This window comes from Miscanthus floridulus, chromosome 7 (genome assembly GCF_019320115.1).
Source record: "Miscanthus floridulus cultivar M001 chromosome 7, ASM1932011v1, whole genome shotgun sequence".
NCBI lineage: Eukaryota > Viridiplantae > Streptophyta > Magnoliopsida > Poales > Poaceae > Miscanthus > Miscanthus floridulus.
In genome coordinates, this window is record NC_089586.1 from 51,857,464 (window position 1) to 51,929,552 (window position 72,089).

Genomic DNA, 72,089 nt, shown 5'->3' on the forward strand with positions numbered 1-72,089 from the left:
TGTACTCATCAAGCATTGTTCTTGCAAGTGTGATAAGTGTCCAGTTCTTTCTCTCTACTACACCATTTTGTTGAGGAGTATATGTTGCGGAGACCTCATGCTTGATGCCTACTTCAACACAATATGCTTCAATGTTTGTGTTGTCAAATTATTTTCTATTGTCACTTCTTATCTTCTTGAGCTTCACTTCAAATTCATTTTATGCCCTCTTAACAAACTTCTTAAAACATGATGTCACTTCGGTCTTGTCATGAAGGAAGAACACCCAAGTATATCTAGAGTAGGCATCAACAATCACAAGACAATAGAGATTTCCTCCCAAACTCTTGTAAGTTGTTGGTCTAAATAGATCTATGTGAAGGAGCTCTAGAACTCTTGTTGTTGACATATAAGCTTTTGTTGGATGGGTGTTTGCAACTTGCTTGCCGGCTTGACATGCACTATAAAGCTTGTCCTTCTCAAATTTCACATCCTTCAAACCTCTCACCAATTCATTCTTCATTAGGTTCTTGAGTGAGCTCATCCCAACATGTGCAAGTCTTCTATGCCATAGCCACCCAAGTGAAGTTTTGGTGAATAAGCATGTCTTCAAGTTTGCATCTTTGGAGGTGAAATCCACTAGATATAAGTTATTGTATCTAAAACCCTTGAATATAGCTTGATCATCATCTTTCTTTGATACAACCACTTCCTTCTCAGTGAACAAACATTGAAAGCCAAGATCACACAATTGACCAATGAATAGCAAGTTGAAGCTCAATGAAGCAACATATAGCACATTTGATATTGCAACTTTGCCCAATCCTTGAACTTTGCCCTTTGAATTATCACCAAATGCAATCCTTTTTTTGACCATCTACTTCTTCATCTAGTGAGGTGAACATACGAGGATCACCGGTCATATGTTGAGTGCAACCACTATCAATAACCCAATGACTTCCACCGGTCTTGTAGTTCACCTACACACAAGAGATCAAGCTTGATGTTTAGGGACCCAAACTTGATGGGGACCCTTGACTTTCTCAATAAGTGACTTTGCAACCCAAATTTGCTTAGGCCTATTCTTGTTGGGTGGACCTAAGAACATGACTTTCATTTTTCTACTAGAATCCTTTCTAAGCATGTAATGAGCATTGAAAGCAAAGGGTCTAGCATGCTTGGGCATGGGTTGTGGTGGTGGAGTTTGACACTCATGGGCAAAGTGACCTTCTTGTCCACACTCAAAACATCTCTTTGGCTTAGGCTTTGACTTGTGTTGTTGTTGATGTTGAGCTTGAGCTTTCTTCTCTTGATTTGCCAAGTACCCAATACCACTTCTATCCATCTTCATTATGGTGTTCATGAGTAGCTCACTTTGGAGATATTGACCTCATGTGAACTTGCTCAAACCGGTCTTGAGATGTTCTTTCTCCAACTTGAGCTTCTTTTTTCTTCTCTAAGTTCATCATGATTTTTCTCCATCTTGAGTCTCTTGTTCTCTTCTTTAAGCTTCTCATTCTCAAGAGCTATATCACAATCATTGTCAAGATTCTCTATCACAATTGTGTTGGTGGTTGATAGCTTTTCAAGATCTTTCTTGAGCTTTTCATTCTCATTCTTGAGCTTGACATACTCATCATAGTTGTTGGACTCAACCACTTTCTTGCCTTTGCTACTAGAACCTTGCTCATTGCTCTCAACAATCAAGTCATCACATGATGTAGCTATATCAATTTTAACAACATTGTTAGTAGCATCATGTGGCTCATTGGATAATAGCTCATGAGAAACAACAAGATTATCATGATTAACCTTAAGATTAGTGTACTCTTCTTTTAGCAAATTGTAGCTAGTGGTGAGCTCATTATGGGGCCGTTTGGTGCCGCTCCTAATGGCTCCGGCTCTGTCTGCCACGGCACTGTACCACCCTCTCTAGCTCCGCCTAGGAACTCCTGCAAAATGAAGAGGAGCCATCGGAGCTGCGTTGGTGTGGCTCCGCCATAGTGCTTGCATAGGACTGCTACAGGGAGAGAGCTGGAGCTGCGAAGAGCCCAGCCAAACAGGCCATATGTATCCCCTCAAATTTATCATGTTTTTCTTTAAGCTCCTTTTTAGAGGATTTGAGCTCCTTGAGTTTGGATGACATAGTTTTATTTTCTTCTCTAAGCTCAACACTTGCTTTTTCGGCTATGTCATATTTTGCTAAAAGTGAGTCATTCTCAAGTTCTAGCTTTTCATTTTTAGCTCTTGTCTTTCTAATGATTTTGGTGTATTGGTTGAGCAACTTGACAAGATCATCATAAGAAGGTGATTCAAATTCTTCATCACTATCACTATCATCATTGCTAGCATTATCATCACCACTACTATCATCATCATTTTGTACCTTTTGTTCACCCTTGGCCATAAGGCATAGGTGTGTAGAGGATGATGGCAGCAGTGTCGGTGAAGATAGTGAAGAATCAATTACAATAGCGGCCACCTTCTCATTCTCACTTTCATCATCGAATGAGTCACTTGATGACTCAATATCCATGAGCTAATCACCAACAATGTATGCCTTGTCATTCTTCTTCTTCTTGAGATATTCCTTCTTCTTGCCATCCTTCTTCTTGTATGGCTTATTTTTCTTCTTCTCATCATCATCTTCATCACTTGAGTCATCTTTCTTGCCCTTGAACTTCTTGTACTTGTCTTTCTTGGGTTTAGGGCATTAATGAGCTTGATGACCAAGTTCTCCATAATTATAGCAATCTATTTCAGAGATGGGCTTCCTTCTATTGCTAGTGAAGAATTTCTTCTTCTTGCCATCAAACTTGACACCGTTCTTGTTGAGCTTCTTGAGCATCTTGGCAGTTTTTCTCACCATAAGAGCAAGACTTGCATCATCAATTTCATTATCACTTGAGCTATCATGATCAACTCTTGATTTGCCCTTCTCTTGGCTAGCCTTGAATGCCAAATCTTTCTCCTTGGTGGAAGAAGAGCCATCGTATGGTGTGATGTGCATGTACATCTCATGTGCATTGATCTTCCCCAAAATTTGAGTTGGTGTAGCGGTAGAAAGATCACCTTGATGTAGCACCATCACAATATATCCATATTTGTCAATGGGGAGGACACTCAAGATCTTTCTTACAACATTAGAGGGTTGCATTTGTGTGAGTTCAAGCCCATTGACTTCCTTTACAAGAACATTCAAGCATGAATACATCTCATTGGCACTTTCTCTAGGAAGCATTTCAAATGAATTAAGCTTTTTCATCACAAGATGGTAGTGTCCCTCATGCTCACTCTTGGTTCTATCATGGAGCGCACAAATGTGCGACCATAGTGCATGGGCGTCTTTGTGGTTCCGCACATGGTTAAAAACATTTGTGCAAAGGCCTTTAAAGAGGGTGTTTCTAGCCTTTGTATTCCATTTCTCATAATTAACTTCATCGCCTTGGTGGTTTGTGGGATTCTTAGATTTTAGAAAGCCTTGTGAGGCGCTCTAAGAACTCCAACATCTAAAGCTTCTAGATAAACCTCCATACAAATTTTCCAATAAGGAAAATCATCTCCCTCAAAGATAGGAGGGGGTCCATCTCTATGGGACATCTTGCTCTAGGCGGTTAAACCTAATTTAGCGAGCATGAGGCTCTAATACCAATTGAAAGGATCAAGATGCCCAAGAGAGAGGTGAATTAGGCTAATTCTAAATTCTTTGCAATAATTAAGCCCTACACTTAGCCCACTTCACCCCTTGTGCCTAGAATGTGTTTCTATTGTTCTAACGCATAAAAGTTTTACACCCTAAGTTCCAATCCTACTCTAGCATGGCAATTATAGGAATGTAAAGACTTAAAATGAATTGCTCAAATGTAAATGCTCAAAGTAAAGAAGGGAAAGGAACGTGGCGATGTTTTCCCGAGGTATCGGAGAGTCGCCACTCCCCACTAGTCCTCGTTGGAGCACCTACGTAAGGGTGTAGCTCAACATTGATCCACGCAAGGATCAAGTGCTCTCTATGGGCTAATTCTTTGACACTCCATTGTGGTGAATCGCCCACAACCGCTCACAACTTGACTTGGGTCATCCACAAGCTCCGCCGGATGATCACCAAACTCCCAATCACCACTGAGTCATCTAGGTGATGGCGATCACCAAGAGTAACAAGCACAAACTCTCACTTGACCACGACAAGCCTAATGAGAAGGGTGGATGTACACTTGCTACTCTCCTTGCACTAATAATGACCTTAATCTTGGATTCTCAAATCTCAATCACCTCACTAGGCTCTTGCTCTCCCTTGCACTGTCAAGGTGTTTCTCGGCTGAATAAATGGGCAAGAGACCTCCCTTGGATGAGTAGAGTAAGTATTTATATTCCCTCATTCAAAACATAATGTTTGGAGGCTGAGTCAGCACTCTACGGGTTGACCGGATGCTCAGGTTAGGGTGATCGAACGCTCCAGTCAGTTATCCCCGCGACTGTGTCAGAAAGAGCCGTTAAGTTCTGACCAGACTCTGACCAGCGTCCGATCAAGAAAAATGTTCTCTAGAACCTTACTGATGTTGACCGGACACTGGCACCTAGAGTCTAGTTACTTCACTGTTCAATGTCCGGTTAGGTACTGGATCCTGACCATCTTCCGGTCAGCACTAACCGGACGCGTCTAATCACGAAACAGTCTCTTTGGAACCTCTCTGGAGTTGACCGAACGCAGGTACCAGGCGTCTGGTCCACTTTCACTCAGTGTTCGGTCAGTACTAGATGACTTCAGTTGATCAAATGAACTGGCCGGACTCACCCTCTAGCGTCTGGTCACAACCAGACCAGCGTCCAATCAATGATTTGACTCTCCATTCACTTCCAACTCAAAATCCTATGTGAATGAAGTTTACTCCAATTGATCTTAGGGCTATTCTTAAGTTACCTAGTGCTAGGTTTGACAAGTGTGCACCACACCTAACCCACTAGACTTACCTAGATCAAGCTACTAGTCTATACCCCCTTAATAGTATAGCCAAAGGGAAAACAAGATCCTAAACTACTCTAAGTGTCTCTCCAATACCAAACGACACTTAGAACTAGTTCGTCCTTAACCTTATCGTCCATCCTTTGAAAACCAAAATGATTTCCATCGATAGGGGCATGACAACCATGATTGCTCAATCAATTTCCATTACCATGACCTAACTCAAATTGCCTCTGCAAAACACATGTTAGTCATAGTAATCTTGTGTCGTCATTAATCACCAAAACCCAACTAGGGACATAGATGCTTTCAGATATCACCTTTGCCTTAAGTCCATTTTATTTTTCTCTTTCTTCTTTTCCATGTCTAAGCACTTGATCATCACCATGGCCTCCACCATCATCATGATCTTCACCATTTGCTCCACCACTTGGAATGTGCTACCCTATCTCATGATCACTTAGAGCAATGGGTTAGCACCTAGGGTTTTATCAATTCACCAAAACTAAACTAGAGCTTTCAAGCGGGCTTCTTCTTCCTCCTCGTGGTGGCGATGTGTGCAACAACGGGCCAGTGAGGTGAACCCTCGCATGAGCCGCATGGGGCTTAGTGGGGCCACCCGCTGCAGCTGCAGCGGTGACGGCTAGTGCCTGTGCAAGCACCGAACGACGACGGGTGCTTCTTCTTGCTCCCCCGCATCCTCCTTTCAGCAATGGCGAGGGAATCTAGGTCTGGTGCCTTATAGGCTAGATCCATCATCCCTAGGGCAGGGGGCGGCAAACGTGAGGCAGGGTGCGATGGTGGCTGGTGGAGGTTAGCGTGTTGACGGCAGGTGCTTTAGCCGGCGATAGCTTCGCTGTGTGACAAGGGGACGTGCATGGCAGAGTGTGGCTGATCTTCGGCTTGTTGTCTGGTCGATGGGGGTTGCCGATGTAGCTATGCGGCTTCTCGAGAAGCCGGCTCGTCAATGCCCCTCTGGCGAGGTTGCTGCGGGATGGTCGACAGTGACGACGGTGGTGACAGGCTAGGGTCCGACATCTTGGCTGATATCTGTGCTGGGGGTACCTCGGGTGAAAGCCTAGTGACGGCGACGCCTATGGGTGCCGCTTCCCTATTGAGGGTGTTGTGTCCCTAGCAACTGTCTTCCACAGGTGAAATCCTGGTCCATTCATAGACGAGCGATGGCGGTGCATTCGACGTCGTATCCTTCCTGAAGGCATCGCTGTGTGGGGGGGGGTATTAACCCCTATACCCTTACGGCTAGGCTTGGGCCAGTCCGGATCAGGGGGTCTGGTCCACCAGAAGACGACACATGGCCCGGGCAACCTGTTCGAAGTCCCACGCTAGGAGTCAAGGCAAATTTGGAGATCAAGCAAGATCCTGGTCGGTTAGAATAGGAATCCTTATCCGGCCATCTATGGCAATTGTAACTGGCTAGGATTAGTTTCTAGATCTGTAACCCTGCCCCCGGAACTATATAAGGCGGGCAGAGGACCCCTCTAAAAAACATTTATCATTGACATACAACAATACAATCAGACATAGGACGTAGGTATTACACCTTCGCGGTGGCCGAACCTAGATAAAACCTCGTGTCTGTCTTGCGTCACCATCTTATTTGTGGCTTGCGCATCTGTCTGTCGACAATCTACTACCTTGGGCATACCCCTAGGTAGACTATCGACCATATTTCATCGACAGTGGCGCGCCAGGTAGGGGGTGTGCGTACTGCTCTCCAAGCGAACAAGATGGTCATCATCTCTGGCTCCATGGCTACGCCGAACGGCCTCACGTTCACCATCGGTCAGATCACCTAGACCACCGGCTCCAACGACTTCATCGCCATGACCACGGAGGAGGCGCGGATTCAATCTACGTTGACCACTACTTCACCTGCATCAGGTATAGCTCCGACCATGGTGGATACGGCTCCGACCACGATGGATATGGCTCCAACCATGGTGGATCTAGCTCTGACCATGGTACATCTGGCTCCGACCACGCTCACATCATCGTCAGCCACGCCGACAACCCATCGTCCGCTTCCTCGCTACAAAGGGAAGCAGATCGACAACACCGACCTGCTCGACTCCATCGATCGGGTCGACACCAAACTTGCTGAAACCCTAGCTCTAGTAAGTTCAATTCAAAGTCAACCTAACAAGTAGGTAACCGCTACCCACAACAGATCTACCCGACTAGCTTGGGCCAGTCGTCCTGCACGACTCGGTATGGATCTCATGGTCACATCTACTCCTAGCTCCAGCCTCCACGACGGGTCTCCGGCTCTCCGAGTATGAAGCCTCGATAGAGAACTACCAGGCCTAGCCCTACGGCCTGCGCAACTTTGTCAACATGGTCCGGATTGAGGATTATCGAGAAGGATCCATCCACATAGTCCAGGAGGGTGGCTCTAGCTCCTCGTCTAGCATCACATCTAATGCCTCCGTCCACACCGAGCTCCAGCATCATGACGATGAAGGCGTTGAATACGATCTGAATATCCCAGACCATGCCTCGGGGTTCCCACAATTCCTGTCTTTTCCACCAAGGCGAGGGGACTTGATCAATGTTGTCAGTAATGATGAACCACCGGCAGTTGGCGAAATAGAACAAGAAAGGCTTGAACGCGAAGCATGCAATATTGACCGGTTTAATCGTCGACACATTGAAGCCGAAGCAGAAGAGGAGTCACGACGCATAAGGGTCCAGCCACGCAACCTCAATAATGCCTTCAACAGGGTGGGGGACAAACAGGTCTTTAGGACTCCAAGTGCCAACGTAGCCGTCGCTATGGTGACAATGCAATGGCTACCCAATACCCCAGAAACCCAGGCAGTTCGCGATGATATACAAGCTTATCTGACGGCTGCTATGGCTCAGACCACAGAGATTGTAAATCAAGCCTAGGCTCCATCTGTCTCAGTCAAGTCAAGCCACAGCCACTAGTACTCAAGTCGCTCACAGCCACTCAACCAACGTGGCTCGCGCAACGATGACCCCTCAGACAACCGTCAAGGCAGAAACGGTGGCCATGATGGTGGTCGAGACGACAACCGCCACAACTACCGGGATGACAACCGCCGAGACAACCATGACAATCGCCGTGATATCCGTGGTCACAGGGTTAACAAGGGTGGCATCCAGGATCACCGTGATGGCAATAACGATCTCCACCATTACCTCAGAGAACACGATCTGCATGATCGCATCAACCAGAGAGCCCACGATCGTGCATCCCACAAAAGTCATCGCCATATGGAATACGATACTACCTACGACCCTCCGGGTTTGAAGCAGTTTACTTATCACCTTCGCCAAGTCATATGGCCCAAGAACTTCAAGCTCGAGAAGCTTCAAAAGTACAACAGCAAGGAGAACCCCGAATTATGGGTTATGCTCTATGAAACCACATGCAGATCAGCCATGGCTGATGAGCACGTCATGTCCAATTACTTCCTAGTCATCGTCGGCCATGCAGGCCACCAATGACTGGTCAGCTTGCCGGTGAACTACTTCGATTCTTGGCAGGAGCTCAAGCAAGCTTTCATCGACAACTTCATTGCAACTTGTGAGCAACCAGGGAACAAATACAATCTGCAACAGATTTGAGATCGGAAAGATGAGCCACTACGCGAGTACGTTCGACATTTCTCAGAGATGCGCATCAAGGTCCCATCAATCTCCGACAACGAGGCAATCGAGGCTTTCATCACTAGCCTCCGCTTCCACGATGCCCTAAGGGACAAGCTCCTCCGCAAGAGACTTGAATCAGTCACAGCACTCTTGGCCACCGCTAAGAAATATGCGGACACCGACGACGCTAAAAAGATAATTATCGAAGAAGCAGCAAGGGTTCCATGCTCCGACCACACCCCACATCACGACGACTACCGCGGCAACCATGGTCGGAACCACAATTTTGACCACCGCAACCAGCGCAACGACTCCCGCGACCACCGCGACCAACGTAATTAGCGACGTAACCGCCGTGACGATTACAGGGGCAAGCGTGCTCGGGAAGATGACAGCGAGGTCAATACCGTTAAAAAAGGTGGCGGGCATCATAACTACGAAGATGACTATGCCAAAGCATTGAAAGGGCCCTGACAGCTCCATCCCAAGTCAAACCATACCATGGAGAATTGTCGCGTTCTCAAGTCTATCTACACGCGTCAATAGGCTCCGGATACATCCAACAAGCCTAACAACACAGGGGAACAGCACAACGAGGACAACAACGATGAAGACGTAGATCCCTATCACAAGTACGTCAAGCCAACCGATCGTGTGCACACCATCATCAAAGGCAGAGTGTCCATCGAGACCAAACAAGAACGCAAGCTGCTCGCCCACGCTTGTTTGAACGTGGCCAACACCGACAACCTCATCACCGATCCGCCTTGGTCTCACCGCGAGATCTCCTTTAGCAGAAAGGACCAATGGGCCATAATACCTAAGCTAGGATGTTTTCCTCTGGTCCTTGATCCTTGTATCAACAAGGTTTAGTTCGATAGAGTGCTAATTGACGGCGGCAGCTCCATCAATATACTATTCAAGAACAGTCTGCCAGCCCTGAAGATAACCCAGGCGGATCTCAAGCCATACAAGGCACAGTTCTAGGGTGTTCTCCTCGGACAGAGCTCTACACCTCTCGGGCAGATCATGCTACCTATGCAATTTGGGACCCCAGACCACTTCCGCACCGACTACATCAACTTCGTGGTCGCTGACTTTGACGGCACCTACCATGCTATCCTTGGTCAACCATCGCTCACCAAGTTCATGGCCATACCTCATTACAGGTATCTGGTGCTCAAGATGCCTACCGAGAAAGGAGTTCTAACCCTCAGGGGCAACGTATACGCAGCTTATACCTACAAAGACGATAGCTTCAAAATAGCAGAGGCTCATGACCTCTCTATTCGCATGGCCAAGACCATGCTCGATGCCAAGAAGACCTTAGCCGACCACCTGGAGATCCCAGAGCTCGAGGCTCCATGCAAGAACATCAAGTCCAAGGAGCACAAGGTGATCTAACTGGTCGACGGTGATCCTAGCAAAACAGCCCTCATCGGGGCCACCCTAGATCCCAAATAGGAAGACGCGCTCATCAGGTTCTTGAGGAGCAACGTGGATGTGTTCGCATGGAAACCTGCTGACATGCCCGGTGTACCTCGGAACTTCATTGAGCACTCCTTGAATGTCAACAGCAAGGCCAAACCTATCAAGTAGAAGCTACGACGGTTCGCTCGCGACAAGAAGGAGGCGATTAGGGTAGAAGTTACATGGCTATTGGCAGCTAGATTTATCAAAGAAGTGTATCATCTGGAGTGGTTAGCCAACCTGGTTCTTGTACGCAAAAAGAATAATGAATGGAGAATGTGCGTTGATTACACTGATCTCAACAAACACTGCCCTAAGGACCCCTTCGGCTTACCTCGCATAGACGAGATCGTAGATTCAACCGCTGGTTGCGAGCTGCTTTCCTTTCTCGATTGCTACTCTGGTTATCACTAGATCGCTCTCAAAAAGGACGATCAGATCAAGACATCTTTTATCATGCCTTTTGGCGCCTACTGCTACACGACTATGTCATTCGGGCTCAAGAACGCCGGGGCTACCTACCAATGCGCCATACAGGCCTGCCTCAAAGATGAGATAAAAGACGACCTCATCGAGGCTTATGTTGATGATGTAGTTGTCAAAACTAAGGAAGCACATACCCTTGTTGACAACCTAGAACGCACCTTCACAGCCCTTAATACATTCCAATGGAAATTAAACCCAAAGAAGTGTATCTTTGGTGTTCCTTCTGGTATACTGCTTGGCAACGTCGTCAGTTACGACGGCATACGCCCTAACCCAGAGAAAGTCAAAGCTGTCTTAGACATGAAGCCCCCTAAAAAGGTGAAGGATGTCCAGAAGCTTACCGGATGCATGGCTGCTCTCAGTCGTTTCATATCAAGATTAGGAGAAAAAGGACTACCGTTTTTCAAGTTGCTCAAAGCATCCGAGAAGTTTGAGTGGTCGGAGGAAGCAGACGCTGCCTTCACACAGCTAAAACAATACCTTACATCACCTCCGGTCCTCACTGCTCCCAGAGAAGATGAAACTCTCCTACTTTACATTGCGGCAACTAATCGAGTGGTCTCCACTACCATGGTGGTCGAGCACAACGAGCCTGGCCATGCCTACAAGGTACAGCGACCAATCTATTTCATCAGTGAGGTACTCAATGAATCCAAGACTAGGTACCCACAGATTTAGAAACTGATCTACGCCATACTGATAACATCCCAAAAGTTGAAACATTACTTCGACGGATATCGTGTGGTGGTCATGACCGAGTACCCACTGGGAGACATCATTCGCAACAAGGACTCGAATGGGCGCATCGTCAAATGGGCAATGGAGCTATGCCCTTTCTCCTTGGAATTTGTAAGCCATACTACAATCAAGTCTCAGGCACTCGTTGATTTCATCGTCGAGTGGATAGACTTAAGCACGCCTACCTCTCAGGGGCTCGATGAGTATTCAAAGATGTACTTTGATGACTCTCTCAACATCGATGGCGTAGGAGCAGGAGTCCTTTTCGTGTCACCATCCAAGGAGCAGCTCTGGTACGTCCTTAGGATTTATTTCCCAGCATCTAATAACATCACTGAGTATGAAGCATGCCTACATGGTTTGCGCATTGCGATTGAGCTCAGTGTCAAACATCTCTATGTCTATGGAGACTCAGCTTTGGTCATCAACTAGCTCAACAAGGACTGGGACATGACCAGCGAAAAGATGGATGCATACTGCAAATCGATCAGAAAGCTAGAAGGCAGGTTCTACGGCATCGAGTACACACACGTGGTCCGAGACAAAAATCAAGCAGCAGATGCACTATCAAAGTTAGGATCATCCTGAGCTAAAGTCCCACATGGTGTATTCATTCAAGACCTGCTCACGCCTTCCATCGAAGAGGAAGATCCCACGATCGACAAGCCTCCAGACCAGCTATTGGTGGCTATGGTTCTGATGTCAAGCACCACCGAGCCACCTTCGACCACTCATGAGCCCAACTAGAGAGTACCTTTCATCAAGTACCTGACAGATGGCAGCGGTTACACTAATCGGATAGAAAATGAGCGCCTGATGCGTCGCGGTAAGCAGTATCTGCTCGTCGATGGCAAATTATGGCGTAAGAACGCAAAGGAGGAAATCTTGATGAAGTGTATAACCTAGGAGGATGGTGAACATCTCCTGGACCAAATCTACTCTGGCTCCTACGGTAACCATGCAGCCTCGAGAATGCTGGTTGGCAAGGCTTTCCGAGCAGGGTTCTATTGGCCGTCAGCAGTTGCCGATGCAGAGAAGCTAGTCCACCACTGTGAGGGTTGTCAGTTCTTCGCTAAGAGAATCCACGTACCAGCACACGAGATCCAGACAATACCAGCCTCTTGGCCCTTCACATGCTGGGGACTAGATATGATCGGGCCCTTCAAACCGGCTCCTAGGAAATTTACATGTGTCTTTGTGCTGATCGACAAATTTTCTAAGTGGATAGAGTACATGCCTCTGGTACAGGCATCCTCAGAAAAGGTTGTCATGTTCCTCGACCAGGTCATCCACCGCTTTGGCATACCCAACAGCAGCATCACTGATCTGGGTACTCAGTTCACTAGGAACGCTTTTTGGGACTTCTATGATGAAAGGAGCATAGTAGTAAAATACGTCTCGGTGGCGCACCTTAGAGCTAATGGACAGGTCGAGCGGGCAAATGGTATGATCTTGGATGCACTGAAGAAGAGGATGTACAAAGAAAATGGCAAAGCTCCCGGAAGATGGCTCAAAGAGTTACCAACCGTGGTCTAGGGCCTTAGAACCTAGCCCAGTCGCAACACCGGCGTATCACCATTCTTTATGGTTTACGGTGCTGAGGCAGTCCTCCCAGCAGATATAGCTTTCAGATCAGCATGGGTAGAGAATTTCGACGAAGGCAAGATCAATGAAGTGCGGGAGCTAGAAGTGAATAGTGCCAAAGAGAAGCGGCTTGACTCTTGCATACGTACAACCAAATACCTTGCTGTTTTGCACAGGTACTACAACAAGAACATTAAAGAGCGGTTCTTCATGGTCGGGGACCTGGTCCTGAAGTGGAAGACGAATCAGGCTAGAGTCCACAAACTCGTAACTCCATGGGAAGGGCCCTTCATGATCAAGGAAGTCACACGACCAACGTCTTATAGGTTAGCTCACCTGGAGGGTATGGACGTACCCAATTCATGGCACATCGATAAGCTTAGGCGTTTCTTGCTTAACTACCAAGATATGTACTCCTCTTGTACTTTTGATTTAATTCAATAAAGCTATTATGATTTCTCCGACCACTCTAATGTGTCACTTCGAAGTCTATGGTTATTTTAAATCAACCAGTCAAAAGCGACCACCATTTCTTCCTAGGTTTTTGGAGCAGGCCCTATCTCCGGTTCCTCCCAATGCGTGCATGGGATTTGCTCTCTACGCTATGGGTGATCGGCAGGTCCCCTCTGGTTTGACTTATCTGCGTCTATGTGTGCACAGGCCATGCACCTCACACTCCGACCACATGGCAAACCAGGGCCATACAAACCTTTCAGAATGACGTGTCGACTAAACTGGGACAACTAAACAAAACACTAACATGTTCTCACTTAGTTACACCAACACGAGTTCCAAGCTTAAATATGTTTTATACAAAACAAATAAGCTTATGATGATATACAGTTACATTATTACAAGCTTGCCTGAAAAGGTACAAGTTTACAATAACACAACTACATCTTCTTCTATAGCTATAGCCTATCCTATTGGCTGGTCGGGGCACGTGACACCTGCTGCTCGCTGCTCCTAACATCCTGCTCGAGTCTCGAGGACTCTTGTACTGGTCGAGCTAAAGAAGGTGGCTCCACCGATGCCTGGCTAGTTGAGACCGCAGGCTTCGCCGGTTGGCTTAAAATTGATGGCGCTTCCAGCTAACTTGTTGATGGCGTACCCTGTACAGGTGCTGTCCTGCCTCCACATAGGTTAATGTCGCCAATTATTTTTGCCGACAAGTCCAGCTGGGTCATCCAAACCTCCTTAGGCTTGTCTGGATCTACCTCCTTTGGGTATCCAGCCTCTAGGCGTTTGAGATCAATCAAGGGGTAGTGAGCACGCACCATGCTTAGTACATGTGCGCCTATGTACTCACTTGCCTCCTTCACAAACTCTTGGAACCATCCCCATGCCTTTCGGTATCTATCGACCAGTCCGAGCTGTGGCGTCCTTGGCACATCCTCTGTAAGCACTGGATCGATAAGGTTGAGGACTGGCATAATGCCCGTTGCCACTTCCTGGCACCGTTTCTTCCATACGTCCCGATCCTTGGTGATCTCTTGGCATTGCGCTTTCCAGCCGTCACGTTCTTTTATCACGGCTTCTAGATGTTTCTTGGCATTGACTTTTAAAACTACAAATCGCACAAGACATTAACATGTCATGCCACGACAAGATAAGGCGGGCAACAAAAGTGAGCAAGGTGGTCTGGAACACTTACTTTTCAGTTTCTCCTTCATCTTGGTTGTGTGGCCCCGGAGTTGCGACTGGTTGTGCGCCAGTTTCTTGTTGTCCTCCTTTAGGCGATCACACTCTACGACCACATGGCTATTCTCCTCTTGGAGACGGACTACTTCAGCTTCTAAGCATGCACTATAGCTGTTACTACCAACAATGCAACAACACATGTCATGCACTCGTTGTGATAAAGTGACAACTTACTTGTTCTTTCCTGCTCTTTGTTACTGAGCTAGACGACCAGGTTCTAGTTCTGCGCCTCTTGCTCCGTCCTCTCATGGTTGGCGGCTTTAAGTTGGTGGTGCAAGCATTCTACTTCGGGCGCCAGCTCTTTATTGCTTACTGTGATCCCTTCAATCTGGTCGAAGCACTTCTTTCGGTACCTTGCGGTCTTCATTAAGTCCTGCATGAAAAAAGCTAAGTAAGACAGTTTGACTGGATAGCAAGATCAGGTGGTCAAGCAAAGCATACCTGGACTTCCGTCACCAGTCGTTTCACCGCTCATTCAACTTTCATGGTCTCTTCGACCTCTAGGATTTCCTCATGAACAACCCATTGGTCGTTCCACCAGCGCGACACATATACATGTTGTTGTTTGTCTTGTGGACGGCCTAGGACTTCCTCTACTTCGTCCTCTTTGGCCTCTTCTTCGGGTTGCGGTGCTGGTCTAGAGTTTGTAGCTTCTGCGATCACTATGGCCTTCCCACGGGCCGTAGCATCGGCAAACGTGCTCTATGCTATCACCTCCGGCTGCTGCTCCTCGATCTGGTTAGTTACCCTTGGTGCTGAAGTGTCGCCCTTAGTAGGGTTAGTGCTCGGAGCATTTGTGCTTAGCTTAGCTATTCCCTTGACCCCCTGCTCGAGGACTGTTGTCTGACCGCTTGTGGTCTGAGGCTCCGATGGACCTTCTGCTATGTTTTCCTCCATGGCCAGCTGCCGGGCAGTCTTCTCTGCAATTGCCGGCGAAGCCATGCCGCTCCTGGCTAGTTGGTCTAGATTTTCGGTGGACGCTGACCTAGTATATCCGAGATATGGTTCAGAAGGCAACCATAATCAATGAAAATTGCCAGCTTACATCAAAGTTACTAATACTTACATAGTGGAAGCGCGAAATGATGTGGCAAAGGCACGTCTCTTTGTCCGTGCTTGCTCCACGTGCTGTGCGGGTGACACCTGGTCTCCCTCTACATCCAACACCGATGCTGGGGCTTGGTGCTCGACCCCTCCATCGCTTGTCCTTTGCACCGCAGTGGTCGGTGATGTGGGTCCCACCGGCATGGAGGAGCCGCCTTGCTTTGTCGACTCCAGTTGCCTCCTCCTCTTTCGAGGGACGAGTCGGAAGATGTCTACGTTCTCTCCCTCCTCTGTGTCATCATCCGACAGAGTGAAGATTGCCTAACAACGCTTGCTGGCCGCCGGCCGCTTACCAGCAGCCTTGGCCACTGCCTCCTCTCCAACTCCGAGCACCGCCCAGTCGACGCCTTCGGTCCTAGTGCTGGTCTGGGTGATTGGACCGCTAGCTTGCGGCCAATCTACACTAGGGGTGGCGATACGAACACTGTTGCTCTGTCATGACCATTAATCTAGGAAACACAAAGGAGATAACACAGTAAGTTTCTGTTACAACATAAAGCTACGGGTACAAGGCAGAATGATTTACCTTTGGGGGAGGTCGGGCGAGCTTGAAAGCATGCTCGATGTCACTCAATCTGACATAATTTGGATCAGCTAAGTTAAATAACTCTCCAATTCTGGCTTTGACTTCGATCTTGTCAAGTGCCTCTTGCCTGGTCCTCGTTGGGTCTACGCTACCTTGGTACTCGTAGCCGGGATGTACCCTCCTCTGGCAGGGCTGGATCCTTCGGCTGATGAAATTTCCGACCACACTCGAACCGTCTAGTTTCATCCATGGGATCATCCCAAGTAGTTCTAGGATCTGTTCCAGGTCCTCGGGCTTCTCCGACCAGCTGTTCTTCTTCTCCGGAATAAACCCCACATCGCATAGTGTGATCGTGTTTGGCTCTTTGCGGATGTAGAATCACTTCTTGTACCAATCGTCCAGCGACGTGTTCCAAGGGCAGTGCAGGTACTGGGCCTTCATCCCGTCACACAGATTGAGGTACACACCTTTGGCTATCTTCAAGCCGTCGCTTCCTTTCTTCCGCAGACAGAAAAGATGGTGAAAGAAGTCGAAATGGGGCTGGAAGCCACCATATGCTTCGCAAAGATGAATAAAGGTGGAGACAAGAAGAATTGAGTTGGGATGCATATTGCAAATCCCAATCTTGTAATACAGACAGAGCCCCTGAAGGAAAGGGTGCACTGGAACCCCAAAACCCCGCTTGAAGAAATCTTCGAAAACCACAATCTCACCTGGTTGTGGATCGGGGTACCCCTCGCCCTCCGGCGCGCGCCATCCTACGAGTTCCTTATTGTGGAGTACTCCCATGATGACGAGGTCTTCGATGGTCTACTCGTTGCTTCTTGACTTCCACCACTCCTTCGCCATGACTCTGGCTTTCTTCTGGGCGTCACTTTTCGCCATGAATCTGCCCTTGCTGATGAAGGTGGATACGGTGGAGGAGTGATTGGTGATGATTTCGAAGGTATTAGGGTTGGCAAGAGGAAGAAGAAGGCTGCGGCGGCGAATGGTAATGGGGTTTGGTAAAAAGTAACTTACCAGTTCTATATTATAAATAACCAAGAGTTCCACCGTTTTGTCTGCTCGAGATTCTTGGGAGACGTGCGCACGCGCCGCAGACGGTTGTTTTCACAACCTCGAGATCTATGCCAATATATGCGCCTCTTTATTATCAGTGTATGCGCCTCTTCGTTGCTAGTGTGAGAGGGCCCACACTGACGCACCTCCATATAGGTGCCAAGTGATTGTTTGCTTGAAAGGACAAGAAGGCAGTATGACGTGCTATACCCGTCTACTTTTTTGACCAGACGTGTCAGATTGGACTTGACAGAGTAAGAAGATAAAAAAAATACACCAAATAATAGTACAAGTGGCATTTGTTTCTTCGCCGCATGTCTCGTGCTCAGGGATGGTCCAGACCACTGTCGTGCACAAGGACTGCCCAGACCACTATCGTGCTCAGGGACTGCCCAGACCACTATCGTGCTCGGGGACTGTCTAGACCACTACCGTGCTCGGGGACTATCCAGACCACTACAGTGCTTGGGGACTGCTCCGACCACTACCATGCTCGAGGACTGTTCCGACCACTGCTCGACGATTGCTTTCCTCGGCTACATGTGATGTGTACTCACATATAGTCGAGAGGCATTTTATTTGGACCTTGCTACAAGGCTTATACTTCACCTTCCAGCAAACTTGGGGACTACATCGGTACGATGCACCTGCCGGTGCATCTCGTATTGCTTGTACGACGATTGGATTCTTAACTTCAGTGGAAATTCTTTTTAGACCATGTCACCACGTGCCTACGTCACCTACTACCAGGCTCGGGGACTAAGTGGGCACACTTCACCTTGCGATGAATGTGTTTATTTTATCGACCCCTACGCTTTGACTGATTGCCAAGATTACTACTGTCCAAGGGTCACTTACATTTCTTATCAGAAATACAAGTGGGCACACTTGATAAGGAAAGAAATCTTTTTCTTTTTTCTTTAAGAGCACCATGCATTCTTCGGACAACCGGAATCTTCGGCTATAATCATGGTCTACTGCTCTCTGTTCTGACCAGAATACTGGCTCATTCGATTGGTCAATGTTTCAATCAGTTGGAGATGACATGAAGACGGATCGCATTAGTCGAAGGAGATCGAACGGCGTGTCGCAGCATAATACATGGTGCTCGGGGACTAGCTATGGGGGTATTAACCCCTATACCCTTACGGCTAGGCTTAAGCCGGCCCGGATCAGGGGGTCCGGTCCACCAGAAGACGACGCGTGGCCCGGGCAACCTGTTCGGAGTCCCGCGCAAGGAGTCAAGGCAGATTTAGAGATCAAGCAAGATCCTGGTCGGTTAGAATATGAATCCTTATCCGGCCACCTATGTCAATTGTAACTGACTAGGATTAGTTTCCAGATCTGTAACCCTGCCCCCCGTACTATATAAGGCGGACAGGGGACCCCTCTAAAAATATCTCTCATTGACATACATCAATACAATCAGACATAGGACGTAGGTATTACGCCTTCGCGGCGGCCGAACCTAGATAAAATCTCGTGTTTGTCTTGCGTCACCATCTTGTTTGTGGCTTGCGCATCTGTCTGCCGACAATCTACTACCTTGGGCATACCCCTAGGTAGACTACCGACCATATTTCGTCGACACTGTGGAATTCGACTCGGTCGCGATGTCTCCTGTGGCGGATGCCATCCGCTTCTCGGCGTCTGGTCTACGATGACCCCTTCTTCGATGGCTAGGTTTGCTTGGATGCACGGCATTCGCCACGGGCGGGGCGGGAGATCAAGGTTGGAAGTCAGAGCTGCTCTTTGCGACGCGCTTGAGCTCGGCAACGATGACCTACCATGGCCTCCTTTCTTGGGCTGTCGGTCTCAAATCTTAGTTGGATCGTCCATGTGTACTCTGTTGTGTTTGCGTAGGTGGGCTAACCTTTCTTGGTGTTTGACGCCACGTTTGTCTGTCCTTATTGTACATAAAATTGTCATATTCTTATCAATGTCCGGTAATGGATCTTTCGAAGAAAAAAAATAGACTTTTGATTACTGTTTCACGAGATACCAGTGTGTATAAATACTAGCTAGAAATCTAGAATACTCCGAAGTTGACGAGGCGTTAGTGCAAAGTGACCAGAACGAAATCCGAGGAGCAAGAGGTCTCGTTCCCAGCGTGCGCGCGACGCGTGGCCGCGAATCGTTGTGCACGGCGCACTCGGCCACCCGTCCCGCTCCGGCAACCGATTCCACCGCGCTGCACACATCGTCGTCGGTGGGTGTGTGGGTCGGCGCGAAAGTGGTAGACCGGACCGGAAGAAACATGTGCAGAAAATGCTTCGTTTTTCCCGTTGCAGACACGCGACAGTGCGACACCCTTTGCAATACGAAATTTGCGAATATAGAATCACTGTGGCCCACCCATCAGTGCTCCCATGACTAGACAGGCTACAGGGGGCTCTGTACGTGGCGCGTCCGAGTGCTCGGAGAGAGGATCACGGCCTCGTTGGCTGCTCTCTAAATCGTCGCCGGATAAAAACACTATTTCGCTTTAAAAAAAAAGTCAAACAAATTGAATATAGAGTAAATCGAATAGGACCTGGTTACTCAGTGTTCCTTCTTTTTTCCATTTCTGGTGGTATGTCTTTTTCGCACGGCACGGTCTACCCCCTGTTGGACTGTTGTAACGTGTTGATGATGTTCAGCCTGTTCGCTTGTTGGTTTCAGCCAGTCCAAATCAGCCAGCTAACAGTGTTTTTCTCTCACAATAAATCAGCACCACCCAGCCCAAACCAGCCCAGAAACCAACCAGCGAACAGCACGGTGACTGTTGAGCAGTGCACGTTTGGTCCCTGCGTGCGAGAAGGGTCTCAACTTATCTCGTGGGGGCCATGCGAGGAACGTGTTTGTGCGACTCAGAAGTCATACCTTACCTTTGCGTCCGTGCGCCTTTTGCGTTTGGTGCACTCTACCAAATCGTTTGTGGGATCCTATGGAGTGTATATGGTTTTTTAAAAAAACAAAGTAAATAGAGTGCGATTGTTTATGGTTGTTTCTATTTATAATATCAAATGTTTTGATTATTTCTGCTTCTTCTATTTAACGTTTTAAAATTTTGAACTGGCAAAATCAGATCCCTTTCACAGGTGCTACTTTCTTTGGGCGGGAGTTGCCGACGCGCGCGGAGCAAGGACAGGGTGCCAAGGGACAGGCAAAGCCTGCAGACTGAGGCCTGTTTGGAACACGGGAACTTTTGACCAATTTAAGACATCAGACGCCTGGAAACCGAATCACATCACATGCCAATACTATTTCAGCATGTCACTGGATTTGTAAACTCAATTCCTTTAACCCAATTCATTGCCAGCATCCAAACCGACCCCTCAATTCCGTCACCCCAATTCACTGGATTTGGAAAGTTCCTCGCACAAGCTTGCTTTATCATAGTTGTTGAGGAAAAAAGTTGTATGGCATCAGTTTCTAGTATACCTACTGAAGATGCAAATATAAGCGCTACATATACAACCTTCTTCTTGAAGGGAAGCGCACGCAACACATCAGGAAGGAATATTGTCCAAGGATCCAAGCCATGAGCCTGTGCTGCTGTGCGTCATGGAGAGTCCCATAGAAGACATGGAGCTCGTGTCATTGTCATGAGGGAAGCTCAGAGGCACTATTTAGGGCCGCTCGTCTCGAGGGTCCAGCACGCTCCACCATTACATCGTATAGTTGTCGGCCATTCTGTGTCATAGCATTGGTTGAATACCGTGGTATCGGAAAATAAACTTGGTTGACTGGGTAAAAACTGATGAACTTACGAATATCACAGGGAAGAAGTGGACTTGTCCTTCGGGCTTTGTTTGGGTCTCCTTGAAGTAAACCAAGATAGGAAACTGTGGCCACCATAGTTCCCAATTTACAAACGTTGAATACCTACGCATGTCTTGGATTATTAGATCGTGAACCACTTATCATGATAAAGAAAACTGACAGGATTTAAAAGGATTAGCAGGTCTGTGTACTTCCAACGGTTCTTGCCGCCGACAAATACATTTTCACCGGACTCCTGCAGCTGGTCTCCAACTTTCACCTCCTACATGACACAAGCTTGTTAATGAACATTATGAAAAAAAAAAGGTATTTACAGCATTTCATATGCAAAGAGAACCAAATATTGAGTTCAGATAATGGACTCCTCATCATCTAGTTTTTTTAAGGAAAGGCAGGAACTTCTGGCACTCAATGTAGAGAAAGAGAATGAAGCTGTGAAGTACAAATGGTTGGGCAGAAGCCACGACGCTCTGCACCATCCTGTGAAGGGCAGCACTAAGCAGCCCTTCTAACACAACAGAGGCGGTAGTGCCAAGGTGCAAGGAAGAACCACATGGTTACACAAATTGGTTCATCTTCTTTTTCTCCCCAAAAAACATTCTGTGCATGCTCATCATGCGATCCAGCAAACAGTTCTAGAAGCATTTTCATGAGTTGACTGGCATGCTCTCTGATGTTAAGTTTACTCTCAAGAAAAGTGAAGGGTACGAACCAGGGCCTCATTATCAAAGACGAACCTCACTCTTGTAGTCTGCAGAGAAAGAATGCAGCAAGGCAGACATTAGAAAAAGACTGAATCATATTTAAAAACAGACACAGAGGACCTAGAATACATTAATTTCCTTTTATTGATCTTTAAGGGTGATACTGTTATGTGGTTGCTAGGATTGAGAGGAGAGAGCTGAGGGTCGCGACGGCGGCTGACGCGCTACAGTACCCCGCGCCGCTACAGTGTCGCGGGTACTGTTCACGGCGGCGGCTAGGGCTGCAAGGGCGCTGGGGGAGGCCGGCCGCGGGACTTCGCCCACGGCCGGCAAGAGAGAAGGGATTTCCTTCTAATCTCTTGCTTCCTTATAGATTGATACATCTCCTCTCATTATATATAGAGGTCTGACTTGGCCCCTAAGCAAGCGACTAATTAACCCTAATGGGCTAAGGCCCAATAGGCCCTTGACTCCTCTAACAGATACAATCAGGGGTGCTAAGTTGAATAAATATGTTGCTTAGCAGGAATGAGAAACACCTCAACATCTGCACAAATAATAGAAAAAAATAGATCTTCAGTGGAGAATTTGGTTTGAACTGAAATGCTGTAATATATGCCCTCGAAAACAACACTATTTATATGCTCCATTATTTAACTTGCAGACGCTCTTCTAGAAAAGAGTAGAATTCTCTGATAATATGTCATCCTCTGGTTTAAATTTTTACAAAGAGTTGGCCTACAGAACGTTGCACCACAGAATGGGGACGAATCATTGATGGAGTGAGAGAACAACTTAAGAAAAGTCTTTGAGGGTTTGTCACCTAATCTAGCTAGAGTGGTTATGCTCGCCAGTGAGGATCTCTATCTTTGGAGTTTTGCCGGGGCTAGAGGCATTTCATTCCTCCTTGCCCTCACGCTGTTGTTGAACTGAGTTTTTTTAGGTCGAGTTCGGTTTTACTTTGGGTAAAGGCGCTATTGTTGCATGTAGCTCTCTCTAGAGTGAGTGTGTTTCTGTGCGGGTTCTCACACCTTTTTTCTCTTCTTAATATAATGATACACAGGTCTCTTCAATGTTTGAGGAAAAAAGATAATATGTTATCCAATATATCCATATGCTCCATGAGCTAACTTACAGATGCTATTGCATAAAAGAATAGAATCCTCTGATGATATGTAATAATCATCAACTCAAACAGATGTTCTGAACTCCAAAAGCAGCCTGGTAGGGTATGCTGACCTGGAACAAAAGAAGAAGCCCCAGCAGTCCTACAGGTGCAGCAGCTAGAAGATTGTCTGCATATGCAAAAGCACTAGCAATCCCTGCATTTGGACAATAGCTGTTATTAAATACCTTAATAACCATGCTAAACCCATGCCATCTTCTTATATTGATGTAAAATTACATGTTAAGAGATGTTCTACTTACTAACTTTAGAGCTCACCAAGTATAGCAATCGGTAACCTATAGTCGGGGTCCGGGACAACTGTTTCTTTGGTCGTTGACTTCTTCCTTCCAAGCTAGAAAGACGGATACCCGATCAAACAAGTTGCAAACTAAATTGACTTGTAAAGAACGATCTTGTAACATAATTTCTATGTAGCAAACTTGCAATGAGGCATGGTGAAATTTTACTTTTCCAGAACCCTTTATAAGAACACTCATATATTATCACTATGTGGAGTTAGTTTAATCAACAGGTGTGGCATGGATTTATATGAATATGAAGTTTGAAAAGGAGACTAGAAATATGCATGTCAGGTCAAGCAGTGTAACAGTGATTTTTCCACTGATTTTGCTAAAAATCATAGGGGCAGCTGACCCCAATAAAGGGGCCTACTCCGTCCCTATTATAGAGTACATAGGCAACCAGTGAGATAGAGACAGAGAATATGCAAGGTTAAGATAAGCTTAAAATTTCCATTTTCTCCTTTGAATTTTGTAGTGCACAAGATCATCACTCATTTCCTTTGCTTTTATGATATACTGCTAATAACAAGAAATTAACCATTAAGTGAACATGCCTAGCCCTTTTGTGTCACTGAACAACCTAGATCATGCAAATGACATTTTATAAAGCAAATCACACTAGAAGAGGAGGTACTGAGAAATGGAGGCTGCACTAAGAATTTTGCTGACCAACCACAGATACTATTGCCATTCGTCGCTGTTGCTCCCGATCATGAACCCTACTCATGTAGCCCTTGCCAAGCACATTTACAGTGCTCAGTGATATTATTTTTTCTCAGCTAACCAATTTACAGCTTCCTTTTTAACTAAAACCAATTACAACTTCTCTCACAGCACTAATCCTCAAGACTCGATGGACGCAGCAGATGCATAAGATATGCAGGCTTTTGCCAGAAATGATAGCCACCGCTACTACTATGCACTATGCTATGCTGAACAAATTGAGCGAACTTAGCACGTATTCATCAGTACCCAAAGGGAGCATGCCATTTGTTGCGTAGCTAAATCAGCCGGGGTCCGGGGACTCTGAAGCTGAAATTCCGTCTACGCTGGAAACAGTACCAGGACGGCTAGGCGAGGAGCGGATCGGGTGAGAGTGAGAGAGGAGATCGTGGAGGGAAGGAGCAGTTTACCTCTGGCCGGAGCTCCGAGGAGGAGGGGAGAGGATAACGAAAGAGTGGTAGCCATGGCTCCGCCGGCTTCTGCTCTCCACCCTCTTCAGGCTACGGCTCCGCGATTGTGCCCTCCTCCTGCCCGGCACGGCGGCACCAAGCGGCAGGCGCTGTCCGTGTGCCGCCCCTGGTTTGCCACGTGCACCGCCCCCGGGCTAGGCTGTGTTTGTGGGCCGGATCACGTCTTCCTTTAGGTTTCGGTGGGCTAACAGCTAACTGCCCGGTGGCTCTATTATTTCTCCCGGGAGGCCTGGATACTGCAGGTCCATATTTTCCCTTTTTATTTTAACTAGCAAACATGCCCTACATTGTAATGCTGATAAAAATTATTAAACATTCATAGAAAATGAGAACCAGAATGGTACATATCTATTTTTTTATCCTTTCTATATAATTTTGTAAAAGTATAGTTTATCTTATGATGACTATGACTTCCACAGTATAAATTAATGTTGGCAATAATATAACAATGTCCTATTAAGATTGTAGCAATTTACAAAACTATATTGATAGATTTTTTTGTCTCACTTTGCAAAGCACAGAAATATTTACTTGTAAATGTACCGGAACTTTAATTTTATACTATTCATATGTTCGAAGGGTTAAATATGGAGTTCCCAAATGGTAGCCCTTGTCAAGAATGTACCCATACATACATATAATTTGAAGACACATTTATTTATATTGGACTGGATACAAAAACTTTGATTACTTGGACCATAGGATGAACCATGTTATGATAAAATAACTTTTGTTTCTAATAAAAATGCATTAACAACTTTGGGGTGGAAATTTCTCTTTCTTAAGATCAATGGCACAAAGATCATATATTATATTTATTATATGTTTTTATATTTATGGGGAAAATGGGAAAAATAGAATGAGAAGGTGATAAAAAATTCAAACAGAAAAGGAGAAAACGAGACAGAGAAAAGACACAAGTGAAAAAAAACAGAAAACAAAAACCGATCATACCCTTTAAAAAATCTGGCCGTATCGGACTTGAAGGACACAACACAAGACAGAAAAGAAAAAAAAAATAGATAAAAAAAGGTGTGAATAGAAAAACAAAAGCAAGACAAAACAAAAAAAATCATTCTAGACTTAAATATGATGCAGAATCTGACACAAATGGGAAAAGAGAGTAAAGGACGTAGAGAATGTGTTCTCGGTTTGATATTATATTTTTAGTTTAATATTATGTAGGAAATAAATAGAAACAAAAAAATAAAAATACCAAATCAAGAAACTCTTTGTAATTTAATATTAAATAGCAAATGTGCCCAATTCGTTGCAATGGAATAGAAATTGGACTTCGTATCCTTGCTAGACAAGAATTATTCTAACTCTTATGAGTAGGAGTCATGTCTTCAGGGATCACACATGAGATACGAAGAGAGTGACCCAATACGTCTTGAAATTTGACTCCATATGAATCATCGTGCTAGACGTGAGTTGTCCTAACTCATATATTATCACGGGTCATGAGTCTGGGTTACATACGAAACACGAAGTGCTTTAGGATAGTAAAATTAGTGGGATGAATACTTTTTCCAATGTCCGGCTAGTTAGAGCGAGGTGGACGAAAAAATGGGTTGAAATTTTGGCTCTTTAATATTAGGTATAGATTTGGTGTTTAAATCTATTCTGTCGTACTTTGGAAAACAATTGTGTAGTAAAGACCTTGAAATTTATATTATTTTTAAATGAGAACGATAATATATGTGTCATTGTTAGATAAAACAAAAAGTACATCATTAAGATTTTTTTAAAATACCTAAACACCATTTAGATTTAAAAACACTTTCAATTTTGAGTATCAATATCTAAAACATTATATAGATTAAAACATATGATTAAGGCTAACAATTTCATAGTGAAGCATAATTTTATCATATGTAAAAAAAATTATTTGATGTATATTTTCAAAAATATTATGAGCTGAAGTGTTATATTCGAAGGGATGTGTTGATGTTCTAATGGACTTGAATCGTAGAAAGTATAATGAGCTTAGCAGAGGTGACTTATAAGTTGGTGGTGTTTGGCAAAATAAGTCACTTTTTTCACTTTTTAACTTATAAGTAGGTGACTTATTTGAAACCAAACAGGGCCTTAATCATTGTACCGTTAGCAGCAAATATCCATGTGTTTAGCAGACTTATTTGGCAGTGTCCTGAATTTTTGTACCATACTTCTCCTAATTCGATATCTGGTGCATGTCTTTCAAAGGGTAAAATGTAACTTCTATCCCCCATAAATCTTCATAAGAATCATTAATCATCAACCAATAAATGTCACAAAAATTCGAGTTATGAAAGGCAAATGCACTATTAAGTGACGTGGTTGGTCACCGAGTAGTAGGTAGGCGAGATTCAAGTTTTTTAATTATGCCTAATAAAACTAAAAAGCATAAAGCTAAATGAATGAGGTAGTATTCGCAAGAAGGAAGAAGAAGATACAATTTTTTACCAAAAACTAAAAACAAGAAAGAGGCAGTAAAAAATGGAGAGAAAAAAGAGGTAATGCTAGAGTAGAAGAATAGTAATGGGAATAATGAGCCTGCCTATTCAAAACCAGTCCAATTTCTATGTCCTTGTTATCGCTTTCATCGAACTTCAAATTTTAATGGAACCGGTCGCCCTATTCATTTGAGCTAGTTTACCTTATAAGCCATGGTTGAAAGTACTGTCGGCTGGTTTAGGTGTGAGAGAAAAATATTATTTGTTGGCTAATAAGCTAAATACGACCAAGCGAACATTACCGGGTACCCAAATCCCCCAGCCGTCCAACCTTTCAAATCAATTCAAATCCATCCGTCCAATTCAAATCATCCTCTCCCATTGTACAGGAGTTTGGCAAAGAGAGAAATAATAAGAGAGTAAATGCTTAAAATACTTCAGATTCAAAAAAAACTGCGAAGAGAGACCAAACCTCCCCTCCATTGCCCCGTCGTAGCTTCTTCTCCCCCAGCCCAGCCCCAGCACCACCCCCTCCTCGATCCCAAACTCCAGAAAGATTTTGCCTTTCCTCGTATCTTCTCCCCAAATCTAATTCCTCGTAATCTCCCTTGTTGGGGTCGATTCCTTCGATCTGCTCCGTTATTGCCCTCCGGCTTCCCGCTGTTTATTGAGTTTTGGACTCTGCTTGAGTCTATGAACTCGCCCTTGTTAAAGGATTCATTATCCAATTCGGACAGCTCGCGCAGCAAGATTCGGCTTTTGAGCCGGTGCGCGACGCCCAGATTGCTGAACCCACCTCGACGTTCTGGCCTGTGACCTAATTCGGTGCCATTCTGGTGGGGGTGATGGAGCAGGGGCGGAATCAGCAGCACCCGCAGCAGCTGTCGATTCCGCCTGTTTTGGCCGCCGCGAGCGAGACGAAGGCCCCTGCGGTGGCTTCGCAGCAGCCCAAGCCGGCGGCCCCCGTGATGCCGGTGCCTAGACAGTGGCCGATAGCCTTCAACCCCCTGTGAGGAAGCTCCTCCTCAGCTTGGGATTCTGTTTCCCTTTTGTTTGTGTGTTTGCATATGGTTTTGTTCTTGCTTCGTGTGGCCTGTTGGGTTTAGCTCAGGTGTTTTAATTTACCTCTTGTTGCTTGTTGTTGGTGGTACTACCATTCTGTTTAAATGAGTTGGAGATTTTTGAATATTTCTAAGAATTATGAGGTTCTTAGAGTTAGAAGGATCCATTCCCTCGTCTCACCTATAGTAGCAATTCTCACCTACGACTTCTGTAAGAATGTTTGAGGCGTAGTGGAGCTTAGAGTAATTTTTAGTATTGTAGCTTGTGGGTGAACATATTGTGCTAATCAAAACAGATGGCCCTGCACAGCCGTGTGAAAGGCAAATGTGAATGAATACGTTTTTGCATATCATGGTTTGCAATTGATTAGCATTGATGCTTAAACATTTCTTGCTTGTGGAAAGGCAAGTGTGTCATGACTGAAATTGCTATTGGCTATCATGGTTTGCACTAATATTGGCGCTTCAACATTTCAATATTGTTGTTTGGGCACCTGGTTTGAAATGTTGACGTCTTTGAGGTCAAACATTACATACGTTTCAAGGTCGAGTGTTGCAACTTTTACGGGCAGACCAAGTGTTATATTCTTCAATGTTGTCAACATAAATGATCAGGACTTGTCTTGCATGTCTTCCTACAGAAATTTGTATTTCTACTTTCTTGTGATATGATTCATTTACATTTAGAAAAACAAAAAGAGCATACTGCTGGAAACATATTCCTTGCATTGAACTTTGCACACTATTTTTTTTGCAGGAAGCCTTCCACTGAAGTGAAAAGTGTTACTCCAAAGAAAAAGAAGCATTGTAATTGTAGAAACTCAAAATGTTTGAAGATGTGAGTGTTATTTTTTGTTTCACATACACTTTCATGTATAGAGCAAAGCAAATATAAATTCGTGAAAATAGATATCTTTTTCATGTTATGTGCAAAATGGTAGGATCTCCATCAAACATTAACGATATCCATTCTTAGCTACAATTTGTTATCATCTTAAGAGTATTGAAAAGAACTCAATGAGGATGGTATAACTGGTACTATGGTAGCATTGACCATTGAGAGCACTCTGCTCTCTTTACTAATGAGACGTACATAGATAAATTATATGGTCTTGTTTAGTTAGTGGACAACAGGGCAGTAGGCTGTACCCTATTAAAAATAGAGGAAATGAACCACCAATCCTATATCTGCACATTCGATTTTGGTTTATGGAATAAAAACCTGTTGCCTTTTGTCTTATTGTAGTTTTATTTCTTTTGCACTTTCTATTCTCATCCACTTGCCGGCTATTCCTATTATTCCCACCTTAATATTTTGGTTTGGTGATCTCAAGTATTTTTCTTAATAGCTGTAATATTAGTTTGCACTTTTGTGTAATTATTTGAATATTTTCTTTATATAGCATGTTTTGCTATGCATTAAAGGTTAAGCTCGCTGGCTTGGTGTTTGTTTGTTAGGTACTGTGAATGCTTTCAAGAACTTCAATACTGTGATGGCTGCAACTGTTCAAATTGTGGAAACACTGTTGGCAATGAGAACGCCAGAAACGAAGCAATTGAGGCAATTCGTCAACGTAATCCGTCTGCTTTTCAACCTAAAATTGAAAATGGCCCAAATACACTCAATGTTCGAAAGGTACTATCCTTCAATAGTTTTCTTTAGTTACATGTTGGTAGAATCATATTATGCTATCTGAACCCAACAGTAGTTTCATGTGTCTTCGCTATCTGTTCCAGAGGCAATTTATTTTAGTTTTTTTACTGACATAGATTGTTTTTCTGCTAGTTATCAATGAAATAAGCAAAGCAAGGTAATGCAGATGTTTATATAGCATATGCATTAGTAACTCTGTTTCTTTAGCACATTGTGCTTACTACTGTACTTGGAACTAAATGGGTATGACATCCTCTGAGCTAACATTTTGGCTGGCTGATCTTTCCTGGATGCTCGCTGTTAGCTAGCATTCCTAGCAATTGAATGATCAACAGGCAGCATCTGGCCAAGTCCAAGTTTTCTTTTTCTTCTCCTCAATGTAATATATTCTTACTGAGTTAACGGTACTATCCAAATTGGAAAAAGTCTACTTAACCCCCCCACCTATCATACTTGGTCTACTTCACCCCCTCAACTATGAAACCGTCTGTTTTACCCCCTGAACTATCTAAAACCGTTTGTTTTCCTGTAGCCTTAGATTAATTGGAAAATCCAATTTTGTCTGTAATTAATTAGAATTTATCTATAACTAAGTTATACATAGTCCAATGAGTACGAAATTTTTACTATAGTTCAAGCATACAATAATTAGCGTACCATAAAAATTTCACCACAATTGGACCATAGAAGCTGCAGCTATGAATTATTCCAATTAATTACAGACAAAATTAGATTTTCCAATTAATCTAAGGCTACAGTAAAAATTTTGTACTAAAGTATACCGTATTATATATTCACTATGTAGATCTACTCACGTGGAGTCCAATAAAATTAGATTTTTCTATGATCCACTATGATTTTTCAAAAATTCATCGAAAATAAATAAAAAAAAGAAAATTCAAAACCACGGACACTGCAGCAACCCACCGCCACCGCCGCTGACCCGCTGTTACTGTAGCAAACCGCCGCTGAAAACCGCCCCAGGGGGTAAAACAGACGGTTTTAGATAGTTCAGGGGGTAAAACAGACGGTTTCATAGTTGAGGGGGTGAAGTAGACCAAGTATGATAGGTGGGGGGGGTTAAGTAGACTTTTTCCTATCCAAATTAGCCTGAAAAGCTGGATATTAGCTAGCCTGATTGCCTGAAAAGCTTTACCGATTCTATCCAAATAAAGCTTCTCAGGTAATATTTTCAGGTCTTTACCAATGCTACACAGCTAATATATTCTTCATTTTTCCTAGGTCTTTTTTTTTTCTCTCTATTAGTTAGCAGGATATTTATCTGTTTTCTGAAATTAATTCTGAAATGAGCCTAATCTGTATTTATTTGTGCTATTTCCCAACCAATACACTCTAGTTTCTTTGCTTGAGCTGCATGTGACCACTGTACTACTTGACTATTGTCTATTAGGATAATTCTGGAGCAGTGCCTCTTGTACCAAAGCACCATAAAGGTTGTCATTGCAAGAAGTCAGGATGCCTAAAGAAGTACTGTGAATGCTACCAAGCAAATGTTTTTTGCAACAAAAATTGTAGATGCATGCACTGTAAGAACTCATGAAGGAAATGAAGACACAGAAACTTCAATTCAAAGGGACCATGCATCTGACAGAAATCACATTCAACAAGCAGCTAATGTAGCATTCAATGGTACTGTTGGATCATCAGGGTATATCTGTTCTCTGAGTAGAAAAAGATCTCATGAAGATGCCCTAGGTGTTAGGATAAAGTCTGAAGGAAGCATGCCAGAGACACAATATCAACAGGTATGTTCTCTTACTTCCAAACCATTTGATCAGCACCAAATACACTGCATGCATGATGCATGAATTCTGAGATGCAAAAGGAATTTAACCAAATACTGAGTTAACTAGATAATTTCTTCTTGTTATTGACATCACTATTCCTTTCAACTCTAGCTTGTTCAACACCGGTTGAGATAGTTTGAACATGTCCAACGGAGACCTCCAGAGGCACCGGTGCGTAGTGGAATCATAAGTCAGGATAGTAATGTGAAGAGAGGCAGAGGAAGACCGAAGTTGACTTGGGTAGAGGCAATAAAAGGAGACTTGAAAGGATGGAATATACCCAAAGACTTAGCCTTAGATATGAGTGCTTGGAAAACAGTTATTCACGTGTCTGAACCTTGATTGCTTTTGCTGGGTTTCAACTCTAGCCTACCCAACTTGTTTGGGACTTAAAGGCTTTGTTGTTGTTGTTGTATTGACATCACTATTCCTTGGATGCTTCTGCTGAAGGACACTAGCAGTTTCATTCTTTTCATTGTCTTTGTTTCTACGATATATTTTTTGACAAATGCTTATTTACTTGTCTAACTGTTATTTTTGTGACTGTTCTTGTGTGCTAGGGTAACCATGCAGATGTTTCACTGCTTGCACCAGCACCCTGTTCCACAGGATTTGATAGGCACAATGCTGCCAATTCTAAATCAAATAACCCAATCTACAGGTAGGTTGAAAGGTATTTAGCTTTTTTTTTTTTTAAATAACGCAAGAGTTGATCAAAATGAGCTGGTGTCGTGTTAAGGACATGGAATTACTCAAGTGCCCAGCCAACCAACACAAAAGGTGCTCTAGGCCCTTTGGTCTACTTCATAAAGGGAGAAAAAACTTATCTGATCTGGTGCCATCCTGGAGGGCACTACCCCTCAGAGCAACTCCAAGAGCTTCTTTATATCCTACCTTATTGGTAGGAATAGAGATTTTGGTGAAAAAAGTGCCCTCCAACAGCTTCTTTAATTAGATCTCCAAATGTTGCCATTCTCTATTCCGGATTTCTCTCTAGCCAAAGATGAAGAGCAGGGGTTGGCTCTCTAGAGTGCGCACAAGATATAGAGATATAGAGATGCTGTTGGAGGGTGGAAAGACTTACAATCTATAACATAATATATATCTAGATACGCAGCAAAAGCTATGTATCTGGAAAAGCCAAAATGACTTACAATTTGGAATGGAGGGAGTAACAAACAATTTTGTTCTCCTCTCTGTTTACTCTATGTACCTTCTGATGAGATGTAAATCAGGTCTCCGCTAGCAAACACCATCCACCTCAGGGAGGTCCATGATTTAGTCAAGCAATTGGTGATGGTTTGCAGAATGGCTGCAGCGACAGTAGCTGGTATAGAGTCTTTGTCCATTATTCCTTCTTTTTTTATGAATATTTAAGGAACACAAGATTTGCATAAGCATCAGTTCTAGGTGAAGTACTATAGATCAATGAAAGAGTTTTGTGCATTGGCAATAAGAAAGGCATGAAACATAGAAGGCACTAACCCAGTCGTACACACCTGTCCCTTTTTTCAAATCCAAGTTATTCAAATTTCTTTATTAGCAGCATTTTCAGATTGTTTGTTAGTTCCTTAGATTTCCCACCATATTTATTTCCAGTCTTGAGACTTCACGTAAGTTAACTAGAAGTGCAGAGCCAGTCTGGACCAAAGCTTTTAGCATTATATGCTCCGCAAAAGAGAGAATAAAGTAATAATATTGGTAAATATCATAGTGTCTTAATTTAAGATCAACATGAGAACATATGGCATCTTATGCTATTCTTTGACCTCACAATTATGTGTGCAAGTTGTATATTGTATACAAGTGACATCGATTAATTGTCATAACCCTAGATATGTTTTTAACTTTTTTTTTTTCTGTTGCTTGTATTTACAGATAATGAAATTGATTTGATTGCAGAAGAGAAGGGATTCCAGTCAAATAATGGGTTAAGCAATGGTAACTGCAAACAGCAGGACTTCAAAGAAGCCTCCTCGATGGACATCCTTAGCAAAGGATGTAGTCATCAACCGAACATCAATGAAATGGGCTCCCATTGGTCTGAAACTTCGAATGTTTCTAGGCCTGCATCTCCAACAACACAAGCACTAATGTGTGATGAACAAAATACCACATTTGCAAATGAGCCTGCTTCTCCAACAACACAAGCACTAATGTGTGAAGAACAGAATACCACGTTTGGAAATGAGCCTGCATCTCCAACAACACAAGCACTAATGTGTGAAGAACAGAATACTACATTTGGAAATGATTATAGAAGTTCATTTCCTTTGGTTTCGTGTGATCAAGATATTTCTAAGATAAATGCTGTGCAAGAAAACCTAGTATTGACTGGGCTGCGACAATATCTCTGTGCAATTATCGGACGTGGAAGAACAAATGGTGAGTCTCTTATTGTTGTGGCCTTCATAAAATGTGTCATTCAATTTTTTACATGTGGATGCAATGCTACCGTGGGACATTTAAACCACCAAATCTGACCATTTAAGATTCATCAAATCTGAAAGAATATCTCATCTGGAAACAGGAGCTAGACTACTTCCCTATGTATGGAAATCGACTCTAATTTAGCACTCATTAATCGCAACATTTATTGATGAGATTTGGAAATATTTATGCAAAAGGTTGTTACTTTACCTGCTAATATGAACCGAAGCTATGAGTCCCATGCTTTTCCATATATCCATCTATTGTTTCCTTTCTAATAACCAAGATCCTAGAAACTGGCACTTCTCGCTCAACCATAGACCACCAGTTATTGGATCTAGTCCTCCGTGAAAACTAAGAAATTCTGAATATTTGGACTCATGCAATGCAACTATTATATGCTTATCGTTATTATAGAAAATTGAGTAGATGCAGCTTCTCATACCCACAAATGCATGTCCTTTTAATGATTACATTCAAATGAGCTTTCCATTTTTGACATTGGTGCTTATGTCGCAGAACACAAATCCTCATTAGAGGCAGCAAGAGAATTGGATGCCGGACAGCATCATGGAGCACCACCTGCTTTTTCTGCAATAGAAGCTGAAGAAAATTTTCATTCTTCAAGCACTATTGAAACCCCAAGAACTAATCAACAACCTACACCAAATGGTGGATCGAAAGATAGTATTTGAAGCTAAATAAAAGTAGGTGCAGAACTCGGCCTCTTCATTTCAAGACGCCTGCACTGCAAATGATTTCTGTACATAAATGGGCATTGGGCAAGATAGATAGTATAGTCCTTGTTGCCATATCTGGCAACCGGCCTTGTAGGAACAGGACAACCATTCATGAGACGTTTTGTAGCAGGCAGAAAAACATTGCCTGCTACATTTATGTAGTAATTCAATAAATGATAATTCATTGTTTGATGCTCGAGTTGACTGACTCTGGTTTTCTGTAAAGCTGATCCTTCCTGATTTGATTACTGAAAATAATCTTCAGTTTCCAGGCTGAGTATGTGAATACGTTGCCATGTTATGTGAAGTTGTATTCTGAAACAGAGAAGCCGTTCCATGCACATAGCTGTCCTCCGAAGCTGAAATATTGAAACATTGTAGTTTAACTGCAAAACAAGAAAAAAAAAGTCATTCACGGACTGGTTGAGGAACTGTTTCTGTAATTCAAAAGGATGGTTAAATCATGACAGCTTGCTTGTGACATGCTGCATCGTTTTCCGTCTTCTCACAAGTTTGTTTGAATCTTATGGTGGAAATTTACATTGCTAAAGATTATCATGGAAACTATACAGAATCCAAAATGTTATTGGAATTGGGCCTGTCTCCTTGTCAAGTGCTTGTTTCACTCGTTAGGTCTTCATCCAACAGCCGTAGGCCGCCAATTCAAAATAGCAGGAGACTGCGAACAAGTAATTCTGAATGTTATTTGTTATGAATGAAGTAATACCAATAGATAGACAAATTAAAGTGAAATGGGTGGTCGTATCCCCACGAGCGAAAATGACCTACTGCCTCCTTCCCACTAGAAAAATATCATTCTCGTTTCCTAAGATGTCAAACATTTTTAACTTTAACCAAATATATATATGAAAATATTAATATTTATGGTATATAATTAGTATTATTAGATAGATCGTTGAATTTATTTTTATAATAAACTTATTTGAAGATACAAATGCTTGCTAATGTTTTCTATAAACCTAATTAAACCTAAGAAAGTTTGACCAAGTCCTATAACGACTCTTTTTATGGGACGAAGGGAGTCGAAAGCAACAGATCGAATTGATGTCCACCTCATCGATCAAGTCCTGTCCTTGTCGCAATCAATCAATTTGATTGGGACCGATATGGTACACTAAATCGGCCTTCACCTATGCAACGACAACAGATGCAGCACAACAACACTTCAATCCACGTTCTAGACTCATCCGCAGTCAATTCGCACGTGCATTTGTTACTTATGGATGGGCCTGATCCTCATGAGGTCCACCTTCCAGTGACAAATGCACTGTAGAGGATTCCAGCAGTTCAGAACGGGGTCGTCTACAACAACACCACTGGTGCGTCACGGGGCTCTAGCTCTACAATATAGTTGTTGACGCTACCTCCTTCGCTACCTTCCGTGGCTAGCGCACCTGGACCTCAATCATAATAGCCTCAGTGGTGAAGGCCTACGTTGACATCGTCGATTCCTCGGCTCATCCTTCGGTACCTTAATCTCTCCTACACGACCGTGTAAAACTGGTAGTGATAAAGTTTTCGTCGTTGGTTCGTAACACAATGAAAATGACACGGTACTAAGCCTCTTCTCCCTCTTCTTCCTCACCCTCTACTTCTCGCCATTGATTCATTATTGTTGCGGTCCATTTTCACCAATTTGCTCACGGAAGTTCCTAATTTTTAGAGTATGCACATCAATTTCTTGTTTAAATATTAGTTACTAGCAATCATTTAAATTACTAGCTACATCTTTGGCTAAACATTATACATCTTTGGGATGAATGTAATGGAAAGTAACTTTGTTCCTTTTTAGAGGGCGTCTTGCAATTAATTGATCATGGAGACTCCGAAACTTTGAAGGTTGCACCACACCAACTTACTCTAAGGTTAGTATATCCTCTCATTTAATCATTAGCTTTTTTTGCTTAGTTAGATTGTTTACAATATATTGAGTTGAATGTGATCGAGAGTAGGGTTCTTACCTCTTTCATTTAATTTTTTCATTTTATACGATATTTTTTACTAAATTGTTCTAAAGACTCCCAAACTGTAAAGGTCGCACATCACCAACATTACTCTAAGGTTGGTACCGAACCACCCATTTAATGTTAGCTTGTTTGATTAGTTAATTAGATTGTTTCCAATATAGAGATGAATGTGATGGAGAAACTTTTTAATTTCTTTATTTAGGTCATTGTTGATATTTCTTATGATCAAGTGGATGGGTTCTGCAAGAGCATAGAAGTATGTTGTAGCATTTCACCTAGAAGTATTTCAGTGTATTGTATTTACTTTATTTTATCCACATGAAAAGTGGTTGAAAGCCTTAGTTTGGTTTTGGATAATTGATGAAAGCTAGTGTACTAACCCTTGTCATTAAGTGTTGGATATGAGATAGGGTGGTACACACCAAGTGGTGGAGCTAGATGATGGTCATGGTGGTGACCAAAAGAGATGATCAAGTGCTCTAGCTTAGAAAAGAAGAAAGAGAAAAACAAAAACCAAGTGTTGATCGAGGCAAAGGTATCGAATATGTTTTTGTTTTGGCACTCAAAACATCATAGAGTGTGTGAGTGTATTTAGGATCGATAGCTGTACTATTAAGAGGAGAAATCTTTGGCTAAGCGGTTATTGAGTGCCACTAGGTGAAATGATTTTTGCATATGCATTAGGATCTAGTGTGCTAACAAATTAACCCTTGAAAAATGCTTGAAAATATGCTAACACACGTCCACATGAGTTATACACTTTGTGGTTAGCAATTTGAAAGCAAAGGTGAAGTGGTTGAAGAAATAGAAAAAGAAAAGGAGAAGGAGGTGTGAACCGGACCCTACTGGTGCAGGGGGTCTGGCCCCTGGCTGGGGCTGGTCCAGAACCAAACCCTTGGCTAGAGGGTAGCGGCAGTTGCTCCGGACCTTGCTCGGGGGCAGGTCGGGACCATCTCCCATGGGTTCGGTGGCTAGTAGCAGCAACGGCAGAGAGGAGGCGCGCTCCAGACTCTAGCGCGCTGCGAGTCCGGACTCAGGCACGCTGGTCCGGCTACGACGCGTTCAAGCGAGGAGGCGATGTGGTGCCTGGAGGAGATCCGGACTCGCATCGTGCGTGGTTTGGTAGCCAGGAGCGAACTGGGTCCGGAGCCAAAATCGCTCTCGGGGAGCTCTCTGCATGAAAATTGGAGCAACCAGACCCATAGGCGCTGAGGGTCCGGACCCTACCTTCTGGGTCCGGTCCGATTGTACTGACTAAGTGCCGTTGGCGCGGTTGGAATTAGCCGTTGGGATCTGACGAACGCGGTTGAACGCGAGGACACGTGGCGCCGATCAACGGTTCGTACCCACACCGTGGATAGTGTGCGGGTCCGAAGCCGCCCCGAGGGAATCACGGCTCTATCTTTTGGGGGCTCTATAAATAGAGCTTGGATGGTTTTGGCTCACTCCCTTGGTCATTCTTACATGTGATAGCATCCTTTGAGCTGAGCCAAATCTCTCTCACTCATCTCCATCATTGATTCAACATCAAAGTGAGATTGGAAGTGATTCCTAGTGCATTTACTTGAGTAATTGCAACTAGTGGCACTTGGGGATCGTTGTGGATGCGGATTCCCTGTTACTCTTGGTGGTCGCCGTCACCTAGACGGCTTGGAGCAACGGAGGAGTATTGGCACGAGTTGATGATTGTTCGTGGCCATCTCCCGGTGATTTGTGCGGGTTCTTGACCTTCTCCCGGCGAAGAGCCAAAATGTACTCTAGTAAATTGCTCGTGTTATTGAGTTACCCTCACTTTGGGTAGTTTCTTGCGGCGCCCTAGTGTGGGCTTGGCATGGTGCCAATTAGCTCGCGAACTATCAAGTGTGTGGTCGACACAACGGGGACTAGCGTGTCGGCAAACACGTGAACTTTGGGAGAAAAATCGTGTGTCACTTGTCTCTTGAATATCTCCCGGTGTTCATTGGTATTCATATTGATTGATCGTCTCGCTTGCCACGCGCGGTATACATCTCTCTACCTCTTGTATTTACATTCCTAGAAATATATTGTGTAGAGGTAGTTAAGTAGCTAGTGTAACTTAGTTGGTAATCTAGTTGTAATTAGTTAGCTCACTAGTTAGTGAAGTAGAGACATAGCCTTGTGTGTGCTTAGTGATCTTAGCAACTAGAATTGTTAGTATAGGTGGCTTACAACCCTTGTAGAGCTATAACAAAATTGTAATTCGTCATTTAGGTTACTAACCCTTTGCTCTAGTGATTTTGTAGAGATTTTTATAGGCTATTCACCCTCTCTAGCTATTTAGGACCTTTCAGTGACGGCTAAGAATATTTATAAAAAAATATTTTTCTTATATCATAATTAATATACCAGAGTCTAGTGGGGTGAACAATAGATAGACAGGTAGTGTCACACAAGAGAGGAGAGCAACTCAAATAAAGATAAAGGTATAGCTACCTTGGGAGAGCAACGAGTGAGCGCAAGGTTTCTAAAATATTTCTCTACTGGTATGGTTCTAAGTTAGCTAGACACACTCTAACTCCTAGGACTAAACTATCCTACAATTATTACTACTAAAAGTGTATTGGAGCTCTTCTCTTCTTCTTGGTTGTCTTGAGAGTGAGGAGGTAACCCCGTATTTATAGTAACTGGAGGTTGGTCCATGAATCCAAGTGAAGTGACTAGTGACCTTCAGATCAAACTGCCATTCATCCCACGCCCCAAGATTATGAGGAATGTGTTACCTTACATGTATCCGAAGATGAGGCGATTTTGTGGACTTAGGGTGTCGAGTGACTGCAAGCCCTAATTTAGTTTTAGTAATTGAGTGATAACTAGTAAACTAATGCTTTCAATAGAGATGATTGAGCTAGGTTCACACGAAGGAGTTGAGCAAGGCTATAAGATGGTGGATATGATGATCATGACCATGTGGAAGTGCTCAACATTAGAGAAGTGAAATGGAGATGGAAACAAGCTTGAAGGCAAAGGTATATGCATAGAGATTTTGTTTCACCAGCCAAGGTGCAATAGAGGACACGATCGGATTTATGATAGATAGCAATACTATTAAGAGGGGAGCTCTAAAATAATTACGGTTATCTAGTACCACTAGGTGATGACTAATAATGCATGTGCATTACACCTAGTGACGTGGTGAGGAAGCAAGAGAAAATCTTTGAAAAATATTTTGAAAATACTAACTCATGTGTTTGAAGTGTTGGTGTTCATTTGAACACTTGTTGGGAGTTGGCACATTTAAAAGGCTTTGAGAGGAAGGCTTAGTGCAATTTCTGTGCACTCACCGGATTTATCCGGTGCGCCTGGAGGGGAAAGCAACAGAGTTTGGCCTTCTCACGGCATGTGTTTAAGACTTGCTGGTGGGCTGCTTCTGTTAGGCGTCGAGGTCTGACTGGCTCTTCATGCGGTCTGACCGCTAGGGCGGCCTAGCTCTGAGTGCTCGCGGGAAAACGTTTTCCAACTGAGGCGTTTACTCCGATGTGTGTGGCCACGTGTCCACCTTAGCGTGCGGATTGCATGGTCCTACCGCCAGGTGTTCCATCATATAGAGCAGAGGCACGAGCATATTTTCTGTGCACATGCGCTCTCTCCGGTGGGGTCATGTGGGGATCACTGGACCTTTCCCCAAACCTTCTGCAAATAGTTTGTGGGGCTATCAGATTTGTCAGGTGGAATCACCGGAGTTGCACCAGATAGAGGAGAGTTTTTTTTTTTAATTGTACAGCCGACCATTGACTTCTACAGGTGTCCATTGGAGGCCTCGTGGTCAAAACGCCACCCACGTAGAAGCTACTAAGTGTGTGCTCGGCGTGTGAGGCTCTCTTGGCCAATTTTACTGACTTTCATCCATCCTTAGAGCTCAAGAACCTCTCTCTCACACCTTGCTTGCTTCAGATTGACTTTGAGTGAGATTGGAGAGAAATCTAGTGTATTGTATTGAGAGTTTGCATCTTGTGGCATTAAAGATCGTTGTTGTTGAAGTGCTCTTATTATTCTTGGTGTTTGCCGTTACCTAGGGGACTTGGTGTTGTTGAAATGCATCAAGTGCCGCTTGGTGATTGTGCGGGGACTCGGGATGGTGACTTTGTGCTCATCCCCACAGGAGTTGGTGAAGAGAAACTCTACTGGAGTCAAGAGGCATGGAGAGTGCCTGTGGCCAGTCGACTTACACACGAGTGCCCATGTTGAGGGCCGAGCTTGTGTGGTCGCAAGACTTGTAGAAAAGTAGTGGTCCAAGAACTCGCCTCAACAGCGAGTAGGATGCTACCAAGTAGCCAAACCTCGAGAGAAAAATATTTTTTCATCAGTCTTCCTTGTGGTTTTCTCACTTCTTCTCAAGCTATTTACTTGTCCATTTGATTGCTTGTGTAGTTGCTAAAGTAGCCGGCTAGTTTAGTAGTGTAATTCAAGTAGTTGCTTTACTTGTGCAGCTCGATTTGTTGTTTAATTAGCCTTGTTTAGTTTGAGTGAACTAGTGTAGCTTGTTCTTTCTTGGTCACTACAATTATATAGGAGGCTTGCTTTCAAGTGTTAGGCTAGGCTTGTAGAATTATTAGGTGAGCACGATGGCCTTGATGTCGTCATCCCTGCTGCGGAATTGAGTAGTGAGAGGAGGCCTAACAGGTGAGCACGATGGCCTTGACGTCGTCGCGGGCCATGGCCTCGCCGTACTTCTCCCGGAGCCCCGCGAAGACTGCATCGGAGCACCGAGCACGACGGGGCCATCAGGCGTAAGGAAACAAGTCGAAAAGAGGCGAAGGGGAAAAGCGGGCGTTGTTTACTGGCGGGGTGGAGGGCGTTGACGGGCGGGCTGCACATGGTGATGAGCGCCATGCCGTCTGCGCCCACCTCCATTGTCACACGCATCATCGTCCCCGCCGCCACGGCCCGGCCGTCCTGACTCCTGGTTGTTGTTGTTCGCTGGATCACGGTATACCTCTGGTTGGTGCAACACTGATAGCACTGGTACCTGGTTGGTGCAAGCGATTAGCACGAGAAGAAGACGCACTGATAGCGGCATATATTTCCATTCTTTATTACATACGTATTGAACATTGTTGTACACATGACAGCGACATACAGGTACAATTAATGCATGCCACTTTGTTCACAGAAACTCTACCATAGTTACAGTTCAAGGCACCAAAACTGTTACAAACCCATTTATTTTTTTCATCATTTCTGTGCCTAATTTTGTGTTCACGGAGGTGTTTTGATCTGCGAAGAAGCTGTCTGGCTCATCCCACCAGTATTCTGTATTCTTCTGCCCAATGAAGCCCCTCACATGCGTGACCTCGCCGAACCTTGCTGCGATGTTCCTGGTGCGCTCTGCGGAGAATATAAAAAATGGTTAGCATGACGAACAGCCTGTTCTCGTCATAGCGTCACACTATTTTCTGCAGCAACAGCAGTACTCTAGACAAATCGGTAATTTTATGCTAAATGATTAGCACAAGACCAAAGGTAAATTCACATCTATATCAAAATAGAAAAATCTATGTGCATCTATGGCCGTGTTCGGCTGGCTGGCTGGCTGATTGCCGGCTGGCCAGCCACCTCACAAAATCACTATTCACGTCTTGCAAGAACAGTATTTTCCTCTCACAACAATTAGCCGAAACAGTATTTTTCAGTCCTACCGAACAGGCCCTATATTAAATTGCACTCCCAATGTTGATTAGCAAAGAATCAGACGTCCTATAAGGTACACACTCATGAGAGTGCTGACAGTGAGCTTACCAATGGTACACCACTTTTAGCTCGTTGTTCCAAATACGATGATGGTTTGAAGAAGGGACCATAAATTTCAGCCCACTTGCTTAGCTTCGAATGTATGTAAGGTGCTCCAACAGTGTCAGCCCAGAAGACAAGACCACCCCTGCAAAATAAATAAATAAATGTAAATTCAAACTAAATACTCATAATAGGCACCACACCTCCTTAAATCCATAAACAATACAATGTCGAAATGCATAAATGGTAAATGGACAATAATCATTGCATTAAAAGAGGTTTAGCTTGTATTGACACTAGATAGAATTAGGTTCAATATTAATTACAACTCTCTGCAGAACTATGTATAAGTCAAGTATAGAGGAGTATCAGACATTTCAAACAATGAGGAACCAGATCAGTAACTAGATAAACTATACACATGTTAGATACCATATGCCTCACAATCATAGGATCATAGCTTAGCCCGCTTAATTATTAGAGTAGGTACATTTGTTGTACCAGTGCATTAGCAAGGTGCTAAATTTTAAGACATGCCGCTTAAGTTTATTTCCAGAAATTGCAAATCCCACCCATCGCATTGTCTATATATGATCTATTAAGTGTTCCTCCAGGAGTATCATCAACCTGTGGTTTTAGTGAGATTTGGGATTCATGAATTCAAATTGTAAATTCATTCAGCAAACGTGAGCAAAAATGAATGTGCCAGGGATGAAAAACTGCAGGTTCAATGGAATAAAGTAAAAAAAAAATCATTTTGTACAGAAGTAACTATATAAATAAACACAGTTAAAAGTTCAAGCAATTCTTACCTGTATTTGGGAAAGCCCATTCCAAGAACAGAAGCAATATCAAGATCAGAAGCTCGAATTACAACATTTTCATCCATAACCCTGCATGCCTCATTCACAACTGGGAAGAAAATCATCTCCAAAATATCTTGATCCGATAAAGTAACAGGCTGCAACATATAATTTTGTCAAATAAGGATCTTACTCAACACAGGAATAGAATGAAAATTCTAATAAATGCACAAGCCATGTGTTAGACAGGAGTGAGAAAACAATACCTTTCCACCAGGCATTGCGTTTGCCTGTTTTCGGTACTCCTCGATCACATGCATAACACTTGGGTCTGGCTTTGGCTTCCCGCCCTTCTCATAAATGTAGTAACCTTTGCCATTTGCCTTCCCTGTAAAGCAGTAATTTGGAAATTTCACTTCTCAAGAAAAATATACAAAATGTGCATTCATCTATTGAATGGTTTGTGCCATCATATAGGGATCAAATTATGAAATAAGCAAAAGTAGGTTAAGAAGTATACCCTGTCGTCCATCCTTTACTATCAAGTCCACGAGGTTAGATTCCAAATTTCTTTCCCCAAAGGCATCAGAGTAGATATCTTTTACTGCCAAGGCCACTCCATACCCAGCCACATCTTGGAGTCTACAGGGCAGCAAGGAAAAATGTCAAATATAAGATGTCAAGGGCGTTGAACCCTCGGGTAGCTGGACCTCGGCTACATAGCTCGTAGCCTCGGTCCGTCTTCTCCGGCGAGGTTAACCCTCTGCCGTAGGCTTGGTTGAAGAGAGGAGGAAGATTAGATTGGTAATATTCTCCCTTTTTCCACACGTCTGTTACAGGGATATATATATGGCCCTTGGCCTCAACCAACCGGAGCAACATGCTCCTTTAATTTAGGAACTAATAATAGAAAGCTATTTCTAATTTCCCTCTCAGCCACTAACGGTGATCGCGCCCAGCGCGTCCTCGTGCGCGCCTCCTGCGCGTTCTGCGTGCTCCGCGTCGCGGCACACGTCACGGGCCCGGCGGCGCCTGGAATACGTGCGCCCGACCATGACATCTCTCCCCCCCGTCGAGGAGCAGCTCGTCCTCGAGCTGGACTTCCGGGTACTTGGCGCGGAACGGCTCGACATCTTCCCAGGTCGCGGACGCTGCCGACTCACCCCTCCACTAGACAAGAACCTGGCGCACCCCGCGAGCCAGAAGGAAACGGACAGCACGTTCTGGCTCAGGGGCGACGGCGCCATGATGCAGAGGCACCAGGGGCGGAGGAGTGTCCGGCGTCGGCCCCTGGAACTTCTTGAGCAGCCCCACATGGAACACATCGTGAATGCGAGCTCGGGCCGGCAAGGCGAGGCGGACCGCGACGTCGTTGATCAGCTCGGTGACGCGGTACGGCCCAAAGAAGCGTGGCTTGAGCTTGCCGGTGACAGCCTGGGGAAGTGACGACGACGCACGCTGCCGGAGACGGAGGAGCGCCCAGTCGCCCACCCGGTACTCGACGTGGCGGTGCGCCTTGTCGTAGTGCAGCTTCTGCGTCGCCTGAGCTTGTTCCAGCCGGTAGTGGATGTCGGCTAGGAACTCTGCGCGCTCCTCCATGCTCTTGGCAACAGCAGCCACCCTCGTCTTGCCCGGTTCATACGACCGGATGGACGGAGGATCGCGCCCGTAGATGACACGGAAGGGCGTGTCCCGCAGCGACGTCTGGTAGGCGGTGTTGAAGACGAACTCCGCCCAGGGCAGCCAGCGTAGCCACTGCCGTGGCCTGTCCCCGGTGAGGCACCGTAGGTACATGATGATGACGCGGTTGGTAGCCTCCGACTGTCCATCGGACTGAGGATGGAACGCCGTCGTCATGTGCAGCTCGATACCCATCAGGCGCATGAGCTCGCGCCAGAACGTCGACGTGAAGACCGGGTCCCTATCCGACACCATGGACTGGGGCATGCCGTGTAGTCGTACAATCTCGGTGAAGAATGCCTGAGCGACGGATTCGACGGCGTACGGATGCGCCAGTGGAATGAAATGGCAATACTTACTGAACCTGTCCACCACGGTCAGTATGACGGACTTGCCACGGACGCGAGGGAGCGCTTCAACGAAGTCGAGGGCGATCTCAGTCCAAATCCCCTGGGGCACCGGAAGGGGAAGCAGGAGGCCAGCCGGGTGCAGGTGCTCGGACTTCTATCGCTGGCAGACGACGCACGTGCGCACCAAGTCCTGAACAAACTGCTTCATGTTAGGAAAATGAAAGTCGCGCCGCAGTCGGTGCAGCGTGCGCTGAACCCCCTCATGTCCGTCCTCGTGGACAGCCACCATGATCTCCTGGAGCAAAGGCGAGGTCGGCGGTATGTACAGCCGCCCGGCAAACTGGATCATGCCGTCCACAACCGACCAGGGCGCCCCGCGGGAGCCGACGCTGATGTCCTCGCGAAGGCCGACTAGAGCCGGGTCGGTTTGCTGTGCTTGGCGGAGGCGGTCGATGAAGGGTCGATAGTCGAAGCGCGAGGCCGAAAGCGCGAGGAGCGCCCCCTCCTCTGTGTCACGCCGGGACAGCGCGTCAGCCACGGCGTTCGCCGCACCCGGCTTGTAGTCGACAGGTGAAGTCGAAGCCCAACAGCTTGCCCACCCAATGGTGTTGCGGAATGGTGGCCAAGCGTTGGTCCAGCAAGTACTTCAAGCTGTAATGGTCCGTCTTGACGAGGAAACGACGGCCCCAGAGGTACGGCCTCCAGTGGCGTACGGCGTGGACCTAGCCCGATGAGCTCCCGTTGTCACACGTGGCGAGGGCGCGGTGGCGGGGTGCCACGGGGCGGCTGAAGATGGCGAATCAGGTGTCCAGTCTTGAATGAGCACCGCCCCAAAGCCATGTGACGAGGCGTCGCACTCGACGACGAACGTCTTGGTGAAGTCCGGCATGGCGAGGATGGGAGCCGTAGTGACCGCGGCCTTGAGCGCACCGAAAGCCGCGGCCGCCTCGTCGTTCCAGGAGAAGCCGTCGTTCTTGAGGGTTGTCAGCGGCGCGGCGACCGAGCCGTAGTTGTGGACGAACTTGCGGTAGTAGCCCGCCAAGCCGAGGAAGCCGCGCACTGCTCGCGCCGAGCGAGGAACCGGCCAGTCGTGAATGACCTGCACCTTGGCCGGATCCATGGCGACGCCTGCCTCCGATATGATGTGGCCGAGGTAGGAGACGGAGGTGACACCGAACGCGCACTTGGAGCGCTTGACGAAGAGGCGTTGGTGGCGCAGCTCGGTGAGGACGGCGCGAAGATGACGAAGATGATCCGCCCAGGACTTGCTGTATATCAAGATGTCGTCAAAGAAAACGAGCACAAAGCGACGAAAGAATGGGCTGAGTACGTCATTCATGAGAGCCTGGAACGTTGCCGGGGCGTTGCATAGCCCGAACGGCATGACCAAGAACTCGTAGAGGCCGTCGTGAGTGCGGAACGCCGTCTTGTGGATGTCCTCCGGCCTCATGCGCACCTGATGGTACCCGGAGCGCAAGTCCAGCTTGGAGAAGAACCATGCGCTGTGGAGCTCCTCGACGATCGGAATCGGGAACACGTCCTTCACCGTGAGCACATTCAACGCGCGGTAGTCGACGCAGAACCGCCACGGCCCGTCCGGCTTCTTGACGAGGAGGATGGGGGGAGAACGCCGAGTCGCTGCGGCGGACGATTCCCTGCTCGATCATGGCGCCGCACTGCCGCTCCAGTTCATCTTTGTGGGCCGCAGGGTACCTGTACGGCCACACAGCCACCGGGGCCGCGTCGGGCTTGAGGACGATGTGGTGATCACGAGCGCGCGCTGGAGGTAGCCCCTTCGGCTCGGCGAAGACGTCGTCGAAGGAGCCGAGTAGCCCCTCGAGGAGGGAGTCGTCTGTCGTGGTGGCATGGAGGCCCGGCACCGTTGGTGGTGCCACGCCACGCCAACAGACGGTGCGCCCCTCCCGCTGGAACGCCATGGTCCTAGCAGTAAGGTCCCAGACGAGGGGCCCCAACGTGGCCATCCAGTGCGTGCCGAGGACCACGTCGTATCCGGCTAGGGGCATCACGAAGAGGTCGACGCGGAACTCCATGCCGTCGATGAGGATCGGGGCTTGGCGGATCACGTCGGGGCAGGAGACGCGCTCGCCGTTTGCCACTGTCGCCGTGAGCCGTGGGCGCGGCTCGATGGGCAGGCCCGTGCGCCGCGCAGCCGCCTCCCCTATGAAACTGTGGGTGGAGCCGGTGTCGATGAGCGCGACGAAGGAGGCGGCGGCCAGGAGCACCTGGAGCTGGATGGTGTTGCAGATGGGGACCCCAGCGACCGCGTGCAAGGAGAAAACCGAGGCCTCCGCGTCCAGCGCGTCCTCGGCCGCAGCGTCCTTCGGCGTTGGCGATGTCGACGCCGTTGATGAAGAAGATCCGCTTGCAGACGCGGTTGTGCCCGCGCGTGTACCGCTCGTTGCAGTTGAAGCAGAGGCCTTGTCGCCGGCGCTCCTACTCCGGTAGGGACAGGCGCTTGACCAGCGGCCGACCGTCCACCGCGGCCACAGGTGCGTCCACCTTGGCAATCGTGGGCGCAGGGAGGGCCAGGCGCGGCGCAGGGGCCGGTAGCAGGCCACGGGGCGCGGCCTTGGCGGGTGCCGGCGCGTACCACTCCCGGAGCTCCAACTGGCGCGCCAGGCTCATGGCAGCCGCAAGGGATTGCGGATTGTGAACCTGAACGTCGAGGCTGAGCGGTGGAAGGAGCCCGCCCGTGAACAGCCGCACCCTTTGCGCCTCTTCCAGGGGACCGGCGCGGGGAAGAAGCGCCTGGAAGCGAACCGGATACTCCACGACGGTGCTCGTGCGACAGCAATCCGCCAATTCAAAGAGGGGAGTAGCGCGGAGAGGGGGGCCGAAGCGCAGGTTGAGCAGTTCCTTGAACCGGCACCACGACGGAGTGCCCTCGTCCGTTTGGACCTGAATATACCACATCTGCGCCCCGTCCTCGAGGTTGTAGGAGGCCATCCAGACCTCTTCCTCCATGATCCGCTGCTGGTGGAAGTAGGACTCGCAGCGATTGATGAAGATGAGGGGATCGGTCTTGCCATCGTACCGGGGAAAACCCATCTTCTAGAATTTTGGTGGCCGATCATTGTGGTGCTCGCCGGAGCTCGGCTTGGAGGCCGAGGACGACGTGCGGTCGGAGGTGAGGGAGGCGATGGCCTTGGTGTTGGCCTCGACCGTGGCGTGCATCGTCTTCATGGCGTTGGTGAGGGACTCCACGGTGGCCTTGAGGTCATTAACGTCACCCATGTCGGCTGGACACAACACGGCGGACGACGAAGCGGATGATGGCGGCGCGGCGGCTGTAGGAGGTGGTGGGATGGTGGCGGCTGGTGGTGAGGTGGATCGGGAATGCGAGGATCGCCGGGATCGTGATACCAGGTTGTCAAGGGCGTTGAACCCTCGGGTAGCTGGACCTCGGCTACGTAGCTCGTAGCCTCGGTCCGTCTTCTCCGGCGAGGTTAACCCTCTGCCGCAGGCTTGGTTGAAGAGAGGAGGAAGATTAGATTGGTAATATTCTTCTCCCTTTTTCCACACGTCTGTTACAGGGATATATATATGGCCCTTGGCCTCAACCAACCGGAGCAACATGCTCCTTTAATTTAGGAACTAATAATAGAAAGCTATTTCTAATTTCCCTCTCAGCCACTAACGGTGATCGCGCCCAACGCGTCCTCATGCGCGCCTCCCGCGCGTTCTGCGCGCTCCGCGTCGCGGCGTACGTCACGGGCCCGGCGGCGCCTGGAATACGTGCGCCCGACCATGACATAAGAACTCACATGAATCATGGAAGCAAAATTTAGAACAGTCAACCAACAATAGCCATTTAAGAATCAACAGAGTGCCTCAGATCTGCAGTGTTCATTTTAACAAGCTAGCTAAGGCAGAGCACAGCATACTAAAGATGTCACATTATTCTTTGTCCAGGTGATGGTTGATTCCCATCTGGAAAAGGAAGATAATTTGGACCAATAATCTAGTGCTGAATACACTCACAATGGTTCAAGTCCCAGAATAGCACTATCTACATTTTAATTTGACCTAGGTTCAACCGATAAGGATATAATCAGAAGCCTGGCCCACGTGTTGACAGGATGCCAGTTTATTTTCTAACATTGCACATGTACAGTGCCATTAGTAAAAAAATGTGGTATGACTTCACAAGGATAGTTTCATTAACCTTTTGTATGAATTGCACTTCCTACGTAATTTTGTACAATTAAATCCTTTTTCAAGATGAACATTTATAATGGCCATCTAATACTACATACAAATGTTAGGAAACAGAGCAAAGCACTTACTGAAAAGGTCCCATTGGCATGCCGAAGCTGCTTATTACTCGATCAATTCTGAAAACATCAATACCAAGACTGACTAGAAGATGAGAACCCTGTGTGTAAGGAAAAAATGTACGGTTGACTGCAAATCCTGTGCAGTTGCCGACCACAACAGGGACTTTCTTTATTATCTTCCCAACGGTGACGAGATCAAGGATAGCTTGTGGTGATGTCTTCTCCGTCCGGACAATTTCAAGCAAGGGCATAATATGAGCAGGGCTGAAAATAACATAGCATAATAGCATTAGCAACCTGTGGCTATTGGAAATCGGTAGTTCAACTGGAAAACTGCAGTACATGTTTTTTTTATTTTAACAAATGTGTTAATCCATAATTCATAAGCATACTCGTACTCTTTTGCAACACTAGTATTCAAGATCTTCCACAAATCCAGTAATCAGAATTCACGAACCTGAAAAAGTGAGCCCCTATAATTCTATCTTGAGAATTTGTCTTCTCGCCAACAACATTCAAATCAATGGTGGATGTGTTTGTCGCAAGTATGCAATGTTTCGGACAGATTTTCTCAATGTCAGAAAATATTGATTGCTTCAAAGGAATCTTCTCAATAACAGCCTACAAGAGAGGAATGTGTCACAACAACCTAACAAACAAATATTCTATGAGCATGTACACATGAATTATGTAACTAAATACAGTTCTCATGAGATTCATGAACACAAAATGTAGTTCAATCACAACAGATTCAAAAAACGTATGAACACTAACCTCAATAACCATATCAACATCCTTGAAATCTGAATAATCCAAAGCGCCCTTGAGAAGCAACAATGCCTTGTGCATCCTATCCTTTGTTAGTGAACCTCTTTTGACCAGGCCCTCAAGATTACCTGTTACAAAGATTGTTAGATTTACTAGTAAGGTAACTTATAAATTTAACTTTAAGATCCTAAAGCTCAAGCACATGGAGAACTCAAAAAGGCATAGATAAGGTTGAAAACGGACGGAAAAAATCCCGTTCCGACCCGTTCCGTTTTCTACTTTCTTCCGTCCGTTTTCGTATTTGTGGGATCCCGTTTCCGTATTTACGGAAACGGGAAAGGGGTTTTCCGGTCCGTTTCCGCGAGATCCCGTTTTTATCCAGAATTGACCCGTATTTATTCCGTTTTTCATCCCGTTTTCAATCTATGTGAGATATGTCTAGAAATTGATATGTTCATAAACCTACTAATCACAAATTATTCATGTTAACATGTTAACACATGGTATACTAGTGAATATTGGACCGATAATTTCGTACGTGTATATTATTTTGTGACTTTGTTCATGTATACTCAAGAATATTTGATCATGTTATTCTAACTTATTTTTCCGGCTCTCCATCCGTATTTGTCATGTTTCCGTATTTCTGTATATCCCCATCCGTTTTTAATTCCGTTTTTTTTCCCGAACCCGATCCCGTTTCCGCGAAAAATATAGAAACGGAAATGGGAGAGGAGTTTTTCCGCCCATTTCCGTCCGTTTTCATCCCTAGATACACTAGAACATTTTCTCAAGAAATGCAACAGCTGTATAATGAGATTGACCTGCTATCATTTTCTCTCCCCTTTGCAGAAACTGAGGGTTTACTTCCTTGAGCACAACAGAAATGTTGCTAACAAGAAGTGATGTAGCAATTCCAGAGCCCATCAGACCACCACCAATAACAGCAACTTTTCTAATTGGCCTTGGTTTCAGTTGAACATCAGTTACACCTGGCACCTATACATAATCAGCAGCATAAATCACTGCAGTAATTTAGCTTCACTGAATTTGACTTCATCTACAGCTTTTTTACTATTTTTTCTATTTGAAGAAAACCAGTCATGTTACTACAATACAAATGAACAAATTCTGCATATAAACATCAGATCATTTCTAAATAATTAAAAAGAAAGGGTGATGCATCTAAGGTTTGAAGGTATTCAAGGACTGGATGATGATTTGATGGTAAATCATAAAAGAAAGACAAACTACACTGGAGGACAACCTTTGTCGTGGAACGTTGTGCAAAGAAAACATGGACAAGAGCCTTTGATGTTGGTGCTATCACCAGCTCCTTGAAAACCCTAGCTTCCTGCATTTATTGGTGTCTGTTAAGTAAACATGTAAATAGTCTATATAGTTAAAAGCAGAAGAAACAGGAATGTATCATCCACTATTGCAGGGTGTTTACTATTTTTAGTCAAAGAGCATTGATCCCAGCACAAATGCCAAAATAAAGCTAAGATAGACTACACTCCATTGCAGGATTATTTAATATATATATATTTAAGTGTTTTACATAGCCTATGGAAATTCCTGAGAAATAAGATGCCGAACTAGCTGTATAACTAAGAGAAGTTGAAAATAGTAGATATTCTCGCCTCAATTCCCTATTTGAACGAGACAGGTACAGACACATACCTTCAAAACACCAGCTTGGCCTCCATATAATATGCCTTCTTCCATTACATCAAGGCAGGCCTGGTGCTGTGGCATGTTTGGTGCAATCTTCATTGCTTGCTGTCTTGCTGCATTTAATACAGCACGAGCTTCAGATAGTGATCCAACCCTATCTGTTCTGCCAAGAGATCTCATCCAAGGTTTACGGGAATTAGCAATTTCCAGAGCCCAAAGACATGATGTCTTTATCAATTCATCAGGAGAGCAAAGGGCATCAACCAAACCACGTTCCTTCCCTTCCTTTGCCGTAATGAACTTACTTTGCTGTTAAAGTCATACCAGATGTCCAATTCAGAAGACTGAAACATCACATGCTAGATGATTACAGTAATTAACTAAAAACATGGAACTTGTTTACAGACAGGTCATTACATCCACAGTTCACAAAATAAGTATTAAGTTGCATGCACCAACCAACTCAATCCAAAAGTTTAAGCTGATGGGGAGATGTGGACAATTCACTTATATTCCAACACTCCCCCTCACGTGGAGGCTCCCTCAGGCCTCAGACGTGGAATAGGAGCGAGCAACAATTATTTTATTTAATTGCGCTAACCAGGATTCGAACTCGAGACCTCTGGCTCTGATACCATATTAAGTTGCATGCACCAACCAACTCAACCCAAAAGCATAAGCTTTTGGGGAGATGTGGACAATTCACTTATATTCCAACAATAAGTAACTGGATGCCTACTGATTGGCTTCTCTTGAATTAAATGAAGGCTATGGTAGAAATAAATACACACATTAAAGATTTAATCAAAGATTCATATTTATGATCTCTCTTTTTTTTCCCCCGAATTTGTTCATCGCTTGATATCAGACTAAGCAGTCAAATATTAAATTCAATATGCCAAAATTTTCTAAAGCAACAAGACGTGGCTTCGCTATTCGGTGTGGACAATTTGACATTGCCTAGTTTCGAGTATGGAAATTATCTACATTTGACCCAAAAAGTTCGCATGATTATATTATAGAAACAAGCAAATATCACAGGGTGAATCTGTAATAGTGAAGGTGAGCTATTATATATTCTTCTGGAACAAGCATATGATTATGGACAAGTACCCACTAAAATATCGCATTCAGACATCTTCCCTTAAGCAGCCTGGTGCAGTGGTGAGAGCTGTCTCACTAAGTCACTAGGTCGCGGGTTCGAAGCAGCCTCTCCGCAGATTTTGCGGGGGGAAGGCTTGCCTCAGTTTTTCCCTTCCCCAGACCCCACTCATGTGGGAGCCTCCGGCACTGGGTCTGCCCCTTTAGACATCTTCCCTTAAGCCTCCCATCCGCCCAGTTCTGCCATTGGCTAAATTGTTACTGGTCGTTTCATCCCATTCCTACCCTGGACACCATAATAATTCAACTCCTGGACCCACTTCCCCGTCCACATGGACACCATCCATACAATTCAGTAGCTTACAATTACTTACAGCCTAAAATAATATACTGAAATCAAGGTTGATGTCATGGGGGAAAACTGTAGAGTTTAGTAAATGAGTTTTTACCAAGTTAAAAAGAAGAATTCACTTATACAAGAAACAGATGAACTCAATTACTCACCAGCATCATTTCAATTGCTTTGGGTAGACCTACAAGCCTCGGCAGACGTTGGGTACCTAGATAATAAGTTAACACAGTTAGATCCAAGACATGATAGAATCCAATACAAAGCAGGGTAACTGGAGAAATAGTTATCTGTTCAGGCACAGATATATCCATACCTCCAAATCCAGGGATGATGCCAAGGGTCAGCTCTGGCAATCCAAGTTGAGCTTCAGGAGTAGATATCCGAGCATGACAACCCTGACCATGTCATTTACGGATGCAATGGATTTAGACTAGGTTCAGCTGCAAGCTTAACAATCAACAACATCTGGCAGAAGTGGCATACCATAGTCAACTCTAGGCCACCACCCAACGCAAGACCTTGAATGGCTGCAACAGAAGGTTTTTTGCCCTCTGCAAAAAAAAAAAAAATGGGTCCAGGAATTGTGATATTGGTAATGAAAGCAAATGCAAAAAAAAAAAAAGATTAAGTGACATACAACTATACAAGTGATGTGGCAAAAAACTATACCTTCCATCATGTTTGACACAAACTCGAGAGATACATCCGGCATAAGTGATACATCCCCTGCATGCCACCAATGTTGCACGTGTAAGCCCAGGCAAACAGCTCCCCATAAGCAGAAAGCCTAGCATAGAACTAACAACAGCACAAGTGAAAGGCATTCCGTTACCAGTCTGATGAACCTTTGTGAAAACGTTGATATCAAATCCTCCACAAAACTTGCCTCCAGCACCTAGGCAATTCAGAATCCAGGACAATGACAAGAATCAGAAACAGAACATCTCTTTCACATACCAGTCTAGTGTACGGATTTGGCAGCACGTCCAAATTAGTTACCAATTAAACAAGAAAAAAAGGGTTAAAAATGTGAGTTATGTCGAACAACTTGAAAAGGTATCAGGATACTTTCAGTTTACTAGAAAGGTAGAGCAGATACATAAATATCTGCCCAGCGTTGTCGAGGAGCATTTCAATGCAAAGCTCTATTATCAAGTATCAAGTATAGAACAACGGCCCTGTTTTCTTGTTTCCACCACTTAAGTTCTATCTCTGCCTACTTGAGCAAGATGATATCTCAAGAGGCCAACCCAACTGGCAAGTAAGTAGGCAGTTCAAGGTGGACTGGGGTGAGCAGAAATAGTAGAAAACTAGGAAAGCGACGTTTCCACGACTATCCATATCAAACGTGGTCCGTGGATAGCACCAAACATTAAAATGGCTGGTATACTACAGAGAGTAGAGACAAGATCCCCACTCCCCAATATAAAAGGAGATATTGAATTACTTCGGCAGTCCTTTTCAGCGAACGAACAATGTTTTCCTCTAAATTTCAGCGAAACGAACAGGGCCATATTATCTAATGATAGTTGATAGAAGACCAAATTAAATAATGAAGAGGAGAGATGAATGAAGAGGAGAGATGAGAGATCTGACCGGTGAGCACGATGGCCTCGACGTCGTCACGGCGCATGGCCTCCGCGTACTTGTCCTTGAGCCCGGCGATGACTGCAGGCGAGGGTTGGAGAGCACGACGGGATTAAACCGCAAAAAAAACGGAACTCCGCCGAAACGAAAATCACGGCAGAATTGAACACCGAGGAAGAAGGAGGCGTCGGTCGGTCAGTCGCTTACTGATGGGGTGGAGCGCGTTGACGGGCGGGTTGGCGATGGTGATGAGCGCGACGCCGTCGGCGCCCACCTCCATGGTGACCCGGATCGACCCCGCCGCCATGGGCACGGTCCGCGGCGCGTAGGACGCTCGTGCTCGGTGGCTGGATCGCCGCGACTCCGCGAGACAGAGAAAGGGAACGATGGAGGAAGGGTGGGAGAGTGGGACAAGGAGAGAAGACGACGGTGGATTGGGAAGAGTAGACCAAAGCTTCCACGGCACGACCACTCGGGCCTCGGCTGATGAGTTGGCTCTCACGGGGGGCCGCCGATTTATTGGCCGGTGCGGTATGTGTGGGTCGACTCGAGTGGGTGTGGTGTACTGGTGTGGTATTTTTCGTTGCAAGTACTTCCTTTCCTATGTGGCAAAATACGTGTCGTTTTAGATTTTTAAGAAATAATTTTGACTAAATATATATTAAAAATATTAATATTTATGGTATATAATTATTATTATTGAAAAGATCTTTGAATCTAGTTTTTAATAAATTTATTTGGAGATCAAATATTGTAATTTTTCTACAAATTGAGTCAAACTTGTGGCAAGTACACCAACGACGATAGTTATTTAGGGACGGAGAGAATAGATCTTAAAGTTTTGTTTTAGATTCAAGTCACAAGATTCACTGACACCTAGTAACAGGGCATGTTCAAGAGCTAATTATTAACTAGCTAAAAATTTGTTAAAATTAGCCCGGTCTCAAATGGGCACCTTACCTAATTTTAGTCCCTGACTAATCAAACAGGTCCATAGTTAGCTTGAGTGAGTTGACATTCAAAAAAAATGCTAGCTATTTTTTTTTCAAAAAATACTAGCCAACCAAGCAACCTTACCTAATTTTTTTCCTCTTCATTAGGGGCGTGTTTAGTTTTCCAAAATTTTTTACCTCCTACCATAAAAGAGCATGTTTGGACACATGCATGGAGTACTAAATGTAAACGAAAAAAACTAATTACACAGTTCTCGGCAAAATCGCGAGACGAATCTTTTAAGCCTAATTAGTCCATGAAAAGCCTTAAGTGCTACAGTAACCCATATGTGTTAACGACCGATTAATTAGTATCATTAGATTCGTCTCGCAGTTTTCTGATGGGTTCTATAATTTGTTTTTTTATTAGTATCCAAAAATCCCTTTCGACACATCCGATGTGACACACAAAAATTTTCACCTCCCCAACTAAACACACCCTAGGTAGCCGTTGACATTCAAAAAGAACACTAGCTAACAGTTGCTAACTACTTGGTACCTGTTGTAATTTATTAGTATGGGTTGTATATATGAATTAACCTGCTAATATATTGCTATAGATGGCTGGAAAGTTTGCTGGAGATGCAAATTAAATTATCCATGATGCCCTCAGTTAGTTACCTAGTTCCATCGTAAAGAGGGTCATATGTAAGGCTGGACAAAAAAACTCGAAGTTCGTTAGCTTGTTCGGCTCGTGATTGGCTCGACTCGGCTCGGCTCGACCTAAGATTTTAGCTCGTTAGCTATAACGAGCCAACTCGAGCCAGCTCACGAGTCCGCTCGCGAGCTAAACGAGCCAAGCTTCCATAAAAAAAATATCATTTAAGGTTGTTAGATGCATGAATACTATAGTATTTTATTATACTTGTATATATATTAGCACATATTAATTTTTTATTCAATTTAAGGTTGTTAGATGCATTTCTTTTGTATTATTATTATTCTCAAACTTTAGATAAATGCAAATATTATATTTTGTGTATTTTTTTTATACCTAGCTCACGAGCTTAACGAGCCAGCTCGAGCTTTTAACGAGCCGAGCCGAGCTGGCTTTCTGGCTCGTTAGGATAACGAGCCAGAGCCAAGCTAGCTCATTATCTTAACGAGCCAGAACGAGCCGAGTCGGCTTGTTATCCAGCCTTAGTCATATGAGGGTTGTTTGTCCATGCAGCAAGTGTTGGATTAATTGAGCTTGACCCATGGTTAGTCTAGCAATTAATCAAAGAAATTCCAAAGGCCCACAATAAGTGTTAAGTGGGAGTCACTAAGAAGGTGAGAAGAAGAGTTGGGGGACCGGACCATTCTATGATCATCTGGTGCATTCCACGAACATTTACGACTAGTGCATTCTACGATCGTCTGGGACTAGTGCATTCCACGACGGTCCGAGGCTCCTATAAAGGCTAAGCGTTTCATCCTTCTCATTGTCTGCTGTGTTCTTGCTCTTTGTGCTGCTCTCTACGTTCTCCGGTTCAAGCCCCTTGCGCGCACAAGGGGCTTAGGTGAGCAGGCCATTGAAGCTCCGCCCGCTAGCATACCTGCACGGGTAGGTGGCGATCAAGTTTTTGGGAGCGCATCCGCGTGACTGCTCCTTGTTCGCTTCTGTAGCTGTGCTCTTCCCCGAGCGTCCGCTCCAGCAATTGGTTCTTCTCGAGTGTCCGTTCTTCCCCAAGCGTCAACTCCGGCAGCTGCGTTCTTCCCTGAGCGAACAACTACGTCGACGACCATCTGCTCGTGGGAGCCTACATCGACTTGAAAGGACCTCATGACTAGAGGGGGGTGAATAGCCTATTAAAAATTCTACAACAACACTAAGACAAGTGATTAGTAAATAAGATGCGAAGTGAATTTTGAGCTAGCTCTACACTTGTGTTGCAAGCCACCTAAATTCTAATTCTATGATCTCTAGTATACCACATAATGGCTACGTCGCTAATTCTACCACTAGTGAGCAACCTAAACAAGTAATTCAACTAATTACTTCTATGCTACACTAGAGAGCTAATCTACCTCTACACAAGATATCTCTACAAAAGTAAACACAAGAGAGGTAGAGGGATCAATACCGAGTCGGGCAAGCGAAAAAACAATCACAATGAATACCAATTGACAATGATTTTTCACCGAGATTCACTTGCTTGCCGGCAAGCTAGTCCCCGTTGTGGCGATTCACCCACTCGGAGGTTCATGCGCTAATAGACATCACATGCCTAACCAGCAACCAGGTGCTGCACAACCAACATAAGATGGGGATCACATAAGCCACGCACAATCCATTAGAGTATCTTTTGGCTTTTCACCGGGGAAAGGTCAAGAACCCCTCACAATCACCACGATCGAAGCCGGAGACAATCACCTTTCTCTACTCGATGATCCTCGCTGCACCAAGCCATCTAGGTGACGGCAACCACCAAGAGTAACAAAGTGAATCCCACAGCAAAACACAATCATCAAGTGCCTCTAGATGCGATCACTCAAAGCAATGCACTTGGATGCTCTCAAATCTCACCAAATGATGAATCAATCAAGCAAGGTGAGTTAGAGAGGAATGACTAGGCTCAATAGGATGTATTCTCAATAGAAATGGCTAAGAGAGCGAGCCCAAGCCGGCTACCACGTATTTATAGAGCCCCTAATGAAATAGAGCTGTTAGGTCTAAAGAGGGGGTCACTGCGAGGTGACCGAATGCGTAGGTCCAACCGACCGGACGCACCAGCCCCAGCGTCCAGTCACATGATGACCTCCACATGTCCCCCGCGTTCAAGCTCGTTCACATGATTCCAACGGTCTACTTCAATCGCGCACGCAGTTAAGTGATGACCGGACATAGCGAAGGATGACCGGACACACCTTCCCCGCGTCAGGTCCTCGCATGCCCACATGCTAAGTGCCAATGATCGGACACGACGTCGCAATGATCGGACTCTCCACAACATGGAGTCTGGTCACTTCTAGAGAGGGTCCAGAGATGATTTTTCTCGATCGAACGCGTTAGATCGACCATGACTGGACTCGCCCTAAGTCAGGTCATCACCCGAGCCACGTGCTAGCGCCACACCACCACCACTGGATGCAAGAATAGTGTTCCAGTGGCGTTCAGTCACGTGCCTCCATCAGAGTCTGGTTAGGACCCGAGGCCACGTCAACACCTCACCACTGACCAGACACACCCAAGCAGGGTCTGGTCCTGTGTTCGGTCGCAAGAAACAACGCCTCCTCTTTTCCAACTGCTCCACCCTTGTTCCCAAGTGCTACCCACCAAGTGTATCAGCAATGTGCACATGTGTTAGAATTTTTCACAAGCATTTTTCAAGGGTGTTAGCGCTCACTAGAATCTAAATGCGTATGCAAAGATTTAAAACATCTAGTGGCACATTGATAACTGCATTTCACGATGAGTTTCACCCCTCTTAATAGTATGACTATCTATCCTAAATATGATCACACTCACTAAGTGTCTTGATCACCAAAATAAAATAGACCTACCAAATATACCTTTGCCTTGAGCCCATTTTGTTTTTTCTTTCTTCTTTTCCAAGTCCGGAGCTTGATCATCATCACATGTCCAACACCATCACCTTGGACTTCATCTTTGCTCCATCACTTGGCTTGAACCAACCTATCTTAATTTCACACTTAGAGCATAGGTTAGTACCTAGGGTTTCATCAATTCATCAAAACCAAACTAGAGCTTTCAATCTCTCCCTTTTTGGTAATTGATGACAACCCTTTCACAAAGATATGAATTAAAATTCATTTGAATCCATGTTGCTTGCCCAAGCATTTTTACTATGTGTAAAGGATTTGGACAAGTTTCATAAACCCAAAATGATACCATTGGCTCCCCCTATATATGTGCTAAGAGTTTAGATAGAAGCTTGCACATATGCATAGAAAGAAAATGTGGGAAGGCAATGTCTACCAAATGATTCTAAGGTGTGAGAGATGAACCTTTGAAGCGTGATACCAATCGAAGTGCATCAATGATACCATCCTAAGCACCACTGTTAGTTAGATATCACTTGCAAAGACAAAGAACTAGATACCCCATGAGATCAACACTATAAGCAAGGTTCTAGTACCACTTGTGAAAACAAAAGTAAGTCATATCTAACTATCATCCTGTGCATGCTAGTTTTTCATTTCATCAGTCAAACCTACAACTAGCATATCCCACACAAGCATGGATATTTAATTAAAAAACTTGTGCCATGCAAGCATACACATGAAATGCACATTCAAATGCATCAATCAAATTTATGAGCTTGCTCCCCCTACTTGTGTGCTCAAATTTTAATTGATCTCTATCGGGGTTATAACCTTAGGGTGTCTTAGAGCACCGATTAGTTGGCAGGCCATGCAGCCCACAATACACTAGCTAGCGAAAGCTCAAACAACTGAGGCCCATATGAGCCAAGCAAACTAGGCCGGATGCTAAGGCCGGGGTCAGCCGTGACCCCTTCCTCATGCCTTAGCCGCACGATGCTCGAAGGGCGCACAACCTCTCCCTCATCATGACCCCTGGGAAGAACGGGGAGAGGTCAAGCCTAGCCAAGCGTGCCGGTTCTGACAAGAACAAGCACACCGCACCGACCTCGCAAGGGCTGAGAGGATAGCAGTCACCTCGATTCGATCAGACGCCAACCCGGGGCGGTGACAACAGGTACAATGACCACCGGCCAGATATGACCCAACAAGATGTATGTATGACCCCACCCACTATGATATGGGATCATGTTGATAGAATATCATTGGTAGTCCTTTGAGGGGTATCCCACAAAGTAGATTGATCGGCAAAGATGCGTGTAATCGAGAACAAGAAGGCAATAGAGACACACGAGTTAGATAGGTTGGGGCCGTTAGCGCAACGTAATACCCTACTCCTATGGTCTGTTGGATTATACTGGCTATCGTATGATATTGTGTGCGTTTGGAGGGGGTCCCTGCCCACCTTATATAGTCTGGGGGTAGGGTTACAAGTCGGTTAGATCTAGGAGATAACCGAAAAGTTATAACAGATTATAGGAATCATAGGATCATACGTATCCTAACAGATCTCGTAGTATCTTCAGGATATCTTCCTGGTGTCTTGCGGGACACACCGAGCAGTGCCATGCTCCACAAGGCTTCGTCTCATGGGCTAAGCCACCCCTAGGGGCATAGCCCATATGGTTTGCCATGGGTATCTAGAGTCATACCCCCCACAGCTAGTCCTCGAGCGCCTTGTATCTGTTGTGCAACGCCGTCTTGTGCTTGTCCAAGCAGTCATGAACAAAGCCGAGCAGTTAGACTCATAGTCCGACCACCATGATGAGTTGTCGAGCAGTTGTGAACCGTTGCCGAGTAGTTGTGAACCATCGTCGAGCAGTGTGAACCATCACCGAGCAGTTGTGAACCATTGCCGAGCAGTGTGAACCATCGCCGAGCAGTGTGAACCATTGCCGAGCAGTGTATCCCAAGTAAGGCTTGCCATAAGGATGTAAGGAGCTCAAGTTCAAAATCGAAAATTTTCTCACTGTGGACCAAGTGTGCCCACTTAGAGTCCAACCACGAGAAAGGGAGATAATCTTCTTCAACTTTGGGAGGCACGGTGTCTTCCAGATTAAAGCAAACACACTCACCGCAAGGTGAAGTGTGCCCACTTAGTCCTTGAGCCTGATAGTAGGTGATGCAGTCACGTGGTGCTAGGGTCTAAAGTAAAAGAAAGCAGAAGACCAGCTGAGCAGGCAGCCAGTCCTTGGGTGGAGCCTTGAATAGAAAAACGCACATTCACCGCAAGGTGAAGTGTGCCCACTTAGTCCCCGAGCCTGACAGTAGGTGACATAGACACATGGTGCCAGGGTCAGAAACAACAGTAACTAGTAGAAAGTCCCTAGTGTGGTGAGGAACCAAGTCGTATTGATAAGGTAGTCCCCGAGCCACAAGTGGAAACCTTGGAGAAATCAAATCGTGGAGAAAAAACCAGAGTAATGGCTGTACAGTAGTGGTTATTGAGCCTTAATAAATGGTGGCGAAGTCGGCGAGAACTTTGGTGTATAGTTGCAAGTTGTGGCGAAAAAAAAGGGCGGTATGGGCTGCAGTTGCGCGGAAGCCCAAGTAACGGCCCACCATGTCGCACCGGAGAATTCGGAGAGGTGCAAATCATGGAGCAGTTTCCCAAAAACCCTCGAATGCGAAAGGTGGGGGGAGTGCTTTATAACTGCGCCACCGTACTCCACGCTCCCCCCTTCGCCCCTTCACCTTACTTCAGCCCTCGTGCTTACAGATTCACACGCGCTTCCACCACTAATCCCAAACCAGATCTGAAAGATGGCGCCGAAGAGGGGAGTTGGAAACCCGAAGAAGGCGCCCATCAGAGCCAGCCGTGACGATGAGTGGGTGTTGTCGAACATGGGGGAGGCAGAGATCAATAGGATGGTGGAGGCGGGCATTCTTCCAGACCGTGTCACCACCGGATGGTGGCCAACCAGTGATGAACCCTACCCAATGCCTCATATCGATGAAGCTGTAGTTTTTGAAGATTATTTCTAGCGTGGGTTAGGATTTCCTATTCATCCTTTCTTGAGGGACCTGTTGGAGTTCTAGAGAGTTAGTCTGTGCAATCTCCACCCAAATACCATATTGCACATATCTATCTTTATCCATTTATGTAAGGCATATCTTGGAGTTCTTCCCCACTTCAACCACTTCCGACACCTATTCTGGCTGAAGAAGAAGGGCGATGGCAGTTCCAAGGTGGTCGGTGGTGTATATCTTCAACTTCGCGATAGAATGGTGAGCGAGTACATCACTGTACCACAGAACACCTCATAGAAGGGGTGGAATGCCAGGTGGTTCTACATGAAGCAAAGCCACCCTGCCATCCGTTGCGATGTCGACCACATTCCAGAGAGCTAGAAGAGCTGGTCGGAGAAGCCGAGCAGTACTGATATGGATTAGGTGAGGGAGCTCCTCAGCCTGATAAAGGGCGTAAAGATGAACGGCGGACTAGTGGCGGCAAGCTTCATAGTGTGCCGCATCCAACCCTGTAGAGCTTTGACTTCAAGGGGGACACCAACGGCACCCGGGAGAGGACGGAGATGCTATCGAAGGATGATGTGCTAGAGCGGGCTGAGAGCTATTCGCTCCAAATACCTCATTTCGCATGTTGGGGCAGACTAGGCCCTTCAACTGTACAAACCCACCTCCTCAGGTAAACATCTCAATTATTTGTTCCTAATCCTTTTTATCATGTATTGTTGCCGAGCAGTGAACTGATTCACTTATGGAAAGATCCATTCACAGGAAAGAGCGGTGTACTTCTCAGGCGTGTCGAGGGGCAATTGGTCATAGGCAGTAGATGCTTGGCCACCAACTTAGCCTGAGGAAGGTGCCGTCAGTGCCTCGTCAGAATCCAGAGGCATAGACGCTGGTCGGATGGAGAGTCCCCCCGGTGTCGTATAAAGTCTGGGGGAAGAGGGCGATGGTAGATGAGCCGGCCCAGAAGAAGAGGAAGATGGCGGGTGCTGTTCCCCACATGCCGAGCGACATCTCCTTGGCGGTGACCAGACCACTCGAACACAAAGTGCGGCGATGTTCGAGTGGTCAGATGATGATGGGGCTCCAAAAGCTGCTCCTCCAAGCACTAAAGCGCCTCCACGCAACGCACGCATGGAGGTGTCGAAGGGAGGGGACGGAGTCCCTGAGCAGCAGGCAAAGGGAGTCATAGAGCAATAGGCAGAGGAGAGGCCAACGGCAGAGGCCGTGAGACCTCCACCCCAAGGTGCGCGAGTCGACCCTAGGGCCACGCCTGGGGGCTTGGGTAGGAAGCGCCGGTTTAGAAAAGTGTACCGGTAGGCCGACGTGTAAGTATCCTTTCCTTGGACTTATTTTGTTGTCGGATCCTTATCGTTGTGGCGATTGATGAGCTAATCTGATGCAGTGCGAGGTGTACGGAGGATCTGAACCTGCTCATCCATACTAGCGAGTAGCCGAGGGCTAGTCTTAGCACGGAGGCAATGCCGGCAGACTCTGTCTTGTTGTCCCCAGGTGCTCGGTGGCCTGCGAAGGAGTCGACCGCTGCTATTGATGTACTTGGCAGTGGCGAACGATTGGCACCGATGGCGGATGGGTCAGCGGTGATGCCCGGGGCAACGGCGGAGGCCGTCGGGTCTTCGGAGGCAGAAGCTAGAGTTGCCGACACTATGGCGGAGTCTAGGGCGAGGAGGCCGGTGGAGCTAGAAGAGCAGGCCACACACCCTGAGACGACGGAGGGCATGGTCGGACGCACTATGCGGCCATTGAGCCCCCAAGTGGTGCCCCTAGCTACAGAGGAAGAGGATGAGGTGGAGGAGATTGAGTGTGAGAAATCACTGCCTCAAGCCATCCGGATCCTCCGCAAGCAGGGGGATGAAGTGGTGGTCGTTGAAGAAGAGGACACCACCAGGGAGCCTAGGAGTCTGGAGTCCTCCCTTTCCACAGTGATGAAGTAGATCAAGGTCAGTATTGCATCTGCAATATTCGTCTTTCACGTTGGAGATTGGAGTTCTTCATAACCTTGGCGCTTTTGCAGGGCATAGCTCGCACTGCCGAACAACGGTGATAGCTGATCAAGAGGATGGAGCCCCTCATTGAGGAGAACGAAAAACTAAAGGAGGCGGTGAAGCTTATGGAGAAAAACATCTAGAGGGCCTAGCGCGAGCGTGATCTTGCCAAATCCAATGCACGAGATCTAGAGTACTAGAAGGGCGTCCTATCCGAGCAGCTAGCGACCATGTCCGAGCAGTTGTGGGGCAGCTCCAAGCAGCTAGAACGCAGCTCTGAGCAGCTGATGAGCCTTTTCGAGCAGCTGGAGCTCAAATTTGAGCAGTTGGAAAACGTCTCTGAGCAGAGAAAAGGTATGGCGAATCGGTGAATTTGCTTTGCATTGTTGAACAGTCGTATTGTTGCTGACGACCATCATGCTTGTAGAGCAAGATGCGGAGCTTGGCTAGCTACGCCAAACTATTGGGCAACTCCGAGAGGAGAAGGAGAAGGCGTCAGGGAGAGTGGAGAAGCTGGCCGAGGAGCTGAAAGGTGAGTAGTTCGTGGTCGGAGTTATTGCTGGATTGATTTCTTTGCTTGATGGATCATTGTGATGTCTGCAGACTATCGTCGGAGGGCCAAGGCATAGTTTGATGTGTTGGAGCAGGAGGCCAGAACCTAGAGGAGTAAGCTCAACACCGTAGTTCCTGGAATCAAGCCGGTGCTCGACTGCATCGACATGGAGGCAGCTCCTCAGCTCGACAATAGGCCATCCTATCCAAACACCTTCATCGACAGGTGCAAGGTGGCGTGGGAGAGCTACAAATGCGATGCCACTGTCTCCACCGTGACCCATGCTCTAGCGGTGGTTCAGTCCCATTACCCTACCATTGACCTTCAAGCGATAGGGACCAGATTTGCTAGAGGGACGGGCGCAACGGAGCATCAGCAGCTAGAAGATGAGGTGGAAGACACGGTGAAGAAACTGGCCGGCGATATCGACCTATTCGGTGAGATGGACGGAGAGGGCCAAACATAACGACCTGCTCGGAGAGTGATCTATAATAGCTAGAGAGGACAGTTAAAACATGTGAGGGCGTAGAAAAACATTTATGTATGTGTACAAATGTTGTAAAGTGACATGTGCATGTTTATGCAATTTGCTAGTATTTCGGTGAAAAATCATTGTAATATTAACAATAACACGATTATACGTGTTATAAGTAGCGTCCGAGCAGTTAGTTCGTTACTGAGCTCTTGGCCTCGGCTAGCCCATATTCCATAATGTCGAGCGCGGAGCCCATGCACATGTAGGAGGAACAGGTGTGACCGAGGAACCTCAGCCGACCACCCATAATGTAGAGTGTAGAGCCCGTAGCATGTGTAGGGAGAGATCAAAGACTGGGTCTTCTCCAAAGAACACAGAGCAGAAAGTGTGTTGCTCGACGGTTGGCGAAATATCTTGGAGATTTGGAGAAACATGGTGGAGAGTTTATGGAGATCATGTATTGGAGTTCGTTAAGGAGTAGCTTAGAGCTGGTGACCGCAAATGGAGATTAAACCGTAATGGAGAAATAATGGAGACAAATTATGGCAATGAAAACTTTATTCATCATGGAGTGGAGAGTACATATCTAGAGCGTTTTAAGGATAGAAACGTATAAGGTGCTCGATGTGCCATGAATTGGGGATATCGATTCTGTCCAAGTCGCATCGTCGGTAAGACCCTGGTCGGGTAACCTCTTTGACCATGTAAGGCCCTTCCTAGGGGGAGGAGAGCTTGTGCATCCCTTTGGTTTTCTATTTTCTGTGGAGAACGAGGTCGTCGATATCAAATGAATGACCTTTGATGTTGCGGTTGTAGTATCTTCGCAAGCCTTCTAAGTATTTGGCTGTGTGGGTACAAGTGATCAGGCGTTCTTCCTCGGCCCTGTTGATGTCCTCTATCTGAATAGCTATGGTGTCGCAGAACCGACCAATTTATAAGAATACAAGTACAATGGCAATCCGCAAGCGGTCGCACTATCATACTTGAATCCATATAAACCCGGTAGTCCGTCGAGTACCACGACGGGTCTCGATAAACGATTTACAACAACCAAGATCGTACAGGATTCAACATACATGCCACATATTACATAAAGTTCGCAGATACTTTTCATCATTAGAGTACGAATAAAAAGTTATTACAAACTGAGTTTGATAAACAAAGTGGAAGCAAATAAGTTCGAAGATAAAGTTTCCAACATAGTTTGATACAATGCCAAGCCAGATCACGGTCCACAAAAGCAAAGATAGGAATTACTAAAGAAGCCTGCCCAAGGCTTACTCCTCATCCACAGCGGGATAGAAGCAACTCTTGCAATAACCATGATACACAGTGCCATCTGCAACAATGGGAAAATAAACCCTGAGTACGAGAAGGTACTCAGCTAGACTTAACCGTCATGAACCAGAAATAAAATGACTCCAAGGATTATGCAAGGCTGTATAAGTGGACGTAACTTGACAACATTTTGCGAAAAAGGCAATTAACCGTTGTACAATTGTGATTCTTTTATCAAGTTAATTATAACTATCCATTTCTAGATTAGCAACTATCCTGTGCCAAACATGTGGTATATTATTTAGAATCATACAATAGTAACCATAGCAGGTATTATAATTCCATATCCATTTGAACCATCATGTTTCATAATATAGTTGCTACGATGTTGGGACTAGCCAAGTTTCTCACTATCCGGGAGAGACGGCGATTCGAATCGATTTCAACCAGCTGGGAATTTATTCCTAACACAAACCTAGATCTATCAGCCACGATAGTCTTAGGTCACCTTTGGTACAACTCAGGTACACATTTCGCGGGTCCGTACCGCGCTGCACAATCTGGAACACCAGATGCCAGGATGCTCAGGCCAAGCCTGCCCTTGGGCTCAGTCTGATCGTTCCCCGGAAGGAGCACACAACAAAACGGTTCCCGCCCTGAGTTGAATTACTCGGCTTCGCGGTCGGAACGAGTTATCCAGCCAGCTAAGTGAGAGGCATGCGTTCAATCTTGTCAGAAGCGCCAACAACGGTACGGTCCTTAATCGACACAGACGGGGATAAATCCACACCCAAGACCTCCATGTCTTGTTGCTTCTCTATCGACTTCCCGTCCGGTCTCAATTTATTTTTACCACATGGTTCTGTTCCACGATAGCAGATATAGCCAACCGTGCTCCGGTATCCACCTATCTCTCGCAGGTGATAGGACATCACCCGACTTCTACCGGTCTAAGCATGGCTAAGCATATATTCGATCCTGGACCTATACCGGTTAAAGGGTTAATATCTGGACAAGGAATGTACATGCATCAAGTGGTTTCATTCAACTCTTATACCTAATGCATCAATCATAAATACGTAAGTAAACATTTGTAAATTACTGGGAGACTTATAATGCTCCAGGGCTTGCCTCGCAGAAAGGAAGTAGGGCGGTGGTCAGGGCACTCCGGAAGCTCTTCAGGGTTCTGCTCCACGCCTTCGGGAGCTGGGGCTTGCGGATTCTCTTGCGGGTTCCCTTCCTCTGCTTCTTCGAATTCCAGCAACGTGATCTCTTCCTCCGATCCTAGATGCATGAGTATGATATAAGTATTACGAATGCATATATGTTAACAAGTGCATCACGTTGTTTGAGTAGGTGCATATCTCTTCTCGATTATTACTTAACTACTTCTACAATGCATCGATTATGCCACAAACAGTAGCTACTTGTTTCACTCATAACTGGAGTTATACAAATCCAAAAATAGTGATCCTAGACTTTCTGGAAAGCTTATCAAATTCTCTACAACTTTGTTATTAACCATTTTTACAGTCTACACTAGTTTCAACATATAACTCATCACACTCTAGAATCAGTCCAGAAATGATTTAACATGCAATATAAAGTAAGAATACTTCTACTTTATGTAATCATTCCAAATTTGACAAACTAGAACCTACCAACAGTGTAAGCATACCAATTACAATTAAGATGATATAATGGTGAAGACCAAACTATTTATTAAATTGCCTTTATTATTTTATTTAGATATCTAGGTTAAATAATAAATATATATCAGATGTGCTTAATAAATTCTCAAAAATTTACAGAGCCTTACTAATGCTATCAAAGGACTACTATAAAAATTTCATGTTATTTTACTAAGTAGAACATCCTATACAAAAATGATAAGGAAGCAAGGCTTGAAATAGCATAAATGGAAAATCCTATTGAAAAGTGTCAAGCAACAGATTTCTTATTTTTCTTAACATCCATATGGTACTAGTATCACCTCCAATAAATTTCATGAATTTTGGACTCATAATTAATTTATAAAAATTCATGCAAGGATTAACTATTTATAAAAGAAAAATCTATAACTATAGATCTACACATGCACTGGTCCTCAAATTTTTACCCAAGCTCATGTATGACAAGAATAGCCTACCACAAAAATTTCATAATTTTTGGAGCACAGGAACTCTAGATATAAAATAAACAAATTTGAATGCATTCAAAAGCACATTTCAAATCCTTATTTAAATCTCCAGAAATTTCTACTGTTGAAGCCAAGAACATATTTTTACTAAATACTACACTTCCTAAGCAACACAATCATATTTATTTCACAATTTTTGGAGCTACCAAACTGAAGATACAAATTTCACAAAACAAATCAAAAACTGGATTCAAAATGAGTTAGCCTTCACTACTGCTGTCGCTGACAGGTGGGACCCGCTGGTCAGGGGACCCCACATGTCATCGACACCGAAGCAGAGTGGCGGCGCTGTACGCTGTGGGCGCGGCCAGAGCTCGCCGGCGGTGACATCATCACACGATGATCTACTCGACTTCGTGCATCGATTGAGCTACGTGGGTGGCCTTCTCGTCGGAGCTAGCGGCTACGGTGGCGGCCATGGCGGGGTGGAGGTGCAGGTCGATGGTGAAATGCCGGTGTGGGCTACGGTGGCTCGAACGGACGCTGCGCCGAGCATCACCGAGCTACGGCGGAGCTACCTAGTGCCCTAACGCGGCCTGGGATGGACGGTGGTGACGTGGCCACAGAGACGGAGCTCATGGCGGAACTCCAGTGAGCTTAAACGCGCGGCGATGGCTTACCAAGCGCTGTCAGTGGTCACGGGAAGAAGCAGTGGGTCGCTGGGGAGCTAGTTGTGCTACTACGGTGAAGAATGGATGGCTAGGCACGAGCTGGGCGCGTCTATGGCGACGGCAGAGCTGCGGGCGCTCGGCGGCTGCTGCTGGCGCTGCGACAAGGAGGAAGGCCGAGGAAAAATGAAATGGGGAGCACGGGAGGGAGCGGGCGAGTGCGGGGGTGCTAAAGCCGTGCTCTGGCCTGGCCGAGCCACACGCGGCGAGGCGCCGGTGATGCGCGGCCGTCGCGGCCTCCACGCGGCACGCGATGTCTGAAGCCGGTCGGCCATCGAGCTGGGCGATTCAGTTCGTCAGACAACGCGAAGCCGAGCCTGACGACGAGATTTCGAGTTGAATTTGCCGTCGACACAGGGTGATTCAGTGAATGATTTGTGAACAAAAATTGTAGCCCTAAGTACTGTCTCCAAATGTTATTAAAGGATCATGCTCCAACACTAAACCGAACTCAAGTTATTTCATTCCAAAGTTAGGCTGTCAGACTATTAGTGAATCAGGACTTAGCAAAATCTTCTTAAGTGTTGAATTATTGATTTTTCTGATTTTTGTGATCCAATTTCACACATGTTAGGAGCTAAATCAATCCATGACCCAAAAATAAAAGTTGTTCCTTATGTCAAACACTACAACTTTGCTTTAGTGAACTCCTCCATGCAAGGTCCCTAACACCTAGTTCAACTTTAGTCAAACATGTCACTTTGAAATCATGATACACATTCAAACCATGGCTAAATGACCAAACTAGCCCTAGCACTAAATACCAAAGTTGTTCCTAATGATATCCTAAGCATGTTAAAACAATTTGCAAGGTCATTTAAGCATTTCATGTAGTAGTCACTCATATAGCTATTCAGGTCAACACATGAAATATCACTTAAGTGCTTGATCATGAAATGTGGCCTTCATGAACAAGGTTCCTTTTGTTAACCTAAGTGTAGCTAAGGTGTTTTAGTGACTAGCACTACCCACTTGCATTCATTTGTACATGATCATATGCATATGTTCTAAGAAACACGAGATAACGAGCAATGTTTCATATGTTTCGATCAAATGTTTCAATTGTAAATGATGATTTATGAATGCTTGATGCTCATGCTCATGTTATGCAAGTCAAGTTATGCAAGGCTAACACCCAAGGTGTTACAGCCCCTCCCCCTTATAAAAATCTCGTCCCGAGATTTGCAAGGCCTATCATTCTTGGAAAAAGGCGGGATAAACTTCTTGCAGATAATCTTCTCTTTCCCACGTAGCATCTTGTTCACTATGATTGTTCCACACCACCTTATAAAACTTAATGATCTTACTCCTTGTTACTCTCTCCATCACTTCTAATACTCGAATTGGCTTTTCTTCATAAGTCAAATCCGATTGAAGTTGCACGTTGGTGGGTGCAATAGCTTCTTCCGGTACTCGAAGACATTTCTTTAGCTGAGAAACATGGAACACATCAAAGATTGCACTCATCTCTGGTGGTAGTTGTAGCTTATATGCAATATTTCCTTTTCGTTCCAAAATTTTGTATGGCCCTACATATCTTGGTGAAAGCTTCTTTTTCATCCCAAATCTCTTCACACCTTTCATGGGTGATACTCTTAAGTACACATAGTCACCTACTTCAAAAGTTAGTGGTCTTCTTCTTCTATCGGCATAACTCTTCTGTCTTGATTGAGCTACCTTCATGTGTTGTTGGATGATACGTACTTGTTCTTCGGCTTCATTGACAAAATCAATACCAAAATATCTCCTTTCACCGGGCTCAATCCAATTCAATGGAGTTCTACTACTTTCTGCCATACAAGGCTTCAAATGGAGCCATTTTGATACTCGCTTGATAACTATTGTTATAGGAGAATTCAGCTAAAGGTAACCATTTCTCCCATGACCCTTTTGAAGATATAACACAAGCTCTAAGTAAATCTTCTAGGATTTGGTTTACTCTCTCTATCTGTCCTGAAGTTTGCGGATGATAAGCTGAACTCCTGATTAGCTTGGTTCCCAAGGCTTGGTGTAAGTGTTCCCAGAAACGAGCTATGAACTGCGGTCCTCTATCCGAGATTATGGTCCGGGGTACTCCATGCAATTTCACGATCTGGGATACGTATATCTCAGTCGTATTTCCCAACTATATACCTCGTGTTCACAGGGTATAAAGTGTGCTGACTTGGTAAGACGATCAACAATGACCCAGATTAAGTCATGACCTTGTGGCATTGTTGGAAGGCCTGTGATAAAGTCCATGCTGATTTCCTCCCATTTCCATCCTGGAATTAGGCAATGGCTGAAGTAATCCAGCAGTTTTCATGTGGACGGCTTTCACTCTACTGCAGTTATCACACCTAGCAACATAGGCTGTGATCTCTTTCTTCATCTTAGTCCACCAAAAACGGGTTCTTAGATCTTGATACATTTTACTACTACCCGGGTGGATGGATAATTTGGACTGAGTGAGCTTCTTCTAAGATTTGATTCCTTAGCTCATGGTCTTTTGGCACCACTAGTCGGTCCTCAAACCATAATACACCTCTTTCATCCAATCT

The 72,089-nt window shown here is 45.4% G+C and overlaps 1 protein-coding gene and 2 pseudogenes across 1 annotated transcript; 1 reads left to right on the forward strand and 2 right to left on the reverse strand.

Moving 5' to 3' along the window:
* Positions 1 to 20,502: 20,502 nt before the first annotated feature.
* LOC136463221 (uncharacterized) lies at positions 20,503 to 23,970 on the reverse strand (annotated as a pseudogene).
* A 3,313-nt stretch (positions 23,971 to 27,283) lies between these two features.
* LOC136463222 (protein tesmin/TSO1-like CXC 7) lies at positions 27,284 to 34,865 on the forward strand (annotated as a pseudogene).
* A 6,633-nt stretch (positions 34,866 to 41,498) lies between these two features.
* LOC136466989 (peroxisomal fatty acid beta-oxidation multifunctional protein-like) lies at positions 41,499 to 55,360 on the reverse strand. The gene is made up of 18 exons (XM_066465542.1): positions 55,069 to 55,360; positions 54,871 to 54,942; positions 54,107 to 54,169; positions 53,944 to 54,000; positions 53,758 to 53,825; positions 53,588 to 53,669; positions 53,427 to 53,482; positions 51,828 to 52,130; positions 51,412 to 51,498; positions 50,969 to 51,143; positions 50,151 to 50,272; positions 49,834 to 49,997; positions 49,386 to 49,640; positions 43,569 to 43,690; positions 43,315 to 43,436; positions 43,058 to 43,206; positions 42,252 to 42,390; positions 41,499 to 41,840 (listed from the first exon to the last, which is right to left on the reverse strand). Exons 1-18 carry the CDS (start codon positions 55,166 to 55,168, stop codon positions 41,793 to 41,795), a joined length of 2,184 nt encoding a protein of 727 aa, XP_066321639.1. The 5' UTR covers positions 55,169 to 55,360; the 3' UTR covers positions 41,499 to 41,792.
* Between the last annotated feature and the right edge of the window lie 16,729 nt (positions 55,361 to 72,089).

Bases quoted from the DNA above. Each gene is read 5' to 3' on its own strand.
- LOC136466989 (XM_066465542.1), bottom strand. From the start codon at position 55,168: ATGGCGGCGGGGTCGATCCGGGTCACCATGGAGGTGGGCGCCGACGGC. The intron at 52,131-53,426 runs GTGAGTAATTGA...TGACTTTAACAG, and splicing joins AAGCAATTGAAATGATGCTG to CAAAGTAAGTTCATTACGGC. The intron at 51,144-51,411 runs GTTGTCCTCCAG...GATTATGTATAG, and splicing joins CACAACGTTCCACGACAAAG to GTGCCAGGTGTAACTGATGT.